Source organism: Neovison vison, chromosome 2, assembly GCF_020171115.1.
Source record: "Neovison vison isolate M4711 chromosome 2, ASM_NN_V1, whole genome shotgun sequence".
NCBI lineage: Eukaryota > Metazoa > Chordata > Mammalia > Carnivora > Mustelidae > Neogale > Neogale vison.
This window is the reverse complement of record NC_058092.1, coordinates 239,978,261-240,044,875: the sequence shown is the minus strand read 5'-3', so window position 1 is coordinate 240,044,875 and position 66,615 is coordinate 239,978,261. Positions and strand designations below refer to the sequence as shown.

Sequence of the window (66,615 nt, the reverse complement as noted above, 5' to 3'; positions counted from 1 at the left end):
CGCTCAGCTCTGCCCGGCAAGGGGATGGGTGTGTTACTCTGGTCCAGAAGAGGGGGTGGGGCTCTGAAAAGTGGGAACAACAGACTCTGTTGTGGGCTTTTTTAAATCTCATAAAAAAATATTAAATAAATCGGGGCGCCTGGATGGCTCAGTGGGTTAAGCCTCTGCCTTCGGCTCAGGTCATGATCCCAGGGTCCTGGGATGGAGCCCCGCATCGGGCTCTCTGCTCAGCGGGGAGCCTGCTTCCCCTCTCTCTGCTGCCTCTCTGCCTACTTGTGATCTCTGTCTGTCAAATAAATAAATAAACAATCTCTAAAAAAAAAATTAAATAAATAAAAATAAAAATAAAGCCTCATCCTTCCCTGGGTCCTGGCCCAGTTCAGGGTCTCTCTGAAGGCCGGTGGGCTTGGGGTCTTCCTAGGAGGAGGCCTAGCCCCTGGCCCAGGCCTCGGCAAGGATGCGCTGGGCCCTCTGGACAAAGGAAGTCAATTCTGGGTTCTCCGGGCCGTTAAGTGACTCTGCTGGCCCCAAAGCGATTTTCCGCAGCCAGGGAAGAGCAATTGTATTTTCCAGCTCATTAAGCCGCCGCACAAAGCGCAGCCGTCCCCAGGCCCGAGCCCAGGCGTCCAGTGGCCAGACCTGGATTCCACAGGTCCCTCCCTGCCTGGAGACGCTGCCGCCCATTGTCCCCGAAATGTACCGCCTGATTATTCAGGCGTGTTGGACTCTCATCCCGCATTGTGCGGCCACGCCTGGGAGACTGCGCCCAGACAAGCCCCCGACTCCCCGTGGTTACAGGCGCCCAGGGCAGACACATGGGTGCAGCCTTCCCAGGTCAAGGCGCTCCGAGTGCCTGCAAGCGCCGCCCCCCGACGGCCCCCGTGCTTGGGGGCAGGGCGGGGCACTCTCGGGATGGCTGGGGGCTCCTCGAAGGCCTCTGGGCAGGGGTGCACGTGGCCCTAGCCCAACCCTACCCTCTAACTTCCCCATGGTGGGGGCCGGCCGAAGAGAACCCCTCTGTCTCTCCCTCAGCTGGGGTCTGGGAGGTCACCTTCTTCACCAGGCTCCTGCGCAGCGACCACTGCGTGGCCGTCCCTTCAGCAGGGAGCTGACAGGGGGAGGGGGTGTGGGAGAGCAGGTGGCGGCCTGCGGTAGACCAGGCGGCTGCCCCGCACATCACCCCCTGCGCACAGGCGCCCCCACCCCTGTGGGTGAGCCGAGGTACAGACTCCCGGGCAGCACCAAGAAAGCAGGGAGGCTCTGAACCTGGCCCGTTTGCCTTCTGCTTCCCTCACTTTGTCCGGGAGTGAGGGCTATGGCTCAGGAGTCCTGGCCATGACCCCAAGCTCCAGACTGTCCCTTCCCCTGCAGCTCTGGAGTCCTCACAGTACGCTCGCAGACCACACAGCGGCTGGAGGAGGCCCACAGCGCCCCACAGCCCCACGACCCGCCCCCGCGCCCCACTTGCCCATCGCTCCCCACACTGCACCCACAAAGGCCTCCCGCCCTTTCCAGGCCACCCCCAACAGCCCCTTCTCAGCCAGAGGGTCCTGATACTCAGGTCTGGGCAGAGCACCTATTCCCACCAGTCGGCTGGAAAACCCCATGGTCCGTGGGGTCTGGGCAGGGGGACAGAGGTCCCTGCCTCAGTTGGGGGAGTAGTCCTGGGTGAGCACAGCTCCAGACCTGCCTGAGAAATCGAAAAGTACTCGAAAGGACCAACCGTTTCCAGACAACTTACCCACATTCCAGAGCAAAACTCAAGGGCATTTCCAGGAAATGACAGTGAAACTGTCCACTCACCAACAAGGTAAATTCATAAAGTGTAACATGTAATAAAATACTACTAAGAAGCAAAAAGCAGTAAAATATGGCCCTAATGAAAAGAAATATCAAAACTGACCAAAACCTGAAATGGATGAAGCACTTGGCGTAGCAGTGACTGTAGCTCTCACTGTTCGGAACAGTGGGTAGAGACGCGACACGTGTCAAAAGACCCAAGTAGAACGTCTTGAGATGAAAATTGCCACATGGGCTGAAACAAAACCAAAACAAGTAACAAAACACATCAATGGCAGAACAGACATCACAGAAGAAAAGGGTTAGTGAACTTGAAGACAGTACTAGGAAATAGCTCTCCCCCAAAAGGAAAAAGGTAAAAAAAAATTTTTTTAAGATTATATTTATTTATTTGACAGACAGAGATCACAAGTAGGCAGGGAGGCAGAGAGAGAGAGGAGGAAACGGGCTCCTTGCTCAGCAGGGGGCTCTATCCCGGGACCCTGGGATTATGACCTGAGCCCAAGGCAGAGGCTTAACCCACTGAGCCACCAAAATAGGTAACTTTTTAAAGAATGGAGCCATAGAACGACTTCAAGAGGCTCAAGATGTGTGTGATTGATACGTGCGGTGGACGTCAAGAAAAATCACTGAATAATGGCTGACAATTTTCCTAATTTTTCCTAAACTTGAAGATCCAGGAAGATCAACAAAAACCAAGCAGAAGAAACATCAATAGAATCCCCCCAAAGTCCATCATAACCATATTGCTCTAAACTAATGATAAAGATAAAATCTTAAAAGTAGGGGCACGTGGGTGGCTCAGTGGGTTAAGCCTCTGCCTTCAGCTCAGGTCATGATCCCAGGGTCCTGGGATCGAGCCCCGCATTGGGCTTTCTGCTCCTTGGGGAGCCTGCTTCTTCCTCTCTCTCTGCTGCCTCTCTGCCTGCGTGTGGTCTCTGTCTGTCAAATAAATAACTAAAATCTTTTTAAAAAAATCTTAAAAGTAGCCAGAGAGGGACACCTGGCTCCCACTCAGGTCATGATCCCAGGGTCCTGTGATCGAGCCCCACAACGGGCCCCCTGCTCAGCGGGAAGTCTGCTTCTCCTTCTCCCACTCCCCCTGCTTGTGTTCCCTGTCTCGCTGTGTATCTCTCTGTCAGATAGATTAAAAAAAGTAGCCAGAGAGAAAAGACACCTTATGCATGCAGAAGCAAAGATAGCAAACGTCCACGGCAGATTTGTCACTGGGGACAACTCAGACAGTAAGGAGGACAACATGTTCACAACACTTTGACCTGTCAAATCACAGTTCTGCTCCCAGGAAGATATCTTTCAAGACTGTAGGGGAAAGACACATGTTTTCAGACATACAGAACCTGGAAGAAGAGTTTATCTGCAGACCTACACTACAAGAAACATTAAGAAAGCCCTTACACAGGACAGTGGCGACAGACGGAGTAGAAATGAACCCAAACGGGTGAAGAGCGCCGGAAGTCGTACCGATGTGAAGGGACAGAAGAGAGAGTTTTCTTACTATTCAAATCTCTTCACAAGATAACTGACCCTTGAAACAGAAACAATGTCAGTGTCGTGTGGGGTCTACGAGACATGGAAGTAAGAGCTGAGACAGCAGGAGCCCAGGGCCTCGAAGGACAGATGAAGACACCAGACACTCCGGTCACGTTCCCACACCAGACACACAGGGACGATGCCGCCAGCAGTTACGTTGTCGTAAACTGAACACGCTACTGCCGCCCCGACAGCAGCCCCTAAAGTGACAATAAAAGAGTTACAGGAAGTATGCCGGAGTCATAAAGAGATTCAAGTGACCCGAGAGGAAGGAAAAGCGCGACAACAAGAAGTGGGGACGTGCAGGGTGATGGGGGGGCGGGGGCAGACTTCGCGGAGGCGCATCAGTGCGCGCAGGACTGTGACCGTCTCCGCTCCCCATAAAGAGGCAAAGACAACAGAACGTGCGGAAGGGCCAGACCTGGTGGCCGCAGCCTGCCCGAAGCAGCACTTATTTTATGTAGTTAGTTGTTTTTACAGATTTTTTTTACTTCTTTATTTCAGCAAGAGAACGAAAGACAGGAGGGAGGGGGAGCGGCAGGGGCAGACGCCCCGAGGCCAGGAGCCTGACCTGGACTCAATCCCAGCACTCTGGGATCATGGCTCGAGCAGAAGGCACGGGGTCAACCGTCTGAGCCACCCAGGTGCCCCCACAAGGCGTTTTTTAGGGACACCAGGTGGCTCAGTCTTTAAGCATCTGCCTTGGGCTCAGGTCATGATCCCCCATCAGGCTCCCTGCTCAGCGGGGAGCCTGCTTCTCCCTCTCCCAGTCCCCCTGCTTGTGTCCCCTCCCCGATGGGTCCCTCGCTGTCAAATAGATAAAATCTTTAAAACACACACACACACACACACACACAACACGTTTTAAAGACACAACTATATTCAAAGTAAAAGCATAGAAAAGATATCCTGTACTAACACTGGTGAGAAGAAAGCCTGAGGGTCTATACTACAATCTTAAACACTTACGCAACGAACAAGACAGCTTCAAAATATACTAAGTAAAAATGGTAGAACCAGGGACGCCTGGTGGCTCAGTCGGTTGAGCGTCTGCCTTCATCTCAGGTCATGATCCCAGGGGGCTGGGACGCAGCCCCATATTGGGGGTCCCTGCTCAGCAGGGAGCCTGCTTCTCCCTCTCTCTGCCTACGTCTCTACCTGCTTGTGCTCTCTCTCATTCTCTCTCTCTCTCAAATAAATAAATAAATAAATAAATAAATAAATATTTTTTTCAAGAAATGGTAGAACCGCAAAGAGAAATCAACCCCACAGTGACTGTTGCAGACTTCGGTTTGCTCTCAGTATCTGATTAAACAAGCAGGCAGAAGCCTGCACGGCTGTCGTCATACGGGCTGCATCCAAACAACCCAGCTGACGTTTTCTGGACTCCCTCCTCTGCCATAGACGAACCCACGGTCTTTTTGAGGCAACAGAACATTGGCCAGGATAGACCATATTTGGGGCCATAACACAAGTCTCTCAATGGAAAAGGACTCATGTCCAGTGCGTCCCTGACCTCACCAGAAGTGAACTGAAAGTCAATTTAGAAACATCCCTGGAAAATGCCCCAAGAGCTGAGGAGCTGAATGACACACTTGTAAGTGACCCTGGGCAAAGAAGAAAGAGAAAGCAAAGTTCGTGTTTCGAACTGAGTGAAAACATTCCAATTGTAGGGTGACTCCACAGCTGCACTCGGGAAAGTCTGTAGCACGGGATGTTCTATTAGACAGGAAGACAGGTTTGAAGATCAATGACTCAGTATCCCCCTTAAGAAACCCAAAAAGAGCAAACAGAACCCAAGCCCAGTAGAGGAAAGGAAACAATAAAGACTGGGGGGCCCCCGCAGAGCAGGAGCCTGGGAACCACGAAGCGGATGCATCTGACAGCCAGTGCCTTGAGGGCCGCAGGGCTGCTGAGCCCAGGCTGCCCACACACTCCTGCAGGGCTCAGGTCCCTGACATGCCACCGTCCTGCCCTGCCCAGCCTGGCTGAAGGCAGGAGCCCGAGGCCCTGGGTTTAACGACGGCTGCCTCTGGGGCCTTGGAGCTGAGCAGTGCCGAGCCTGGAGGGGCAGCCTGGCTCCCATTTCCAAAACCGTCCTGCACTCATCCTCCTCTGGCCTGTCCCCGCTCTCCACGGACTTCTGGGGCACCTGGGTGGCTCAGTCGGTTGAGCGTCTCCGCCTTTGGTCAGGTTGCGATCTCAGGCCCCGGGATGGGGTCCTGCATCTGCTTCTCCCCTTCGGCCTGCCGCTCCGTCATTTGCGCTCTCAGTATGCCCTGAGGCCCTACCTTTGTGCCCAGGCCCCGTGGGCGAAGAGGTCACATCTGTTCATCAGCCCAGCCAATGCCAGGGTGACGGGAGAGCCAGAGTAGAGACAGAGAGACAGATACAGAAAGACAGGGAGGCACAGAGAGGGAGACGTCAGAGAGAGAGAGAGAGAAGGTGCACAGAGGCAGCATCTGGGGCCTGGTGGAAGTGAGAAGAAGCCCCACTCCTGTCTGAGAAGCTCTCCTGGCCTGGAGGGAAGCCTCGTCTGTCCTCAGGAGCCCCCCACCCCAGCCCTGGCGTCCGGAGTCTCCGGCCAGCACAGTTAGGTCTCTGGGGGCTGACAGCAGGCAGACAGCCAGTCTTGGTGTGGACCGTTGCTGGAGCACGGGGTCCTCACAAAGGCACAGAGCCACCTGCCTTCTACCGCCTGGGTGTGGTCAGCTGGCACTCTGCACCCAGTTTCTCAGGGTAGAGACACCTGAGAACACGTCCCACCTCAGGGGCCGTGGAGATGGGCTGAACACCCGGAGCAAAGGAGCCTGGGAGGGAGGACCGGGCTCCGCGGGGGGGGGGGGGGGAGACGGGGCCAGAGAATGGGCCCCAGCATCTCTCTTGGTGGCCAGAGACTTTCTTCACACAAACACATGGGTTTCTAGCTCCAAAGCCACTACGTTGGCAGCAATGGGGTCCCTTCTCAGCCCTTCCCACTTGTTCCTCTGCCGCCAGGCCCTGGGGGTCTGAGGACACACTGCCCTGCTGGAAACCTGTTTGTGCTGAGTGCCAGGGCCCGGATCTTCACGTCCAGACCTGGAGGCTCTCCCCAGCCCCCACATCTTCCCTCTCTTCTCTGCCACTTTGCTGGAACCCATGCCAGGCAGGGGCCTGGTCAGCACTGGCCCAGCCTTGCCCTGCCAGGAGGGACAAACACCAGTTTGGACACCCCAGGGATGGAAAGATTTCCCAGAATGTTGGGACTGCATCTGGCCCTGAGACCCCCTCCCTCCCCCGGGCCCAGCCAAACTTCAGCACAGACTCCCACCTCACGCACCAGACGCCACCTTCGGAGGGAGCTGAGCAGACCTGGGGCAGCTAGTGTTACCCTCCTTCAAGTTCTTCTTCGGGCACCTGGGTGGCTCGGTTGGTTGGGCAACTGCCCTCGGCTCAGGTCACGGTCCCAGAGTCCCGGGATCGAGTCCCACATCAGGCTCCCTGCTCCGTGGGGAGTCTGCTTCTCCCTCTGACCTTCTCCCTCTCGTGCTCTCTCTCACTGTCTCTGTCTCAAATAAATAAATAAATAAAATCTTTTTTAAAAAAAATAAAATTCTTCTTCAAACACAATTGTGATTGTGGCTTGCTGAAGACAAGGTACCAGGAGAGAGTCCTTCAAAGAAAGGGCTTTCGTGACGCAATTTACTCCATTCAACTCAACCCCCTTACTACATCGGAACGGGGCAGCCCGTCTGGTTGGAGAGCAGCCCTCGCCGCAGACACCAGGCCTCGCTGCCCAGCGGGTCCCCAGGTCCCGTCAGCCGCACTTCTAAATTCGAATTAATGGAGAAAAAAGTTCTAATTGTATTTCTCTGGCTGAGCCAGAGAGTTAACTGTCCCCAAAACTGGATTTCAGGAAATCAACTTTGGTTTTTCAAAAATAAATACATATGATCCAGGTTGTTGCTCCCGTGTTCTGGGACAGTAATCAGACGGAAAGCCTCCCGCAAACCAATCTCGTGATTTGTTCTAAAACTTCAGGGAGAGACTGCAGAGGGAGGCCTACAGCACCCAGGAAGGTTTTTAAACCAAACATCGGTCCAGTTTTGGAAAGGTGCTGGGAAGAAGCGCAGGTCTCCGCGGGGATGGGTCGGGAGCCGGGGAGGTCCCTCTCCGGGGACCTTTCCTTGGTGCCAGGTCCCAGGCCCCGCGACCAGGGACGATAAGGGTGAACAAGTGCAGAACGGGAGGGGGGGGGGCGGGGGCTGCCTGTGTCTCAAGCCCGGCGCCGAGGCGGGTAAGGGGGTGCCCTCGTTACCCTCCCGGCGGCCGCAGGCCCCGCCCAAGGACCTTGGACGCGCCTGGCAGGCCGCTCCCAGGGCCGGACCCTGGGACACTCGGGCGGTGCGACGGGCGACCCCCGCCCGGGAGGGCGCCGCACAGGTGACTGAAAAACCATCCACGGCCAAGGCGACTTCAAGGGGACGGAAGCAGAGTCGCCAGTTCAGGCGGCGGATCCATCATATGCGGCCTCAGGGTTGAGAGTGAGCGCTGGGGCCAAAGTAGCAGGCGCCGAGGGCTCCGGGTCCGGGCTGGGGCGCAGGAGAAGAGCGGGCGAGCCACAGGGGGACGGCATGGCCTCCGATGGTGCAGCCCTCTCCGCGTCGCAGGATCCGCGCTGTCAAGGCCCGTGTTCCCCTCGATTGCGCCCGCCGTCGAGTCCTCCCTTTGGGGAACCTGGGGCCAGCTCTGCGTGCTCCCGGGGTGGAGGCGGGCCCGGCCGGCAGAGCTCCAGGAGAGGCCAGCGGGCGCTGGGAGAGGGACCTGGGCGCGCCAAGCCGGCGGGGACCTGGGGCTTAGGGTCCTAAGCGGCGGACCCGCCCCTCCCTGTCCATCCCGCCCCCCTCCCACCAGGTCAACGAAGCCAATGGACACCCAGGCTCACGCTGCCGCGGCCGCAGCGATTGGATGGCGGCGCATGAAAGGGGCACCGCCTCCGTATAGGGTCCCGAGCGCGCGGGCGCCGCCAGGCCCTCGGCAACCGTGCCGCGCGCGACCCTCTCGTGGTGTCTGCGGGGCCCGCCAGCCCTGCGCCCGCCGGCCTGCGCATGGCCCCGGCGTCGCTCGGCATGAACCCCGCTGGACTCCAGACGGGCGGCGGCGGGCGCGCGGGGCCCGGCCCGCTGCCCTTTAGCGTCGAGTCGCTGCTGGAGGCGGAGCGCGGGCTGGACTCGGAGCCCGCAGAGCCCCGGGAGGAGTGGCCACGGCGCACCGCGGAGCCCTGGGCCTGGTTCCCGACGGCTGCCCGCTCGTCCTCCCCACGTAAGTGCCCTGTCGCATGGTCCGGGCAGCGAGAGAAGCCCTTATCCGGCCCAGGCTCGGAGGACGAGCGCGGGAAGGGCGCTGTCGCTCTTAACTTCGCAAAGCAGCGGCTAAGGCGCCTGGCTGGGGGGCAAAGAAAGAAACGAGCCCACCCGAGGCCTCGCGCGCGCGCCAGCCCGCGGCGGCTCCTGCGGCCCACGCCAGCTCCGAGGCAGAGTCCGAAACCCGTGAGCCCGCGGCTTTGGGGCTCAGAGCTTCCCGGCCCAAGCATCCCCCGACCCCGTCCGTCCCCGCCATGCTTAACTTCTGCTTGGCCGAATCCCCCCCCCCCCTCCGAGAGCCGCTCGGTTCTTGCGGCCGCCTCCCGCCCAAGCTTCTCGCTTCTCCAAATGGGCAGAGTTAACCTCCTCCCCGGCCTGCGGGGCAGCCGACCTGAGGAGCAGAGCGCGAGCCCAGTGCCCACCGCCCCGGCCGCGCGCACACGGTCTCCCTGATGCCTTGTTCTCTGGCCCCAGGGGCTTCTGGAGTGTCGACTTCCCTCAGGGCCGACACTTGCATTGGTAACCAGCCTTTGCGGGGACTCGAAAGTGTCGGAAAGAGGCGCGCACTGCTGGCGTCTGAGCGCCCGCTTTGTGCTTTTCTCTCCTCGCAGGCGCCCCCAGCCCTCCACCCTGCACCCTCCGAAAACACAAGAGCAACCGCAAGCCGCGGACTCCCTTCACCGCCGCGCAGCTGCTGGCGCTGGAGCGCAAGTTCCGCCAGCAGCGGTACCTGTCCGTCGCGGAGCGCGCCGAGTTTTCCAGCAGCCTGAGCCTCTCGGAGACGCAGGTCAAGATCTGGTTTCAGAACCGCCGCGCCAAGGCCAAGAGGCTGCAGGACTCGGAGCTGGAGCAGCTCAAGCTGGCGGCTGAGCCGCTGCTGCCTGCATTCGCCCTGCCCTTCGCCCTGGGCGCGCCCCTGCCTGGCTCCCCAGCCGGGTCCCGGGGCGCAGCGGGCACCCTGCCTCGGGTGCCGGGACTCCTCGCCGCGCCCCTCGCTGCCTACCGCATGTATTACCTGTCCTAGGTCAAGCGGGGAGGGAGGGCGCGGGCAGGGAGCTGCTGGCTTCCACGGCGGGGCCTGCGAGGTGGGTCCCCCGCGCCAGGGGCGCCGGCCCCCGACGTGGTGTCCTCTCGCGGAACTGCGGCTCTGGGGAGGACCCCCGCACTTCTTGTTCTGTTTGGTTTTTCAGTTTTTATGTTTCTGCTATTGTTAATACATGTATGACTGCTGCCTCGAGCTTACTTGGGATATCTCATGGGTCTTTCAAACAATCACATTCCTACAAACTTCTCTGCAGGGAAGGAGGGGCAGCTTCATCTTTGGAAGGGGCCACCGCAGAGCTTCCCATTTTGGGCAAAGGAGCTAGTGAGGTGTTCTGAGGTTCACTCTGTGGCGTCTCCCGCACCCCTCCTACCTTAAGCAGGACACTCAGAACTGGCTCCATGATTTGGGGCTTCGGCAAGAAACTGAGGCCCGAACAAGGAGGTGACAATAGTTTGGTGCCAGGAGTGTTAAACGAACTTTCTAGTCACTTCCACTGACCAGCTGTGCTGCCATCCTGACCAAAGTTCACGCTGATTTTAGAAATTTTGCCCACAAATTACTGTTTTCCTGGAGAAGGCCCTGCAGCCTTCGGCGAAATGCTGTCTGTAGGCGTGTGTATGTGTGTGTGTGTGTGCGTGTGCGTGTGTGCGTGTGTGTTTGTGCGTGTTTGTGCGTGTGTGTGTGTGTGTGAATGTGTGTGGATGTGTGTGCGTGTGTGAATGCGTGCGGGTGAGCGCCTGTGGCAGGTGTAGCCCTGCGGGGGCAGCGCACTGGGCAGGGGGTGCGCAGGAATGGGGATGAAGCTGCCCCTTGCGCTGCTGCCCTGGTCGCAGGACCCGCAGCTCCGAGTTTTGGTCCTGTTGGTCCACCTGCCTGCCCAGCAGGGGCGGAGGGGGGTGATGGCCAGGGACCAGCGGCTCAGCCGCCACCGCTGCTTTACTAACCCAGGAATTGGGTTAAGGAAGCCGATGGTGTCCCTCTCAGCGTCCCCAACACTCAGCCTCGGCCCAGGGGGCTGCTGAAGGTGCACACAAAGACCCAGAGGGTCCGTTTTTCCTGCCCTTGCTGTGGCTTGGGGCTGCAGCAGCCCCTCTCTGGCCCCGCCCGCCCTGCACACTGCCCACCCAGACCACAGGGTGGGGGGATTCCAAGCCTTTCCCTCCAGACAGGACGCAGGATGGCTGCCCCAGACTGGTGCTGCCAGCCCCAGGAGAGGGAGGACCTGGTTTTACTGAGCAGAGGCTCCCAAAAGTCCTAATATTGCATGAACTTGCCTACTAGTAGCCATTATTCTCCCTATGTGTCAGGGAAATGAGAATTCATGATGGATTTTAAAGCCCAAGACACCTGCCTGGTCAAGGGCCCACTAGCCCGGCACCCTTGTTGCTTGTCAAGACCTAGTCTGTCTGCTGTTCTGGAGAGGGCTTCTGCCTTGGGCAGGGACTGTCCCTCCTCCTGAGACTTGCTGCCTGTTTGCCTTCTCTCTCAGAGGACTCAGGTTCCTACATGTCCTGGGCCAGATCCCCAAGCCGTGTGGACGTGCTGGTCTCTCTTCCAGCCAGTGCGTCTCTGATGGAAGTTCTCAGAGGCCCAGAGGGTGTCCCAAGCTTGCCAGAGCGAACATGGAAGGGTTGACCCATCAGGAACCTGCACGGAGGCCTGGGGCCTCTGCCACCCTCGTCTTGGGACAGACACCCTGATCTCCAAAGTCATGCCCCACCCCGGTCTGTGCCCTCTCGTGTGTTCCACGCCCAGCTACTGCTGGTGGACTCAGAGATACCAGCCCTGCCCTTGGGAGACCAACAGACGAGGGGGAGAGGAGCGCCGTTCAAGGCCAACCACGCCTCTTTGGGGGGGCCAAAATGGGTCGAGCTGTGCAACGGTGCGGACTGTGGGTGACTGCGGTAGGGGTGAACGTAGGCGCTGGGACTGTGGAGCGCCCAGACGTGAGCCAGCCTGGGCGTCCTATCACTCTCATTAAACGAGTGGTGTAATCATAGGCCTGGCTGGTCTGGGTGGCCCAAAGGCCACCAAGCCTTGGGACTTGGCCCCGAGGCTCCCAAGTCAGTGTCCTGCTGGTCCAGTGGCTGGGTTCGGGCCAGTCGGGCTCATTCACTCTGGTTCTCGGGCACTTCCCCGGCACAGGCAGCTCTTGGAGCCCCTGCCACAACGCTGCCCGCTCTGCGTTAAGGGTGCTGCTCTAGGCCCATCCCCGACGTGGACGCCCAGCCACAGGTCCCATGTCTGTGGGCCCGCAGAAGGAGGACAAGGACAATTCTGTTCCAGTATCTCTCTGGGAGGGACTCCCGCCGTCTGACCGTGGGTCCCAAAGATCACAAAGAAGCCGTTGCCTAGAGGGCAGAGGCTCCTCATGGGACTTCTGGGAATGGGACCCCAGGGTCCTTCTTAAGCTGGGCAGTGGGGTGGCGCCTACCGTTCCCACCAGGACATGTGACTTCACACGTGTGTTTGCACTGCAAGGCGTCACGTGGCCAGGGCACACTACTTTCCGTGGGGTGCGGTGATTGCTAAAGAACGCCACCATCTCTGCGTCCTGAGATGCAGGCACCTGCTCCGGGGGGCTCCGCCGCCGCTTCTTTGTGGCCCCAGGACCTGCCCAGGCCCCAGTGTCTGCGTGTTCCGGCGGCATCTTTGGGCAGACGGGCTGCACGTTTCTTCGCCTGACGGTAGGTGAAGCTGTCGCGTGGCCGCGAGAGCTGGTGCCGTCATTCTGACGTCTACGGAACTGGGGTCTCCCCCCTGAATGGACCGTTTCGCTGCTGCTGGTGCTCCGCACGGCCGTCTTCCGCCGACGAGGCCGTTAAGAACGAGCACCGTGCGGCGCTGGAGCGGACACAACTCGGGAAGCTCCGCTCGGCCGCAGAGGCGGCGCGGGTGGGGGGGAAGGAGCTCGGAGGGTGCGGGGCGAGCACCCGAGACCCACACCCAGCGGCGACGCTAGTCCTTTAAGCATCCGAGGGTGCTGCTTTTTTCCAGGTTGTACTTTGAAAATGTGTAGAACGCAGAATGACGTACTCACCCCTGCCCCCTCAGGCCCCTGTCTACCGCTTGGGACTGTGAGAGCGGCCCGGAGGCCCGGGGCCTGCGACCCTGCGGGAGGCGGGAGGCCACGGGCTGGAGACCTGCGTTCTTGCTCTGTTGCAACTTGGTGTCGGCGCTTCCATGAACGGAGCTGAAGTGCGCACAATGGGGCGCACCTGAGCTCTTTGCTGTCACTGGGCAGCCAGCGCCTCCGGCCTCGGTGTGCACGGAAGCTGCCGGAAGGGGCCTCTGGGTCTCATTCTTGTTTTTTAAAGATAACACTTTTAACACTTCACTGTGAGCATAATATGCATGTGGTGGTTTCTTGAAACACCTTTTCCAGGTGACTGCAGTTCGCTTCTGCAACTAATTAATACAAATTCTACCCTCAGTGAATGTTGTACTTTTATCAGATTCTTTTCCTGCATATATTGATTGAGATGATGTTTCCCCTCAGTCTGTTAATGTGGTAAAGATTCTCCAATGTTGACACTAGTGTGAATTCCTAGAATAAACCTGGGAGATTTGACACATTTAGGCAAAAAAAAAGATAACAAATGACGGACCGGGGCTATAGCTGTTCAAGCAGGTCCAGCAAAACGGCAGCAGCAGGAGGTTAGCGCCGCGCGGCCCCCGGGACACGGCAGACACGCCTGCCTCCCTGTGCACGGGTCCGCGTGCGCTTCTGGAGACGGAATCCTATCCTCTGACCGCACGCGTGTTTGCGTGTGTGTCTGGCTTTGTCCGCTCAGTGTCATGTTTTCGAGGCCCTTCTGTGTCAGAGCAGGTAATAGCTTCATTCCTTTTTACGGCCAAAGAACATTTCATCATTTGAATACACCACGTGTTTATCTATTCGTCAGCTGACGGATCTTTGGGTTGTTCCCACCTTTCGACTACTATGAGTAGCGTGTGGGGTTCTGTGCGGACACGGATTTTCATTTCTCAGGTGCATGCCCCTTTCTCTGGCATGTGCACGTCCAGCTCTCCCGGTACCATGTGTTGGGAAGATCATTCTGTCCCCACCAGTAGGCCACAGGTGTGTGTGTTTGTTTCCAGACTCTCAATTCTATCCCATTAATCCGTGTGTCTTTCTGCAGGTACCGCAGTGTCATGGTTACTGTTACTTTGTAGTAAGTTTTGAAACTGCAAAATTTTGTTATCTGTCAAGATTGTTTTGGCTGTTCTGGGTCCCTTGCAACTCCATAGGAATTTTAGAATTGAGCACATTAATTTCCACGAAGAAACCCACAGGGATTCTGATGGAGACCACTCTAACTCTGTAGATCGGGGAATATTGCCATTTTAACAACATCGAGTCTTCCAATCACAGGAATGAAATTTTCTCCAATTCTTTAGACCTTTCATTCTTTGAGCAACATTGTACAACCCTCAGAACGTGCATTTAATACTTGGGGGGAAATTTATTCCCAAGTATGTTATCTCTATTGATGCTATTGTAAATGAAATCATTTATTTCTACTTTTGGATTGTTCATTGCACGTGTGTAGAAATATAATCCATTTTGTATATTGATCCTTTACCCTGCAACCTTGTTGAGCTTGCTGCTTTTCATCATTTTTCAGTGGGTTCCTTAGGATCTTCTATATACAAGATCATGTCTTCTGAGAATAGAAATACTTTTACTTCTTCCTTTCAAATCTGGATGTGTCTTCTTTTTCTTGCCTCGCTGCCCTGGCTAGAACCTCAGCACAACATTGGACAGAAGTGTCCTTATCTTGCCCCTGAAAGCATCCAGGCTTTCACATTACATATGATGCGAGCTGTGGGCTTTCATAGATGTCCATTAACAGATCAAGGAAGTTCCCTTCCAAGCTTAGTTTTTTTAGTCTTTTTATCGTGAAAGGGTTTGGGTTCTTGTCAAATGATTTTTCTGTATGAGTGGAGATGACCCAGTGCTTTTCGTTTTTTCTTGTATTGATACTATGCTATGAGGTAGTACACCAGGCGATTTTCTGGTGTTAAAGCGACCTATCGTTCTTGGGTTAGATCCCACGTAGCTGTGCTGTGTGATTCTTTTTACATGTTGTTGATTTGGTCTGTTGATGTTTGCTGAGGATCTCTGCATCCGTATTCACAAGAGGTATTAGACTATGCTTTCCTTTTCTTGTGTGTCCTTGTCTGGTTCTGATGACAAAGCAGTACTAGACTCACAAAAGGGAGTTGGGAAGTGTTTCCTCCTATGCTCTGTTTTGGAAGACTTTTTTAAAAATTGCTATGAATTCTTTAGGTAACTGGTAGAACCAGAGAAACTGTCTGGTCCTGAGCTTCTCGGCTTTTCTTTACGGGCAGATTGTTGTTGTTTACTAATTTGGTGTTTTTACCGGTTACAGGGCTATTCAGACTGCCCATTACTCTTGAGTCGGTTTCAGCCCGTCTTTCTGGGAACCTGTTTCATCTGAGTTCTCTGACTCTGTTAGCATAAAACTACTCATAACATTCCTTCCTAGCTCTTCCTCTATCTATTAGGTATGTAATAACATCCCTATTTTCATTCTGATTACTGGATATAGAATTCTCTCGAAGCACTTGGAATATGTTCTCCTCCTATCGCCTGGCCTCCATTACTTCTGCTGGGAACTCCTCTTACGTTTACCGAGGTTCCCTTGTAAGTAATGAGTCATTTGGTCTTGTTGCTTTTTAATTTTTAAAGTGGGCTCCACACCCAGGATGGCACGCCGAGATCAGAAGTCAAACCTTAACGGACTGAGCCACCCAGGAGCTCTGATCTTGTTTTCAAGATTTTTCCTTGTCTTTGACTTTCAGCATTTTTATTATAATGTGCCCAGCCGGTCCCTATGTTTATCCTACTTGGAATTCACTGAGAGTCCTAGATGTTAGGTAACTTGTTTTTCTGAGTTTAGGAAGTCTTTAGCCATGACTTCTTCAGTTTTTGCTCCTTTCTCTCTCCCTCTAGTGTTCCCATCACTAGTGTGCTGGTGTTCTTAATGGTGCCGCAGTTTTCCCTGAGGCACCCTTCGTGTTTTTTCATTATTTTTCCTTTCTGTTCTTCATCATACACAATCGCAACTAAGCTATCTTCATGTTCATTTATTCTTTCTCCTGTTAGTTCAGCTCTACTGTGGAGCCCCTCCAGTGGGCTTTTAAAAAATTTCAGGTATCGTATTTTTCAACTCCAGAATTTTCCCTTAGTTCTTTTTAAAATAATTTCTATCTCATTGTTGATAAGACATTGTACTCATCCCTTCCTTAATCATTTTACCATAGTTTCCTTTAGTTCTGTGAAATGTTTATGATGGCTACTTTGAAGTCTTTTCTGATAAACCTGACACCCTGTCCTGCCCACAGTTTCTGTTCCTTGCTTTTCAGATACAAGGGTTGTACATTCCTTTCTTCGCATGCCTCGTATTTTTTTGTTGGAAATTGCACATTATAGGTAATATATCACAAGAACTCTGGGTACCAGTCCCCCTTCTCTGGGGACTATAATTATTTACTTGCTTATCTGTTTAGTATGTGGCTGGATTATTTGAGTGAAGACTATTCCTTTCCACCTCCACACCCTTAACATGCTGAGCCTCTGATGTGTCCATAGGACTGTGCAGCTTTGGGTAACCCTCAGACCCCTAGGAGAATAGTGCTTTCCTGGGACTCACCTCCTCTTTCCCTGACCCCTGCTTGCCAGCTGATTGCTCTACTGTTGTCAACAATGCCCTGAGCACAAATTCCTCTACAGACTAAGCCAATCAAATTCTGGCCTCCTGGGTTTCAGAGGTCAGTGTTTCGTATTTATTGACCCCAGGAGGTTCCTCCCAGTTTCCTTATTTCTGGGTTCTCTCCTGTGAACTGGCCTCTGCTCCTACCAGTCTTCACCACTATTTCACTGCTTTGGGAATGTCCTGGGGCTTGACATTTTTTGTTTTTAAAGAATCACTCTGAGGGGCACCTGGGTGGCACAGTCAGCTAAGCATCTGACTCTTGATTTCGGCTCGGGTCGTGATCTCAGGGTCATAGGACTGAGCCCCATGTTGGGTTCTGCACTCAACACGGAATCTATTTAAGACTCTCTCTTCCCCCGCTTCTGCCCCTCCCTCCCAAAAATAAATAAATCTTAAAAAAAAAAAAAAAACGCTATGAGCTCAAAGGCTTAAATATATTTGATCTGTTTCATTCAGCTGCAATTGTGATTCTCACAAATGAGCAAGTCGCTGTGTCTCTGGACAGGGGACCCTAGTTGAGCTGGCTCCTGAGTCTGACCTTAGCATCCTTTAATAACTTCCTTGACTCCTAAAAATGAATCCAGTCTTTTCAGGAATAACACTGATTTAACAATATACCCATATTGGAACATGTTAAGTATATGTAATGAGCATATAGCAATGCTTCGAATTCAAATTTAGGACTACAAGGCATCTATTAAGTTCGTTGATCTTAAATCTGTAACTTCATTTTACGATGCCAAAAAAACTTAGTTCTCGATGCTATTTGGGACACTTGAGCTGGTTTTAGTCTTTAGTCATTAAAAATTTTACTGAATAAAATGCCTTTTAAGGGTGCCTGAGTGGCTCAGTGGGTTAAAGCCTCTGCCTTCGGCTCAAGTCATGGTCTCAGGGTCCTGGGATCAAGCCCCACATCAGGCCCCCTGGTCAGCGGGGAGTCTGCTTCTCCCTCTCCCTCTCCCTGCTTGTATTCCCTCTCTTGCTGTGTCTCTGTCAAATAATTAAAATCTTTTTAAAAAAAAAAATAAGAAAGAAAGAAAATGTGATGGACAAAAAGCTATGAAAATACAAGGAATTAGAAAAACAAAAAAGAACTAACAAAATTGAAGATGATAATTGTTGAAAATAAAACCTGAAAGAGTTTAACAGCAAATCTGATGTAACTGATAAGAAAAATTGTGAACTGGAAAGTAGGTCTGAAGAAATCGTCCAGAACGAAGCAAAGACCACACGGGAATGGACAATACGGAAGGGCTGGTGACTGCGGGCGAGGTCTGACACACGCGTGGCTGGAGCTGGAGAAGGAGAAGGAACAGAGAATGTGGGAGAGGCAGCCTGTGGGGCAACAGGACCCCAGGCTCGCACAACGGAGGGAAGAGCCAGCAGCACACGGATGCAGTCCCTTCACCGTCTAGGGAGCCACGGAACAGCAATGACAGAGACCAGACTGAGCCCCTCTGAGGAACGGAGACAAAACTGGCTGCGGAACCCTCGGCAGCAGCGATGAGACCAATGCGACCCACACCCCACTTGCTTGGGGCAAAACCTGCCAACCGAGTGCTGTATTCCTGACCAAACCATCCTCCGAGAACAAGAACAGAACTTTCCCCAGCAAAGAGAATTGAGAACTTATGACTGTGACCTTCACTAAAGGAAATTCTAAAGAGATTCATTAGGCAAAGGACAACCAAACGGGTCTGAGGCAAGAGGAAACACCCAGCAGAAGCAGGTGCAAACGACGGGGACACGGCAGGACACTCCTGTGGGGACACAGAGAGGACCTGGACGCCAGTGCGCACCTCTCATCACGGACGCCACACCAGCCGGCGGAGGGAAACTCCACACTCCTGGTACTGTTTGGGGGAAAGGAAACAACACCGATGAACCTTAGATCCCAAGTACTCACATATTAAAATTTCTGAGATAAAACGAGTGCCTAACCTCCCAAATGTCAGAACGAGAATAGAAACCTACTCCATCCAAAATAAGGCACAAAAAGAGAAGAAAGAAAAGGTGAGCCAAGGGGCACTGAGCTGACTCATGAGGTTCTTAGTATGATTTCAAGGAACTCGGCAAAGGCTGAGGACATGGTGCCCCAGGACAGGAGCAAGGCCCAGTGCTCTGCTCTGCTCCCGGCGGGCCTGAGCACCGCACACACGGATTAGGGACAAACGGGGTCACCGCGCACACATGAATTAGGGACAAACGGGGTCACCCCAATGGGCTCCAGTCTCCCAAATAATGAAGTGTTGACTGTTTCCTGTATACTAAGCACAATAATCCCGTTTCCCACCAAAAATAGACAAATGCAGGCTCAGCATCTCCAAATACTTGCTGACAGCCTGTCCTGGCGTCTGGCTGCCACGCACCCTGCAAACAAGCTCGTCATCAACGGTCCGATCGAGTTTTCCCTTGACGCTGGACCTGGAAACCACACCCAGGTTTGGCAGCAGAAACGCTCCACACTGAAGGCTGACATCCCCCATCTCTCAGAAAAGCCAGGACAGACTGAAGGCGCAGCTTCCTGGGCGGGACGGAAGCGAGCACCGGAACCCAGGACGGTCCCAAAGACACAAGAGCCTCACAGGGGCCGACGCCGTGGCCGACGACCTTCACCAGAACGAGCCGCGGTGGAAAGGCCAGAGACGACCAGGCCGTGCATGCGGCCGTGCAGGAGCCGGGGAAGGAAAGGTCTCGGAGGGGAGGTGGATGGAGACAGAATGGGAGTTTTGTGTGTTTGCGTTTTTCTCCATGTTGTGCTTTTCAAGAGCCAAAGAAGGGACTCTGGGGCAGCCCTGCCACATCGCCCCTAGCCACGGCTGGACACCGCCTCCCCCCAACCCACGAAGTGCACACTAGGTCTCTTGCTGATGTTCCAGGACCTGTGCTTTAGGTTTCAGACTTTTCCCATAAGTTACAGCTTTTACTGCGTGAAACATCCGGTGTGACACGCCAGCCCTGACAGTCCCTTTGCCGCAGACTCCGGAGAGCGACGGGTGTGGCTCAGCAGGAGCTGGGGCGGCAGCCTCCAGGCCAGGAGAGCCACAGATGGCCACCCGCTGCCCCTGGCCGAGCCCATGCGACACGGAGGAGCCCCACCCTCCTGCTGCTGCCTGACCTGGAGCCAGCCAGCCGCCAGCCCAGACGTGCCCCAGGTGCACGCACGATGGGGACGGGGCCCCGCTCGGCCAGGCCCAGAGAGCCCCGGCGGACGCCGCTGCTTCTGTTTGGGTGCCTCCAGCGCCACTTTCCCGATGGCGACCTCAGCTCATCTGTGGGAGCGTGCAACAACTCTGCCCCGTTGCTGCCGGGCGCGACTAGCCAGGCACTGGAGCTCCGGCCAAAGCCCCCTCCCTCCTCTGCACCATCACAGTCTTTCCTTGGAGAAACCACCCCGGCCGCACTGCCCTCTGCGGCACCACGCGCCCCTGCTGCGGCACATGAGCCGTCTCTGGTTCTCACCAGACCCATCAGGTCCGATCACGGATGTGGTGGATGGGTGACCCAGGAGCCTCTCGCCAAGCCACGACCATCAGCAACTCAGTGCCACGTGCTGCCCTCACCCCCGGGGGTCTGCCACTTCGTAAATCTTCCTGAGATGGAGCACGGAGAACAGATCGCCTGGGGCAGCTGCTGCTCTCTCCTGTCCCCAGCCCAACAATGCACAGGTGATGACCAGAGACTGCCAGAGGCAAGGGTTTACGAGTTTACAAAGCACAGCGTCCCAGCCCTGCAGAGGGAAGCAGGATGGTGGCCCCCATTTCATTCCCCAGACCACGTGCTGGGCCACTTCTGGAAACGGTGGGCCTGCCTCTGCTTCTGCGGTCACACGCTGGTCCATCAAGGGACTGGCATCAAGGGTGGCAAAGGCCCAAGTCCTAGTGTGGCCGCAGCAGAAGGCGAGAGAAGCCGCACCACGGACACCGCATCCTGCCAAAGGCAACTGTCCCCTGGGGTCTGCTGGGAGGCCTGTGGCTCCCTGTCCATATTTTCACTGGTGTTCCTTTCTTTTCTTGGTGCTTTTAAATCCTCGTGACGCACCTTGACCGAAACAGATGGTAGAAGGTATTCTGAAAAGGAAAAGAAGTCTTTGTACTAAACATCACAGTTTTTGCCAACAAAACACCCCACTCGTAGAAGCAGCATCGTGAGGACAAGCTCTTCCTGTTCTGGGGGCTCCCCTCTTTCCCTTGTGGGACACTCAGCACGTGGGCTCTCCTTGCCCTGGATGCCCTGTACCCTGGCCTGGGGCAGCTCCTTCCTGTGGCTGGCCAGCTGCCATGAACCTGCTTCCTGAGGGACACCCTCCCAGCCAGCAGGATGCCTGCCTGGGACACCTGGCCAAGAGGGCCCCTGCTGCCAAGTTTTCAGGCCCAGGCTTTTCGCGACCCACCATCTGGAAGAAATCCTGACCGCCAGGGGCCTCCAGGACCCACCTGCAGGCCCAAGTCGGGGTGGCTGCGGGAGGGCGGCAGAGGGACACGAGCCCATCTTCCTGCCCGTTTGTGTTTGCTGGCTCTTTCCTTCTAGCATTTTCCCCAAAATGAGACTTGGAATCGAGTTTAAGCCCATAAGAGCATAATTACTCTGAGAAAGACAGACGTGTAGATCGTAACTTAAGCAACTACGCTGGTGTTCGTTCCGTCCCAGGGCAGGCCACCATACGAAGCGGAGGCGGCACCCTGCCTTCCTGACCTGACCTGACCCAGAGCAAGCACGAGAAGCGAGAAGCGGGGACGTTCAAGGAAGCACATCGCCAGGCCCGCAGCTGCAGCGCCGGCCCAGCGTCCGCTCCCCAGTGCGAACCCTGCCCAGGCCCAGCACCACCGTCATAAAACACAGGCGCGGAGCTTGCTGCGGAGAGACGCCAGGCGCTGACCTGTGGCTGGACGCCCGCCGCTGGCCCACAGGTTCCGGGCAGGGGGCTGCGCGATCGGAGCAGACTTCCATGGCGTCCCCTCCGGACTGCTCCTCGGCCTCCCCCGGAGCTTCCGCGGAGTCCTGCACGGCGGCCCCAGGCGTGGCTGGGCTGTGGAGACAGCGACGTGAGGGGCGGCCCCTGTCGCCTCGTCTTCCCTCACGGGCCCCTCGCCACCAAAGTGCTCCTTTTCCCGCAGACACAGTTTCCAGCTAGTGGGGCGGCGCGACTCCACCGCGGAGACCGGCGAGGACGGCGACACCAGCCGCCAGCGGGCACGCGACGGCTCCACGTCCACGAGCTCAGGCGGCTGCACTTACTCTCCCGACAGGAGCCCCGGGCCCCACGGTGCCTGCGCTCCAGGGACGGTCGTCTCACGCCCTCGCGGGAGGAAGCCACTGACCTCCACTCCGGGGCTCGGAGCGCTCCTCCCGGACCCTCCTCCCGGACCCTACCCGACACAGCGCTGCGGGGCCCTCCGGACGCGATCCCTCCCAAAGGGGAGCAAGCGCACCTCCGAGGCTCCTCCGTGGCGCCCCGCCCTCCCGCAAGGCCCTAACTTTAAGGAGCCAAGTCCTGCCGAGAGACACTGGTCGGAGAAGACCTCAAGCTGCCCCGTCCGGGCGGCTGGGGAAAGAGGCAGCGGAGCAACGCGGACCGCATCCCCGCGAGCGCCGGCGCGAGGCCCAGAGAGCTCCGCGGTCAAGTCACCGCCAGACCAAGAAAGTCAGGGTGGGCGTGCGGGGCCTCGCGGCCTGGGACGCGCTCCCGGGGGCCGGGGCTGCTGCCGGGAGGGGGGTACGGCCGGAGCGGGAGACCCCAGTCCCGCCCAGCAGGCAGCAAACCCTTCCCGCGCGCGGAAGCCCTCCAGACCCCCAGGGCAGGGCAGCGCGCCCGCGCCCGCGCCGTCTCCACGCCAACTCCCGGCCCGCCGCGCCCGCCTCGCGCACCCTCCGCTCCGCTTCGGCTTGTCGAACCGGAAGTCCGCCGGGTACAGGTGCCGCCGCACCAGGTGCTCCTTCCGGTCCCCGCCGCTCCGGAACCTCTCCGCGCAGCCCTCCACCAGGCACTGGTACTGAAACACAGGCGCCGTCACCCCCGCCCGGCCCCTCGCCGTCCCCACGGTAGCCCTCGCCTCGCCCCTGACCCTCGCCGTCCCCACGGTGGCCCTCGCCTCGCCCCTGACCCCCGGGCACTGGGACCGAGGCAGACGGCCCGGCGGCAGCCCCCGCCCCCCCCCCGCCCCAGCTGCCGGCACTCGGGCCAGCGGACGCGGACGCGGCACCCACCATGTCCTGCCGTTCCGACAGGATCTGGAACAGCGAGTCGTGCCACTCCAGAATGTGGACGTCCAGCAGGTGGACGGACGGGAAGGCCCGTCCGCAGAAGGAGCAGACGTTTCTGTGCAGGGTGTGGTAGTGGTGCTCGTAGTTCTCCAGCGAGTCGAACACCTGGCAGCACCCCGCCGCCTGGCAGGTGAACTCGGGCACCCTGGCGAAGGAAGCCCCCGCTGGACGGCCGCTCTGCTCCTGGCTCAGGGCCTCCGGCTGCCGGGCCACACCCGCCCTCCACGGAGCCTGACAAAGCTTTGAGGGTTCTTCCCCGATCCCAAACCCTAGCATTCGCAGACCAGCTGTGAGGCTGCCAGGCCCGACCACAGGGCAGAGGGCGGGGTACCAGGGCACCCGGGAAGGGCGGGCGGGGCCTGGGGCGGGGGGCGGTACTGGGCCCAGGGCCGCTCACCTGGGCCTCTCGGGCGACTCTGTCACCTGCGTGAGCACGTCCTGGAGGTAGAGGTGTCGCTGCACATCCCCGTCCTGCTGGACACACGTGTGGTGGCCGGGGCCGGGCGCGGCTGCACGGGCCCCCCTATCGGTCCCGCCTCGCAGGCCCACCTCTCCAGCTCCTCCCCGACCGTAGGCCCCGCCCCCGCCCGTTGGTCACGCCCCTCCAGCTCCTCCCCGACCGTAGGCTCCGCCCCCGCCCGTTGGTCCCGCCCCTCCAGCTCCGTCCCGACCTAGGCTCCGCCCCCGCTCGTTGGTCCCGCCCCTCCAGCTCCGTCCCGACTGCAGGCCCCGCCCCTCCCGCAGGCCCCGCCCCTCCCGCAGGCCCCGTCCCCGCCGACAACTGCCTTCTCTCCCCTTCGCTCACATACCTCGAAGAACTCGTGGTCCCGCGGGAAGCGCACCCGCCGCGCCGCGAAGTGGAAGGGCGGGGCCCCGGCCGCGGGGTCCCGCTCCACAGGCAGCGGCTTAGCCGCCCCGGGTGCCCCCAGCAGACGGGAGCGCAGCGCGGGCGGCAGCTGCATCGTTCTGCGCGCCGGCGGCCGCGCAGCCTGTCGGCCACCGTCCGCGAGCCGGGCGGGGCGGGGCCGGAAGTGACGTGAGGCCATTTCCGCTGCCGCCGCGGGCTGCGGGGCTTCGACGGGCTGGGTCGGGACGCGCGGTACCCGCGGTGAGTCCGGCCGGGGGTGGCGGCGCCTGAGCCTGGGGGGCGGCGGGGCGGGCTCGGCCCTCGTTCCGTGCGCGCCCGCCCGGCATGCGCAGCGGCTCGCCCCTGGACCGCGCGCTGTCAGACCCGCACGCCCGCGCGCTGGCGCCGCCCTGGCCGCCGCGCCGTCCGGCCGACCGGAGCGTCCGCGCGCGGGACCTCGGGCTTCCCTTCCCGGCCCCGCACCCGCGGACCGCCGCCCGGGGACGCCCGCACTGTCCCTCCCAGCCTCCCTGCGCGCAGCGCGTCCACCTCCCGCGGGCCAGGTTGGGGCGGCCCCTAGGTCGTTCCGCTCCCGAGCCGCGCACCGGACCCGAGCCCGCGCGGTCGTGGCGGCCCGCGCTCCCTTGTGGCGCTTCTTGTTGGAAGAAGGCCGCTCCGCTCCCTCGGCCCGGTGGCCCTCGCTTGGCCGGCCGGGCCCGGTCTGTCCGCCTGCCTTTCTGGCGTCCTGCGTCCCGCCCGCGCCCGAGACGTGCGGGGCTGTGCGCCGTGCGCGGTGTCCCCGGGGGGACGTAGAGGCGGGCGCGGCCCCCTGGAGCCTCTGCCTGGCTGGGGAGACGCCCGTCCGGCTGTGAGACGTTCCCCACTAGAGTGGTGGGGGGCTCGGGGGCGCCGGGTGCTGGGGGCCCTGGGCGGCGGGCGGGCGGCTCCGAGGCCGACCCCACTGCCCACCCAGATGGTCCCGCGTGGAGAGGGGCGCACACGTGCTGGCGGTGGGCCGGGAGACGGGTTCTGCGTCTTCAGCCCGTGAGCACATAGGTCTGAAGTGTAATTCGGAGGGTGCAGTGACCTCGCTTCGTTCTGGACGGAAAGGCTTGTGCCTGTGCGCCCCGTCGGCCCCTTCGCGGCCGGGAAGAGCTCTGGACGGACCGTTGCTCATCTCAGGAAAAGGCATTGAACGTCTTGACTTTTTCTCACAAATGGTACAACGCTTTCCAGGCCCTTTTGTGCAGTTGGCTTTGAGCCCTCAGCAAAGACCCGCTGCCACTTCTCTCTGCCTCACTCACTCCCGGGAGGCAGGCCCCCAGGCCGCCGGCCCCTCCTGCACCCGGCTGCTGGCTCATAGTGGGGAGGGCGTTCCACCCCTCCCCCACGCCTGTTTGGCGGCCAGCAGAGGAGTTCGGGAGCGTCAGAAAGACGGAGTGGGCCGTGGTGACCAGATGCTCCTGAGCTGTTCTCAGTGGGCGCCGTTGACGTTTGCGGTGGGATGCTTCTCTTGATGGTGCGGTTCTCTGGCCTCCTGCCCACTAAATACCCAGAGCACCCTTCTGGTCACTGTGATAACCAGAAGTGTCCCTTACGCACTTCCCGCCGTCCTCCTGGGAGGTCCTGGACGCAGTCGGAAGCCACAGTTGGTGCCAGAGCCGTCCACATCCCCACGGAGACCTGGCTTCCTTACGATCTTTGTGACGAGGGCATATCTGTGCTTGTATTTTTACCACAAAAACAAGGTTTCCTGCAGATCGTTCCTTCGGGTGGTCATTCTTCTGAAGGGCTCTCTCCCCCTGCTTGTACCTGCCGGACAGGTGTTTCTTTTTGGTGGGAAGCTCGGTGTGCTTGCCATCTGGCGTGATGAGGGGTCTTCAGGCCAGCCAGTGCGGGACAACCCCCGTTGCTGAGCGCCCCTTGTAGCGGTTGGATGGAACCCGATGCCCTTAGATTCGGAGAGGCCTCGGGGAAGTTGCGTGTCCTCTTTGCTGTCTTGCTTGTACGTTGCACTGCCTCGTTGGAGGTCCTCTGTGATTGCTAAGGTACCTGGTGGTTCGGGATGCTGTCAGTTCCCAAACTCGGATCCAGGGTTCCTTTTGTAAAACCAGCCATTCTCCAGGAACGACATTTCCAGGTGGTCAGCCCTTCATAATAAAAGCATGTTTGTTCTTGCTTCTCCAGTGACGACGCCACTGGAACTTACTGGGTGTGGGCTCTTTGGTGCTTTATAAGGGTGATTGTGTTGAAGCCCAGGGCACACAGCAGCTCTCTGGGTAGGAGTAATAGTCACCCCTTGTCAGAAGCCCAGAGAGGCCAAGTTCTTTGCCTGCGGCCCCATAGCTCAGAGCTGGCCAAAGCAGGGTTCAGACTGGCTGGGATTCCACAACCCGTGCCCTGGTGTGCCTCATGTTGGTGGCTGTGGTTACCATGACCGGAGTCGTAAGTGTGCGTGTTCGTGCCTAACTCTTCTGCTCTTATGTTTAGAGACAGCCTGGCTCTGGCCAGTGCTCAGTGTCTGTGCCACCAGACTAGAGCTTCACACTCTCGGTGTGGAGCTGCAAATCAGTGCCCACTAGTTAGTTCGCACACGTGGCGTGTGTGCCCAGTCGCCTCTGCTAGATGCTCAGTGTTGAACTGGGGCCTCCTCGTCCTCACCAGACTTGTTAGCACAGTTTTGTTTTTATAAACAGCTTTCCTCTCACTTTTAGGAGAACCTGTTGTGATGTTTCAGAGCCAGAACTATGAGTGAATTTCGGATTCACCACGACGTCAATGAGCTGCTCAGCTTGCTGCGTGTCCATGGAGGGGACGGGGCTGAGGTCTATATCGACCTGCTACAGAAGAACAGGACACCCTACGTCACAACCACTGTGTCTGCACACAGTGCCAAGGTGGGTTCCGTCCCTGGTGCTGCGCTGGGCACCGGGCAAGCTGGGCCCCGTCCTGGTGGAACTTGTGCGCAGAGTTCCCAAGTTCCCTGACGGAGCAGCCATGGCACCCCCAGAGTCGACGGCCGACCGCACTCGTGGAAGGCTTTTCTCGGACCTCGTCCTCTGCTCAGCTCAGTGCTTCGAGGATTCCTCGTACAAGCTCTTGTCCCCTACTCTGTTGTACAGATGAGTAAACGGGGGCTCGGGGAGAGTGCTGGGACGTCAGCCTGACCTCAGAACCCAGGTTCTGGGACCCATGAGGAAGGAGGCTCAGAAGGAGCTTCGGAAAGGTGGCGCCTGGCGGCTCAGTTTGTGGAGCAGCTGGATCTCGGGGTCACGAGTCCCACAGTGGGTGTAGAAATTACTTTAAAAAATTAAAAACTTGAAAAGAAGAAGAAGCTCTCAACTGTATTGAAATCCCTTTAAAGCAGATTTTTCTATCTTTATTCAAATAATGTATAATTGAGAATTACGGATTTTCAGTAAAGAGAATTTTTAAATTTATTTTTAGAAACACTCTATGAAGCTTCAGTTATTTAAATAGGCTAATAATGGCACCAGGATCATTAGGAAAATTTACTGAGCAGGCAGTGTTGGGAACACAGAAGTGAATGTAATTTATTACAAAGGGAACGCCATAAATCAGTGAGCAAACATAACCCAGAGCCCGTGCCTAATTCCAGAGGGAAGAGCACTGAACGTATGAAGCATAAAATGGTAAAAAAAAAAATCCAAGTGGCTGTTTCCTGATCTCAGGCTGAGGAAGCAGGAGGGGAGCTGCAGAGGACTGTAGGGCTAACAGCACCTGTTGGGTTTAAGTCTTATTTCAGAGGAATGGGATCATTTAGCCTACCTAGTTGCACTGTTTCAGTTTTTGTATTTAATTTTCTGGAAGTTTTTTTTTTTAAAGATTTTATGTATTTATTTGACAGGCAGGCAGAGAGAGGGGGGAAGCAGGCTCCCCGCTGAGCAGAGAGCCCGATGTGGGGCTCAATCCCAGAACCCTGAGATCATGACCTGAGCCGAAGGCAGAGGCTTAACCCACTGAACCCACAGGCGCCCCAAGGGAAGATTTTTAAAAGTTGTTTGCTATTGTCACTGAATCTCTCGTGTTTATGCTTTTGAGGTTAAAATAGCAGAATTTTCTCGTACTCCAGAAGATTTTCTAAAAAAGTATGATGAATTGAAATCTAAAAACACGAGGAACCTCGACCCACTGGTGTACCTGTTGTCAAAACTCACGGAAGACAGAGAGGTAACGGCTGTGTGGGCTCGCGTGGGGGGTGTCGGGCAAGGCGACTGGTCCGGGTTTCTGACGCAGCTCGTCTGGTGGGGTTGCTCCGATGGACACTCACGAGATTTGCTCCGTCGACACAACACCTCGGACCGCACATTTCTGCCCTCATGTAGCTTCTTTCCCTGCCTTGTGCCCTTCGACGTGACGTAGGAACGTGTCTGTGGCGCTTCAGAAGGGACAGTGACTCACGCTGGCAATAAACTTGAGGAGTAGTACAGCCGTTACCTCCCAGCATGGGGGCCTTTATTTTTCATCCGATGTGTTTTCGTGTGTCGTGCGTCGGGCGTGTGCTGCTTGACGCTAAGAAAAGCCCTTAGTGTCGAGGCCGGCGGAGCCACTGCACCCCCAAGCGTCCAGGCAGGGGATCGGCCCTCTCCCTCTGCAGGCCCTAGGGCCTGTTCAGGGGTGCAGGGTGTGGCTAGGCCCATTTGACAGTCCGCGCTGGGGATGGACAAAGGGACGCGGTCTCGCCGCGGCCTGGGAGACTGGCAGAGTGTAGTGAAAGGACCATGCCCTTGGGAGTGGAGTTTGGGAACTGGCTGTCGAGCGGCCTTGGGTTCTCCTCTCCTGCGTCGGAGCTGTGGCACCCCGCAGCAGCAGATGCTGAGAGACGGGACTGCAGCTCCGGGGCTCCCGGGGGTCCTGCCGTCCCTCCACGGGGAGTCGGGAAGGAAGGGAGCCAGGGTGGCCCGTGCGATGCGCCGTCTTGTGTGTTTCCAGACGCTGCAGTATCTACAGCAGAACGCGAGGGAGCGCGCGGAGCTCGTTGCCAGTGCTGCAGGCGGCGCCGCCAGCTTGAGCGCCCCGGCCGCGGCCTGCAGGCTCTCCGCGCAGGAGCTGGAGGAGCTGAGGAAGCAGCTTGGCACTGTGGCCGCGGGCTCCACACCGCAGCAGGTACGGAGCGCCCGCCGCCCTTGTGGGGGACAGTCCTGAACCACAGGACTAGACGACAGTGCAGGAAGGTTCTGACCCACCAGGCTGTTGGGCTTGCCTGCTGGGGACCCTCGGGCGGCTCTCAGCCTCCGTTCATTGTGATTCTTCCTTTCCTTCAATTCGTTTTTGACAGTTTGTTTTTCTAAGATTGTACTTTATAGGTCATTTTCTTTACGCCATTTTCTGTCTCTCGTACTTAAAAGCTGCCTCCTCCTGCTCTCGATTTCATGTCCTGCCCCAGCGCCTTGCTGTACGACCATGAGGGTCTGAGCAGGGGCTCCGCTTGTCCAGTTCAGTGGCTCTGACAGGCACGACGGCCTTGCTGGTTGGGAGTGTCTTACGTCAGCACCCCAGGTGTCCTCACTCTGCTGCCCTGTATGACAGATGAGCAAGTAGTTTGCACCCACCCTCTCTCTGGCCACCCTGGACCTGGAACTCCTGAAATCTGGGTCCCTAGAACTGCCCTGGTCAGCCTCCGGTGGCCCGTCCCACAGGAGGACCACTGCTCTGGGCATGTGCTGCAGGTGCTGGCCTCTCCCCCTGGCCCTGAGGTGGGGGCCCCCTTCTCCAGTTGGCTGTACCTGGGGCCTTGTCTCCACCTATCAGGTCATGTCTAGACTTTGTGTCACCAGGAAAAAGCCACTGAATCTATGTGTAGGTGTGCCCAGGAAGGGTGCTCCTGGTGTCCCTGGGGATCTTGCAGACTGAGAGCCTGAGGAGGGGTGGGGTCCCTGTCTTACAGCCCGCGCTTTGCACTGTGATGGGCTGGAGGTACTCGTTTCTGCACGTCTGTGCTGAGGATTGACTTCTCCCACGCCCGAGATGTCTGTTTTAAGGGTTGGTACTGAAAGCGTGTCTCTTTTTCTTTTTGGAAATATCCTCACCAGTCTCTGGAACTTACAAGAAAGCTGCTTCGAGATAAGCAGAACAAAAAAAATTCGGGCCAGCGCCTCCCGGTCTTTCCGCCATGGGTATACGAGAGACCCACGCTGGTTGGGGATTTCCTGACTGGCTCAGGCGTAAGCACAGACGCGGCTGTGCCTATAGGTATGTGATGCGCGTTTCCAATACCCGGGCGCCCTTGAGCAGCGTGGCACGCCGTCCTTCCCGAGTTCTCGTCCTTGGTAGCGCCAGGCTCTTAGGTCCTCGCTGCCTCGGCGTGTCCCTTTCTCTCCTGCTCCCCCCGCCCTACCTGCCAAGTGCCTCCTTGGGGCTTGCTCTCAGGTCTTCCTCGCTAATTTCCCTTTGCGGGGTGACCTCGTTGGTTTATTGCCTCCGTGGTACTCCCAGATCTCTACCCTCAGGACGTCTCCCTGAACTTTGGTCTCCCACAGGCATCTGTCTGTCGTGTGTGCCTGCAGTGGGGCTCACGACCTTCCCGCTAATGTCTCCACTTTCACGTGGTGACTGGTGTCACAGTTCCCCAGGGCCCAGAGCTGGGGGCGGCACCTGTGTTTGCTTCCCCCCTGCACCGACCTGGTCCCAGTCCCCCACCTCCCTCTGCCGCTCTTGCCCAGACACGGTCCTTCTGCTCTCACTGGCTTGGGGCTCAGCACCTCTCCAGAGCTCCCTGTGGTAAAGGAAGGTCTGGATCTGCCCTGCCTAGTGCGGGGCCGTCTGCTGGATGTAGCTCCTGCGGGACGCGGTGCAGCCGGTGTGGCTGAGCAGTGGGTGTCTGGCTCCCTCTCACGTGGCCCAGGTAGCCGGCGGCGTGGGGCCTCGCAGAGCTCGCGGCTTCGAGCCTCCGGCCTGTGTCCCGCAGGACCTGTCTTGTGACTCCCCTAGCGCTGGCGGACGGGCCTCCCGGCCACGCCTCGCCGTGCAGTGTCCCTCACCCTGGCTCGCTCCCCCCGCGCCCCTTCGGAGCTCAGCCTCCAGGCCGGCTGTGCCGCCCGTACCTGTTCCTTTCCTCGGCCTGTGACCTGCTCCTTTTTCACGTGCGGGCGGGGTGCTGGAGGGGCATGGTGGCGTCTGCCTCCAAGGCCAGGCGCCCTACCCCAAGGCCAGCTGACCTGGTGCTGTACCCCTCACCCCCCACTGAGAGCACCCACTGGGGCTCTAACTGCGGCGATGCTCCGATTTCAAGCCAGCGGGGGCGATTCCTAGACGGCGCCCCGCGCTTGAGGGACAGGAAGCTGTACCTCACCGCTTCATTCGGAGCCGTGGCGAGCTTGTCCCGACAGCCGCCAGCGTCGGGAAGAGGAAACAGGGCTTGGAGTTCACGCGACCCGTGCCACGCACGGACAGGTGGCTGCTGGGCTCAGAGCCTGTGTCCTGCCGTCAGCAGGCTGGGGTGAGGGTGTGTGACGCCAGCGGAGCTTTTGTGAACTGACGGGGGTGGGGGGGCAGTGCCGTCCAGAGCCACCAGGCCTGGGTTCTGGGATGCCGTGGGGCTGACTGGGCCAGCCGCGCAAGGCTGGGCTGCAAGGCAAGGGCGCAGAGACACCCTTCTGTCACTGCCTCCTCTGGCTCCCCACGCGTGGCGGTCTGTCCCAGCAGGTGCTCTGGAGGACGGCGAGTGTTGTCCTGGGGCTGTGAACCGAGAGGGGCAGGGAGCTGCTGGGGCCAGGAGGCCTTTGGCCGGCGGCCTTGGCTGATGGCCTAGGACCGTCCTCAGTTAGGTGGTGGTAAGGAAGCCGCCTCGTACAGCGCACGTGTGCTGGAAATTGTCACTGCTTGAAAGTCTTTGAAGACAGTCTTACCCCGTGGCAACCCAGACCTGTTAAGTTGTAACAGGTGTTGTAAGAACAGCTTACGTCAGAAATGCTTCTTAAATCCTTAACTTTATTCTCTTAAATGTCGAGCTTTTACTTGTGTCCGGAGGGTTTTATCTGCCTGGTGCAGTGTGCCTGGTGGCACATTGCCCAGCCCCCCCCCCCCCCCCCCCCCGTCCTGGGCTCCTGGTGCTTTCCGAATCCCGGCCTTTGTGCCTCCCTGGGATGAGTCAGATCCCAGTGAACAGCCGGATTCTCGTGGCCATGAATGTTTGAGGGAATCACAGGGAAACCAGCAGAAGGTACCGGAGTAGGTGAGGTCAGGAGAAAGGCCAGTGGGAGTGAGGGGCCCTGGAAGTGAGGCCGTGGCCCAGCTGGTGTTTGCGGCCCGCAGGCACGCTGCCCCTGGCCTCGCAGGAGTCGGCCGTGGTGGAGGACCTGCTGTATGTGCTGGTGGGTGTGGACGGCAGGTACATCACTGCCCAGCCCCTCACCGGGAGGCAGAGCCGCACCTTCCTCGTGGACCCCAACCTCGACTTGTCCATCAGGGAGCTGGTGAACAGGGTCCTCCCGGTGGCTGCCAGTTACTCCACAGTGACCAGGTAGGCGCCCGGCGGGCCCAGAGGCTGGACGCAGGCCTTCCCGAGCGCCCTTCCCCTGTGGCGCACACTTTGTGTTCGTGAGGGTCACTGGGATCCTCTTCTAGAAAGCGTCCTCGTCTTGTGACTGGAACCTGGGACGGTTCCGAAGGGCCTGGGGACGAGTGCGGGGGTCTCTACGCGCTTGAGAGCGGAGGGGGCTCAGAACACCTGACCTAATCGGAAAACTAGCCTCCCCTGCTCATGGGTCCCGGGTGCTCTTTCCTCCTAGGTTCATTGAAGAAAAGTCTTCCTTCGAGTATGGGCAGGTGAACCACGCCTTGGCGGCCGCCATGAGAACCCTAGTAAAGGAGTACCTGATCCTGGTCACGCAGCTGGAGCAGCTGCAGAGGCAGGGCCTCCTGTCCCTCCAGAAGCTCTGGTTCTACATCCAGCCAGCCATGCGCACCGTCGACATCCTGGCCTCCCTGGGTACGCGCCTGCCCCCATCTCGCCGCACCGGACAGTCCCTGGGAGGGACTTGGGGCAGCGGGCGGGCAGCGGGCACGGGCGGGCACATTCCGTGGTGGAGCGGGTCGTGGCGTGTGAAGGTGAAACCCCCAGCCCAGGCTCGAGGCATCCCTTTTTTCACCAAGGACACCAGGGTGTGAGGCCAAAGCCTGTATTGCTTCCTGTTTTAGTTTGTGGCAGGAAAACTCTGGAAGCACTTCCTGATAAATGCTCATTAGTGATTTCGAGCTTACGGTTTGAGTGTCTCCCACAGAAGGATCATCTGTCCCTAGAAGGAGGTCCTGGTCTGGTCTGTTGTCACCTAGCTGGGGCAGCCGTGGGCAGCCCTTCTCCGCTGACTGCTGCCTCCCTCCCTGGCAGCCACCTCGGTGGATAAAGGCGAGTGTGTCGGGGGGTCCACCCTGAGCCTTCTCCACGACCGGAGCTTCAACTACACGGGCGACAGCCAGGCACAGGAGCTGTGCCTGTACCTCACCAAGGCTGCCAGTGTGCCGTACTTTGAGATTCTGGAAAAGTGGATCTATAGAGGGATAATCGATGACCCGTACAGGTAGGGCTCGTGGAGCCTGAAGGAGTCGGGTACAGCGGCCACGTGCAGCCCAGAGAGCCTTCAGCACGCCGAGGGGCGCTCCTGGCCTCCTGCCGTGGGCTTCTGTCCCTGGGCTCCTTCCCAGCCTGGGGGCTTCAGTACATTCACGGAGCCAGGCGGCTCGTGGACAACTCGGTCGCGCTGAGTACTGCTCAAGTACTTTCAGAGTCAGGGCTAGAAGTAGTGGTTTTCTGCTGCTGGTTCCAGTAACCATCTGAGGGGAGGGCCTGACAGGGAACGTGTTTTGTTATGTTTTTTTCCTAAGATTTTATTTATTTGTCGGGGGGGGGGGGAGAGCGAGCACAGGCAGACAGAGTGGCAGCAGAGGCAGAGGGAGAAGCAGGCTCCCACCGAGCAAGGAGCCCGATGTGGGACTCGATCCCAGGACGCTGGGATCATGACCTGAGCCGAAGGCAGCTGCTTAACCAACCGAGCCACCCAGGTGTCCCAGGGAACGTGTTTAAAACCGTGCCGTGCTCAGTAAAGTCTGAAACAGGCATGAAGGGGTCGCACCCCTGCTGTCGCGACCGGCTCGCCTGGTTTCGCACGGGAGGGAAGTGCGGCGTTTCCTGACGGCGGGAACCACAGAGAGGTCAGCCTGCAGCCCTGGGGTCCTGAATTCCTCAGAGCCTCGGAGCCGGCACGCGGCTGGGCACCGGCGGGTGACCCCGCTCGGGGGCGTGGGACCTCCCGAGCCTGCGGGGCTGTCGCGCTCGGCTTGCCCCCTGAGAGCGTCCTGTGCTCGGCAGCGAGTTCATGGTGGAGGAGCACGAGCTGCGGAAGGAGAAGATCCAGGAGGACTACAACGACAAGTACTGGGACCAGAGGTACACCGTGGTGCAGCGGCAGATCCCCTCCTTCCTGCAGAAGATGGCCGGCAAGGTGCTCAGCACAGGTGGGTCCCGTGCCCCAGCCCGGTGCACCCTGGCCTTCTGTCCTGTGGCTCTGTCATCGTGCCTCCGGCTGCAGGACGGGTGCCCCGCTGTGCTCAGGGCTGGAACAGCCTCCGCAGGGCCTTCCTGCACCTCGCCGTTGTCCTGTCCAACCCCTGTGGCTCTGGGCGCCGTTGTTTCGTTCTCTGGCCCTGGGAGGTTGTCTCACAGATGACTTTTCTCCACTACCTTGTTTCTAGAACTCTGTTACCATTGACAGGAAAACGTCTTTCCTGTTCCCAGCCGGCCCCAGCCACGCGGCTTTTCCACACCGACGTCCAGCTCTCCTGCTGCCTGTGGACACCCGCTGGGTGTCCCGTGAATTCACCCGGTCCCGGCACGGACCACCCAGGGTTGGTGGGTGTGGGCTCCTCGGCCTCGGAGCTCAGGCTCTCAAGGCGGCCCCCGCGTCGACGGTGCCGGGGCCCTAGGCCACGTGCACGGCCACCCGAGGTGGCTGCGCTGGAGGGTCCCGTGACGCCCCTGTGCAGGCTGACGATTTGCTAGGGCGGCTCACGGAACTCAGCGAAACACCGTGTTTTCTGGATCCCCGCGTTGTTAGCAAGGACGCGAGTGAGCAGCCGGGTGAAGAGGTCCGCGGGTCGGGGTCTGGTGCCGAGCGCGGGCGCTCCTGCACGCCTGGCTCCGGGGGCACCGCCGCGTGTGGATGTGTCACCCCCCGGACGCGCCTCGCCGCTCCGTGTGGGCTTTAGGGAGGTCCCGCGACGCAGGCGTGAGTGAGGGAATCTTTGGCCCCTCCCTGTCCCCGGCACCAGGGGGCGGGACCAGACCTCCAGCCTCTGGTCACAGGGTTGGGTCCCCGGCACGCGGTCCCCCTCCCCAGCTGTCCGGGGGCCGCCCGGAGTCACCTCGCGGGGGCAAACTCAGCTGCTCGGAAGGGCCTCCTGGGTCTCGAGGTCGCAAGGGTTGTTGGAGCTCAGGGCCAGCAGCGGGTCCGTGTCCTTGTGGGTCACTCTCACACACCACCACAGGAAAAGCGGTCAAGGACATGGGCCTCAGTGGCCCAGCGGTGTTCCAGTCACCATCACATGGGCTGGGAACCGGAGTTAGAAGCACAGAAGGGCTGAGGTACTAGACAGGCTTAAGCCAGGGACTTGGCGGTCAAGGAAGCTGTTGGAAGGCGACCGAGAATCTCACTCTCCGAAAGCTTCTTGGAATTATTTCTGTGCTCTTTGTCAGAAAACTCTGGCTGAGAGAGAGCCCGGCCCGTTACGGCACTTAGCGCTTCTGTCCTTCATGGACATCAGTTGTGTTTCCCTGCGTTCTGTAAAGGGCTCTAGAACCATTTTTCCAGGCCCCAGCTAGTATTGGGGTCACAGTATCCGAGGTTCAGGCCTGTGGTTTAGTGTCTGTATGTAGTGAAATGTTTTATCTGTTTTCTCCTTGTCTTTTCAGGAAAATACCTGAACGTAGTCAGAGAGTGTGGCCATGATGTCACCTGCCCAGTGGCCAAGGAGATCATCTACACTTTGAAGGAGCGAGCGTATGTTGAGCAAATCGAGAAGGCTTTTAACTACGCCAGCAAGGTCCTGCTGGCCTTCCTGATGGAGGAGAAGGAGCTCGTGGCGCACCTGAGGTCAGCTTCTCGCTCAGCTCATGGAGCCCTCCCGGTGTCTGACTGAGGCCAGACACTCTTAGCGTCCCCGTTTCTCACTAGAAACACGAACATGCTGCCAGGTTGTCTCCAGCCTAAGAACCTTGCACATTTGTGACCCTGCCGCCTTGTTCCTGCTTCCCAAGAGGCTCAGGGGGGCCGTGTCTGCCAGTGTTACCTTGTCAGAGGTGGTCCAGCTTGCCAGCCTTGCCCCCATGCAGGGCCACCAGCCCCTCCTGGGCAGTGTTTCTTGCTGTCATTGGACACAGAGGTCCTTCACCCTTGCCTAAGTGCTGTTCATTTCTGCTCTTCAGAAGCGGACCACTGGTCTCCCCTTTCTGATGTACTTCTCTGGTCTGTGGCCTTAGCCCCCTGAACGCACCTGATCTTGTCTGATCCAAGAAGCTGAGCAGGGTTGGGCCAGTTAGTACGGTCTGTGTGCTTCTCCGTGGGGAGTGCTGCGGGGCTCGGCTCACCCTCCCTGGGCTGTGCGGCCCAAGCCCCCCCGTGCCCACCACATCGTCCAAACCGCGGGTGGCGGTGGGAGCCGTGTGTCCACATGCAGCTCTTCCTTGTCAGCCGCCTGTCGGTTTTCCCGAGTCTGGGCCGCTCCGCATGACCTCCGGGCCCCACCTGCTCTTCAGGTCCATCAAGCGCTACTTCCTGATGGACCAGGGGGACTTCTTTGTGCACTTCATGGACCTCACGGAGGACGAGCTCAAGAAGCCGGTGGACGACATCACGCCCACCCGTCTGGAGGCGCTCCTGGAGCTGGCCCTACGCATGAGCACGGCCAACACGGACCCCTTCAAGGATGACCTCAAGGTGGGCCGGGGCCGCGGCCGCACCCTCAGACCCGCGTTCCTGTGTCCAGAGAGGTGGAGCAGCCGCCTGGGCAGGACCGCCGACGTCAAACCCTGGGGGGACCCGACTCCTGCCGGGGCTACCGCAGCTCCCCCTTAGGCAGCACGGGGTGAACCGAGCAGACGTCTCTGTCGGTGCGGTGCAGGGACGTGAACACGTTTCCTTTTCACTAACGTTTCCTCCTTTCTGTAGCTTGCGTTATCGCGAGGCACACCCCGTGCGACCGCGCGTGACACACGTGCTCGTCACCCGCGTCGCCGAGCCCTCCAGGCAGCCGTGGCTGTTTGCCGTTGGGGTTGGGGAGGTCAAAACCCCGCGGGTTTTCAGCTGAACCAGCACGTTCAGTCAGCCACGACGTGCTGCGTAGTTCCTCGTTTACAGCAGTGGGCGGCTGACAAATTCCTCTGCACTTCTCCTATTTGGCTTTGGTGGAAGCAGCTGAGGCCTTCCTGGCAGACACTTGTTTCGTAAGCCGGCCTTCCAGATGCGGGGTCTGCGCCAGAGGAAGCTGCGCCAGTCCTGGACTTGCTTCTCCAGCTCACGCGGCAGCCGGGCTGGGGCACAGACAGGACGCGGCGCATTTTTTTTTTTTTTTAAGATTTTATTTTTTTATCTGACAGAGATCACAAGTGGGTAGAGGCAGGCAGAGAGGGGGAAGCAGGCTCCCCTCTGAGCAGAGAGCCTGAAGTGAGGCTCGATCCCAGGACCCTGAGATCATGACCTGAGCCCAAGGCAGAGGCTTAACCCAGGTGGGTGGCGACGCTTTATTCTTTCTTTCTTAAGATCGATCTGATGCCTCATGACCTCATCACTCAGCTGCTGCGGGTTCTGGCCATCGAGACCAAGCAGGAGAAGGCGATGGTCCATGCTGACCCCACCGAGCTCACGCTGAGCGGCCTAGAGGCCTTCTCCTTCGACTACGTCGTCAAGTGGCCCCTGTCGCTGATTATCAATAGGTGAGCATGAGTCCTTCGGGTGCTTCCAGGCTTGCAGGGACGGCAGGGCTGTGTCCGCTCAGCAGACCGCTGGGAGCGGCTGTGCAGGGTGGGCTGCCCGGCTCCTGGGGTACAGGACGGCATCCGTGGTGTCGGAGCCTCGGCCACCGTGTGCGTGAGCATCAGGATGTCGAAGGCCAGCGGCGACCGCCAGGTGTCGCGTAGCATCCTGTGCCCCTTGTCTTGCAGGAAAGCGCTGACGCGCTACCAGATGCTCTTCCGGCACATGTTCTACTGCAAGCACGTGGAGCGGCAGCTCTGCAACGTCTGGATCAGCAACAAGGCCGCCAAGCAGTACTCGCCGCACTCCGCAAAGTGGTGCGTCCCTCGGCTCGCCGGACGCCCTGCCCATAGCTTTCGAATGGCGGCTTGTCAGCACATGGTAGCTTTTTGACCCGGGATAGGTTTCACACTGCAGCGCGGGGCCGTGGCCCCCACAGTGGACGCCGGCTCGGTCCCTCTGCTGTCGGTCACCGGCTGGTGACAGCAGGTGCCATGCGTGCCTGTGTGTGGGCGCTCGGAGGAGGGGCCCCAGCCACGGAGCAGGGGGCATGCGGCGGCTGCAGCAGGAACCACCCTTGTGCCCACGCAGGTTTGCGGGCGCCTTCACCTTGCGGCAGCGGATGCTCAACTTCGTCCAGAACATTCAGTACTACATGATGTTTGAGGTGATGGAGCCCACCTGGCACATCCTGGAGAAAAACCTGAAATCGGTGAGTCGGCGCTTAACACGTCCCCAACACTGTACAGGCCCTGCACCGACCAGGTCGCGCCAAGTAGGTTCTTGGAGGGACGGAGGGCCAGATGTTGGGGGGTGAGCGCTGTGCCTGCCCCAGGCTGATGACGGCAAGAGAGCAGAACCCTCGCACACAGGCGTTTCCTTAGGGACACGGCCTGCGCGCGTATGAGCCCGGCCACGAGTGTTGGGGGGCGGGGAGCGTGGGGGCTGGGGTGGCTCTGTGCCCCACCCACACCCTTGCACACTCCGGGCCTGTCGGCACGTCCCAGAAGCGTGAAGGGACAGCAGCAGCGTTTCCTTCTTTCTGTGCTTAAGAACCCAAACCCTGGACTTCCGGCAGCACGTTGAGCACCCAAATTCATTGGGTCACGTAAGGAAAGGAAACGACACAGAAGCGTGCAGAGCCTCAGCCTGGCCCGGGGAGGGCTGGTCTCCTCGCAAAGTCGTGCTGCGAGCAAAGGCGGGTGCCCTCTCTCCGCACAGGCGTCCAACATCGACGACGTCCTGGGCCACCACACGAGCTTCCTGGACAGCTGTCTGAAGGACTGCATGCTGACCAACCCCGAGCTGCTCCGCGTCTTCTCCAGACTCATGTCCGTCTGCGTCATGTTCACCAGCTGCATGCAGGTGCGCCGCCCGCCGCGCGCAGGCCTGGGTCCCCGAGCGCGCCTCCCCCGCCGGGGGCCGGGGCCAGCAGCTGCCGCCGCGGCTCCGTCCTCAGCCCTGTGCGGGGCACCTGGCGTCCTCTCGTGCGGTTGCAGTTACTTGATTCAGTTACGAGTAGCTGCCTCGGAAAGTAGGTGTTGGGAGGCGGAGGGGTGACGCGAGGCTCACCAGGGCTCTGGAGCCCGGGGTTCGGGCGAGAGCATGCGACATGGTAGCCAACCTCTGGGGCCAGGAGCCTGGGAACCAGATCTGTGTGGGGCTCGCAGCCCTCAGAAGCATGTTGCCAGCTCCCGGACGGGCTCCCTCGGAAGCCGTGTGGGCACACCGCGGCTCCCTGAGTTGGCGTCTGCTGCCCCAGGTCTGCGGATGGTGCCTCGGCTGTGCGGCGGCAGATACTTGACTCGGGCCGGGTTCCTTGAAACTAACTGCCGCGTTTCTTCTGACCCCAAGAGATTCACGCAGAGCATGAAGTTGGACGGCGAGCTGGGCCGGCTCATGCTGGAGCACGGCACGATGCTGGGGCCGCCCACGGAGGCCGAGCGGGCGGAGGAGCGTGCCCGGAAGGAGCTCGCTAGGAAGGTGCGCAGTGTCCGGAGCGCTGGCCCGCGCTCTGGGTTCCTTTTGGTTAAAGTAGGCTCATCCCAATCAGGTCCCGATCTCCAGACTTGTCCAAACGTCCGCTCGGCTGTGCGTGAGGGTGTGGCCACAGTTCCCCAGAGCAGGGCTTGGGGTGTCCGCGGACGGCCTGCTCCGCGGGGCCCTGCTGGCGGCACAGTTGGAGCCCAGCCTTCACTAGAAGGGCCTGGTGTGTCCGCCGCCCCCGAGGGGATGCTGGGGATGCGGCCCGCAGGGCCAGGCGCAGCTCCAGAGGGGTCCAGCCACGTGCTCCCGGCCTACGCCCTTGTGCCGAGAGGGAGCCAGGAGACGATGCTGCGGCCGCTGGAAAATCGGAGCCGCGCAACGAACCCACGAGGGGCGCGGACTCGCTGTTTTCCATGTGGTGGGAGCAGGGCAGGGCGCCCGCTGCCCGAAGGAGTGAGTCTCTGTGTCCCACGGCCTCAGGAAGTTTTATGTCGCCGTTAACTTTTATCACCTGAAAACTTGCCCGAATCCCTCCTATTTTCTTTTTTATTTTTAAGAAGGAGGGGGAGGAAAACCAAGCTGGTGGAGATAGCGCCAGGGTGGGGCTGGGGCTCATGGTGTCGGACTGCGCCTTCCAGTACGTGGCTGAGCACGTGGACGCCCCCCAGCTGACCTCCAGCTTCGAGGCCACCATCAACAAGTTCGACAAGAACTTCTCAGCGCACCTGCTTGACCTTCTGGCCCGCCTGAGCCTCTACAGCACCAGCGACTGTGAGCACAGCATGGCCAGTGTCCTCTCCAGGTGGGTGCGGGCGGCCTCCGCGCATCGCCGCGGACCGTCCTGTGCGCATCGGGCCAGGGGTCCCAGCCTCCGCCCACGCTACCTGTGCTCCCCCACCGTTGCCTCAGGCCCCCTCGGGAAGGAACGACTGAGGCGGGGTCTGCTTGGGCGCAGCTTCGCCCCTCGCCTCCGTGCCGCTGCGGGTCGCCTGCGGTCACAGAGGCCTGTGCGGCTGCCGGTGGCCTGCAGCGAGAGGGCCGTGCGCGGCGGTTTGTGTTCAGGCGTGAGTGTGCACCAGCATGCGCTGGGCCGCCCCGTCAGTGCCCCGGCACCAGCCCCGTCTGTGCTGGACTGGGTCAGCCTCCCCCAACACTTGGCTCCCTGAGCCAGGACCCAGGGTGCTGGCCGGGCTCCCCCCAGCTCCCAGCCCTGGGCCGTGCACGGCAGCGGCATCACCCCGTTTTCAGAAGAGCTGCCCGGAGGTGGGCGAGGACGGGGCCAGCGGTGCCGCTCAGGCCAGGAGGTCACTGGGGGCAGACAGTGGGGGTCATGGCCGTGCTTGTTACAGCAGGTTTGGGCTCTTGGGACTGGGTGGGTCTTGTCGCCACTCTGAGGAGCTGTAACGGAGCGTTCCTGTTGACCCTGGGAGGGGCCCATCGGGGAGGACAGTGCAGGAACGGTGGGGACAGGTGCCGGGGGCCAGTCTGTGGTTCTGGGGCCAGCAGGCTCCCATGGCCTGTGGAGCCTGGCGGTGTCCTGGATGCCTCGCTCTGCAGATGCCCCGCTCTGATTCCCAGGGGCCGGGGCGGGTTGTCTGCCTGGGAAGTTGCCAGGCGTCTGATGTCCTAAGTACACGGCCTGCGAGGTGCCCACAGCCTGAGGCCCCCTCGGGCCCCTGTGCCAGGCAACGCCAGCCCCAACATCCAGGGCCGGGCGTGGGTAGGACGGGTACTCTGCTGGAAGTGCTTCTGCCTGAACCTCTAACGGGGGGTTTCTGTTGTGCGGTTCTCGTGTTGGGTGTGTGTGTACGTTCTGATGTCAGTACTGCTTGAACCGGGAAGGCTGTGTGGGTGGGTGTCCCTCGCACCTGGTGCAGAGCCGACCCTCGGGGGGGTGGGTGGCCTGGCACAGCTCTGCAGGGCACCCAGCCGGCGTGGCAGCCCAGCCCTCTCCTCCCGCAGACTGGACTTCAATGGCTTCTACACGGAGCGCCTCGAGCGTCTGTCTGCAGAGAGAAGCCAGAAGGCAGCCCCCCAGGTGCCCGTCCCACGGGGCCCCCCGGCATCAGCGCCCAGGGTCGCTGTCCCCGCACAGTGAGGCCTCCGGTGCTCTGAAGAAATGAGTTTGGAAGCTTTTACTTGAATATCGCCAAATCACCTGTTTCTGTTTAAACATAAAGTTTGAATGTTGTCCCTGCTGTGCTGGCCTCGGGTCCCAGGGTCCTGGGTTCTGCTGGCAGCAGCTGCCCAGACCTGGGTGGGGGTGGGGGTCTCCACAACTGTGCCCCTCTGTGAGCTGTCTTCAGTTGAGCGGGGCCACTTTTTAAAATGTTTTTCTTCTCAAATAAAGACAAAGTGAAAACATACGGTGTTTGAGCAACATGAAGATAATTAACCCAGGTGCCATGCAGGGGACAGGGTCCCGGTGCCCACACAAGGTCTGGTACACTGGCCCGGACCCCCAGAAGTCCACCATCGTGCTAGGATGGGCTCCTGGCACTAGGGGGCAGCATGGTCCTCTGGCTGTCTGGGTGAGTCCTGAGGACACCTGCGGCGGGGATGGGGAACCTGACCCCGGCCTGCCCCACGGCTGGGGCCCCCACCACAGTGCTCTGCAGTACTCCTGCCTTGCCCACCGCCAGAGGTCACGTGTCACTGTCCCAGTTCAGCTCCGAGCACCTGCTTCCGGAGAGGGGTGTCCTGGTGGGCAAGGAGGAATGAGAGCCAGAAGCAGGCTCCTGGAGGCAGCCTGGGTGCCCCCCTTGCAGCCGGGGTGTGGGCAGCCTCAGCCTGTCCACTGCCTTGCACAGGAGGTCCCGTGGAGCCGGGGGCTCCCGTTCAAGCCACAGGCTGTTTCCTCTTCCAGTCTAAAGCCTGTCGGGGGTGGCCTGTGAGCCTTCATAGCCAGAGCCCCAGCATTGTGCAGACCTTGCACTGCGAGCAGAGTAGCCCGCTGGCCCCTGCGTCCTGCCCTGCCCTGAGGCCCAGAAACTGCGTGTCCCCATCCTGGGCTCTGGGCAGGAGGCTTGCCAATGCACCTCAGGGCTGCAGGGGGCGAGGGGATCCTGGTCCTGGCTGCTGACAGCAGCTGCATATGGCTGGTCCTAGCTGCCCACGGAGTGGAGAGTGGGCACCCACAGCAGCTTTGGTTTTTGCCTTTTAGTTTTTGTTCTCAAAAAATTGCCACATGCGAGGAAGAAAGAGATCACGATCGCCGGGGCGTGGGGGCTCCTGTACCTCGTTTCGTCACAGGAAGTGGTGTGAGAGCAGGGGACAGAGCCCGTGTATTCGGACCATTTCCACGGCCTGTCGCCTTTGCCTGAGGTGCCTCCACATCCACATCCACACCCACGAGCTGCCGCCTTTCGCTCTGGAGGAAGTAATGGTCGGACTCTGCCCTCTGGCCCGGGACTGCGGTGGGAGCAGAGGCTGCCATCCCAGGGAGCTTGTCCAGAAAGCAGCTCCAGAGCCACATGGTTCAGCGGCAGGCGGTCTGGGTCGGCAGGTGACAGGGACCCACCCGAGGAGCCCGGGTGCCAGGCCAGAGGGGGGGCGGCCCCACCTCCCCACCCTGCCCAGATCAGGAAGAGGCACCCGGGCGCTGCGTGGGTAGCTCTCTGTTGCGCAGGAAGTCTGCGCCCCCAGCCCCCTGCCACGCCCCCGACAGAGCATGTCCTAGCCACTGCCCGGCCAGCAGGCCCCTGGGCCAGGCCCCCTTGGGCTTCCTCACCTGCGCAGAGCAGAGGGCGACCTTCCAGGGAGGGGCTCAGATAGTCTGTCCGCCGCCCCCTCCCTTAATTCGATCCGCATTTGGGAAGCTTGTTCCTCGTGCCGGACACCAGGCGCTGCTCAGGAGCCCGCAGGAGCCCAGGGGTAGACGCGGGAAATCCGGGGGCGAGGCGCCCCTCCCCGGCGGGTGTCCAAGCACCGCCCCTCCCGGCGTCGGAGGGGCCGATAGGCTGCGGGCCGGGGGCTGGTCTCCGGGGCGGGGCGGCGGGGCCAGACCTCTACCCGCGAGCGGAGCCGCCTCTGCCAGCGCGGCGTCGGTAGACCCTGGACCCCGGACCCCAGACCTCGGGCCCCGTGCGCGCCCCCTGTTCTTGGCCCCGACCCCAGTGTACGCCCCCCGAGCGCGCCCCGGCCATGCGCGGCCTGGGGCTCCCGCTGCTCGCCCTGTGTCTGCTAGGTGAGTGCTGCGGGGAGGGGCCGCCCTCCGGGGCGCCAGCGGGTCCCCTGGCCTTCCACACCCTGCCGAGCTCCGGGTCAGTCTCCGGGTCGGTCGCGCCGAGGGGAGCCCTCACCGGGAAGGCCCAGGGTGGCAGACGGAAACTTCAAAAGGGAACTGGGGGAGAAGCCGCCTGGGGTGCTTCCCCAGCGCTGGTCCCTCTGGGGACTCACAGGGCACTGGGGAGAACCGCGCCTCTCCCCATCCACCTGGAGCCTTGGGATGACTGCCCACGCCTACCCAGGTCCCCCGGCCTGGCAAGGAAGGGAGGACCAAGGAGCAGTGTGACCTGGAGCGGAGAGTGGGCACTGGGGGAGGAGAGTGGGAGGAGGTCGTCCAGCCACTTGGGACACACACACACACACACACACACACACACACACACACACCCCGCTGCGCTCTGGGGAGCTTTCTGGGCTGAATTCCGTGGTGGCCCAGACCCCAGCCTGGGGGGCCTCTGCCCGGAGCCTCTCTGCGGGTGCTCTGCCAGATGAGGGTCTCATCCATTGACGCTCTAGGACTGAAGAACCTTGCCGGGCGGCCGCTCTCTGGGCCTCACCCCACTCCCGGTGCTGTTTGTCATTGGGTCCCTGGCAGCTGCTGGATCTGGGCTGGGACAGGCAGACCTATCCCCCACCCAGGCCGGTGCGCCCAGAGACCCGAGGGAGGGGAGGGGAGGGGACGGGAGGTCAGGTCAGGTCTAGGTCAGCCCGATGGGTTCCACCCAGGGCTCCGAATCCCTGGTGCTCACACTCTCTGGTGACCCCCCAGGGGAGGTGGTGCAGGCCCACCACCGGCCGGCTGACCCCCTTCTCCCCCACAGTGGCAGCCCCCAGCACCCCACTGCCTCACGTGGAGCAGTACGAGGTGGTGTGGCCCCGACGCCTGCCAGCACCCCGTGCCCGTCGAGCTCTGCCCTCCCACCTGGTAAGTCTGGGCGGGGAAGCCAGCCTGGGGGGCCCCCACGGGCTCCCCGGAGCCTGTCCTGTCTGTAGCTCCCAGCGTGCCCACCACTGCCGGCAGGGCTGTCTCTGCCCGCACTTCCTCCACACCCAACCTCCACTCCCTGCATCCTGCCTCAGCCTGCCCCCAACGGGTGGGGCGGGCGAGCTGAGTGGCTTCTGCTGCGTGGGGGCCCCTGGGGCTGCTCGGGCTGCCTTTCAGCAGCCCTGATGGCTCAGGGCACGTCACAGTTTCACTCACTGGCAAGATAAGTCTGATCCCTTTCAGGCCGGAGGGGATGGCTCATCTGGGGCGTGTGGCCAGCCAGGTTTGTGGTGACTGTGATGACGCACCTTCGAGGGGCATTTGGAGCTGGGCTGGGATTCCCCGAGGAAGGCTGCCTGGAGGCATTCCTGAAATCCCTGTAGGACCGCCTGTCCTGACCTTGGTATCTGGAGAAAGCCTTCTAGAGGTCGGCAGGCTGGAGACCCTCTCCTGGGGTGCTGGGTCATGTGCCCCCATCTCCTCTGCTACCTTGGATCTAAGGGCTGCCGGTCAGGGCCCTGTCTCCCCAACCCCCTGCTTTCTGGGAAAGGGGATCCTAGTCATTACGTGTGTGGACAGATGGGGAAATTGAGGTCTAGAGCTCCAACCTGCCCAGCCCCAGCTTCCTAATACTAGCCTGACACTGAATGACCCCTAAGGTCCTCTGAGGGGGCTTTCAGATTTCAGGGTGCCCTGGCCTTGACTGCACCCCAGCCCAGCCCCAGCACACCAAGGTTGGAGGCGTGTGTGCCCTGGGTTAGGGCCCCTCACCCTGGACCCCTCCCTGTCCCCCGGTTCAGGACCTGTACCCGGAGAGCGTGAGCTACGTCCTTGGGACCCAGGGGCACAACTTCACCCTGCACTTGAGGAAGAACAGGTAAGTACATGCCCGGCCACTCTGCCAGGCCAGAGGCGGCTTTAGTGGGGGGCAGGCGGGCCCTGGGAACCACAGTGGCTCTTTTCCAGGGACCTGGTGGGCTCGGGTTACACGGAGACGTACAGGGCTGCCAATGGCTCCCAGGTGGTGGAGCAGCGACAGAGGCAGGTAGGGCCCAGGACAGCCCTGGAGAGGCCAGCGGCCAGCGGAACCCGTGGCGGGGGGGGGGGGGAGCTGCAGGCCCCTCACGCCTCCCCCCTCCTGCAGGGTCACTGCTTCTACCAAGGCCACGTTCAAGGACATCAGCACTCCGCTGCCAGCCTCAGCACCTGTTTGGGCCTCAGGTGCGGGCCGCAGACCTGGGGGGGTGGGGTGTCAGCTGTCCCGCACTTGCTCCAGAGAAGTCGTCGGAGGCCGAGAAGAGAGGGGCTTGGGGTGGTGATCTTCCCACACACGGACTGTGGCCTGTTAGAAGTCACAGATTCCCCGGGCTCTGGGGCTCCCCTCGGGCCCTGCAGCCTGTTCGTACACCCCTCCCCGGCCTGCCGCTGTCTGTCCCAGTGCAGATGGGGCTGGGTCCGCAGCAGCAGCCCTGCCCCCGCCCCTGCCGTCCTCCCTGCCGTGGTGGGGGGTGCACTCATTCAGAACCGCCTGGCTTCTCTCTGCCCTCAGGGGCTTTTTCCGGGCTGGCTCAGACGTCCACGTGATCGAGCCCCTGGACAGGGCTGGCGAAGAGGGGCGGCACGCGCTATACCGGGCGGAGCATCTGCAACAGAAGCTTGGGACCTGTGGGGTCAGCGACACCAGCTTGGAGCAGGCCCTGGGGCCTCGGACCTCGGCAGCCTTCAGGCCCCGGGTGAGCGGGGGAGCCCAGCATCACCCCCGTCCCCTGGGACTGCATCCCCCAGACTCCCCTGTGCTTGGCTGGGGGTCCCCATGGCCAGTGGGCCTGGCTCTGCCAGTCGCTACTGAGACCGTCCTTGTCCTGAGCTGGAGCCTCCTGGATGGCACCTTCAGTCTGAGCAGGGGCCCGGGTACCCGCTCCAAGACCTCGGGAGAGGGTCAGGGTGTGAAAACTGGGCCCGGGCCAGGACTGTGGCCGGGGCGGCTGACCAGCGCCTTGTGCCCCCAGAACGGGCTGCTGCCCCGAGACACCCGCTATGTGGAGCTGTATGTGGTCACGGACAGCGCAGAGGTAGTGAGGCGGAGCGCGGGGGCAGGGCTGGGGCTGGCTGGTGGGCCGCGTGCCTCTGAGGGCCTGCCGTCCTCCAGTTCCAACGGCTAGGGAGCAGAGCAGCGGTGCGCAGCCGGGTGATGGAGGTGGTGAACCACGTGGACAAGGTGGGTAGAAATCTCCGTGGTCGAGGGGACAGGGCCAGCAGGAGCGGGGCTGCGTCTGCCGCCCTCGCTGTCCCCGAGCCTGACCTGGGGCCCCCCCGCGTTCCCAGCTTTATCAGGAGCTCAATTTCCGTGTGGTCCTGGTGGGCCTGGAGATGTGGAGCCGAGGGGACGAGATTCAGGTGAGCTCGAACCCCGACACCACGCTGGACAACTTCCTGCGGTGGCGGACGCAGAGGCTGGTGGGAAGGCACCAGCACGACAATGCGCAGCTCATCACGTACGTGGGCGCCGGGCCCGGGGCCCTGCGGCGGGGGGGCACGTGGGAGGGAGGCAGTTTCCAGGCGTCCACCTTCGCCCACTGCTCTTGTTTCCAGCGGGGTTGAGTTCACCGGGACCACCGTGGGACTGGCCAAGGTGTCGGCCATGTGCTCCCAGGACTCGGGGGCTGTGAACCAGGTTTGCCGGCCTCTGGACGGGGAGCCCTGAGGACTAGGTCCACATGCTTGTCCCCACGCTGTCCCCGTGGGTTGGAACGCCTGGGGGCCGCCACCCCTGGAGGGTGCAGGGATGCTTTGAGAAGTGTTACTGGCAGGAGGGGGTGTGGCTTTAGCTGGCAGGGCCTCTCCCGGTAGGACCACAACCTAGAGAACCCTGTCGGTGTCGCATCCACCATGGCCCACGAGATGGGCCACAACCTGGGCATGGACCATGACGAGAACGTCCAGGGCTGCTACTGCCCCGTGCCACGGGAGGGCGGCGGCTGCATCATGGCGGCCAGCATCGGGTGAGGCCAGGGGCTGCCCGGGGAGCGGGGTGTCCTAGGAGCCCCCGCACCCTGACCGAGGCTCCGTCCTGCGCCCCCAGCTCCAAGTTCCCCAGGATGTTCAGCCAGTGCAGCCGCGCCGACCTGGAGATGTTCGTGGAGGAGCCCCGCACAGCCTGCCTGGCCAACGCCCCGGACCCCAGCCGGATGGTGGGCGACCCTGTGTGCGGGAACCAGTTTGTGGAGCGCGGGGAGCAGTGTGACTGTGGCCCGCCCCAGGTACAGGCCAAACGCCCGCCGCCCTCTGCCCTCTTGGACGCCCATTCATGACCCACCAGCCACCCCGTGTGCCGTGGCCACAGAGCAGAATGCTTCTGCTCTCTGAGCCCCGAGGGGCCTCTGGGGAGGGGGCCCAGGGTCTGTGCTGGAGCCCACTCCTACCTCTGCCCTTCAGGCCTGTCAGAACCCCTGCTGCAACGCCACCACCTGCCAGCTGGCCGCGGGGGCCCATTGTGCCCAAGGGGCCTGCTGCCAAGACTGCAAGGTGAGTCCTGGGCCCCCAGGCCAGTCGGTGGGAAGGGGTCCCAAGGAGATGGCTGACTGCGCACGTAAGCTCTGCTCTGCTGGGCAGGTGACGCCTGCCGGTGAGCTGTGCCGTCCCCCAAAGGATGCGTGTGACCTTGAGGAGTACTGTGATGGTCAGCGGCCATTGTGCCCGGAGGACGCCTTCCAGGAGAACGGCACACCCTGCCCAGGGGGCTACTGCTACAATGGGGTCTGTCCTGCGCTGGCCCAGAGGTGCCAGGACCTGTGGGGGCCAGGTGAGGCATGTGCCCACAGGCTTGCGGGGCGTTGCGGGGCCCAAGCCAGAGGACTGACCCCTTCCTGGCCCCCCGCAGGCTCGCGTGTTGCTGAGGAAACATGCTATACCTATAGCATCTCCCCAGGCTGCCAGGGCAGGCCCGCGCAGGGTTCCAGCAAGTGAGTGGTCATCTGTGGCCTGATTTCCCCGGGTCGTGAGCCACAGGATGTCCCTGGAAGTGGGGCCGCCCAAGAGGGTCTTCTGCACAAAGGAGTCTGGGGTCTGAGTCAGAGGGTTCTCCAGGGGGTCCACCCTGCCCTCCGGCACCCCCAGGCCTGAGCATCTGTCTGCCCTCATGGGAGGGAGGGTGTGTCACTGTCACTGGGGGTAGGGTAGGTGCCCACCAGAGGGCCCTACGGCCCATCCGAGGGCTCGGGGCGTCGTTTTCTGCAGCTCCCCAGGTCCTCCTGAGGGAGGGCCCGCGGGCGTCAGGCAGGAGACCCAGCAGAGCTGGTTGCTTCTCTGTGCACAGGGTCGACACGTGTGGCACCCTCTACTGTGAGGGCGGACGGAAGCCGCCGGAGCGGAGTTCCTGTACCCTCACCTTGCGCACGGGCACTTGCCAGGCTCTCGCCCTGGAGGGAGGTGCTGCGTATGAGCCAGTGCCGGAAGGCACCAAGTGCGGCGAGGAGAGGGTGAGCGCCCCGGGCCTGTCTGCTGCAGGGTCGACCACTGCCGGCAGCTGGTAGGGGCTTCCGAGGGCTGTGACCCAGACGTGAGCCTGGACGCGCCCCATGTGGCGTTCCTAGACACATGTCCCACGGAGGTGAGCCCACACGGTCCGAGGGCCGTGCACACCGGCTCCCGTGTGGGCTCAGTCGAGGCGCTGCCGGTGGACGGGAGGTGCTCAAGCAGCCGGTCCTCCGCTCACGGGGTGTGAAGACCATTCTGTTCTGCAAGCCCACACCTCCCTGGGCGTGGGGGACGCCGGCCCTCTGGCCCCGGTGGCCGCTGTGGCCCTGCCGGCCTGGGTGTGACGGCCCCGGCCTGCCTCCCCCAGTGCTCCCGATCAGGCCGAGGGTCCGCGTCGGCTGGTGGTATTCGTGAGGACACGGGGGCTCCAGGCGGAGGTCTAGAACGTCTGCCTGAGGAGATCCCCTCGGCCCTCCAGGTTTGCTGGAAAGGAGTCTGCCGGCACCTGCACGTTTACAGATCCATAAACTGCTCTGCCCAGTGCAACAACCACGGGGTACGTGAGCCCATGGGGCGTCCCGCCATGCGCCCTCTGGGGCTGAAGGAGACCCGTGGGCCGTGCTCGAGATGAGCTCAGGCCCAGCAGGGGACGCTACCGGAGGCTGGTTGGATCTGGGTGTCCCTTGTGAACACCAAGGCCCGGGGCCGCGGTGCCGTGGACGCATGGGCTGGGGCTAGGCAGACCCGAAAGCTCTCCGCTGTCAGTAACGTGTGTCACGATGTGGGACAGCCAGCCACTGAGAGCTGGAAATACCAGGGCTGGGGTGCTCCCTTCTGACCCCAGTCCCAGGGAGGTTTGGGGGCGTGCCCCAAGGACAGCCCACAGGAAGCCGCCAGACAGCTCACCTTGCCGGCCACACGTCTGATGGGCAGACAGGTATATGGCGGCCTGGTCCTCACCCCCGGTCACCCCCAGGTGTGCAACCACAAGGGACAGTGCCACTGCCACCCGGGCTGGGCCCCGCCCCACTGCACAGAGCTGCTGCCCCGCGTGCACACAGGTAGGCCCGGCGACCCCGGGGCTTTCGTGCCTGCACGGCCTGATAGGGTCCTGTGCAGGTCCCGTCCTTCCTCAGACCACCTGGGCTGGGCCGGAGGGCCACCACGTGCCCTCAGGTCCTTCAGGCCTTGTCAACGATGCAGGTACGCGGCCTCGGCTCTCTGACCCCGCGGCTGCCACCTGGGCTCCCCGTGAGACAGGCAAGAGGCCTGTCCTAGAGGGCACAGTCGTGGGGACAGGACCCAGCCAGTTTGCTGGGTCCTCGGCCGCCTTCTGAGCGCGGGAGTCTGAGGGCCCCCCACGCCCGCAAGCGTCTTCTCCAGTAGCCCCTGTGCCCACAGCTGCCCACAGCAGCATGGCCCCTGAGCCTGGCCAGACCCTGCTCACGTCACTGTGGCCAGGGGCCAGTCCCCACCAGGCCCCCCAGCCCCGGCTCTGAGAGCCCACAGGGCGGTGTAACAGACTCGCTCTCAGTGCTGAGGCTCCTCACGTGGGCCCTGGGCTCCTGGGTCTCCGCCTGAGAAAACGGTCCCCTCCTTGGCCCTGGGGCCCTCACTGCCCTATTGACACCTGGTCTCCTGCACCCCCACAGGGTCCAGGAGCCTCCTGGTGGGCCTGCTGGCCTCTGTGGTGCTGCTGGTGGCTCTCCTGGCAGGTGTGGTCTTCTACCGAAAGGCCTGGAACCGAGGCTCTTGGAGGTGAGCATGCTCTGGGGTTGCAAGAAGCACTTCCCGTGCATACACGATTGGGAAACGTCCTGCTGCTGCTTGAGGAAGAGGAACAGCCCTCCGCACAGAGAGCTTGGGGCCTCTGCCTCTTGAAGACAGGGCAGGTGACAGGCAAGGCCAACAGGTGGGGGGGGACGGTAAGCCCAGACAGAGCCCCTCCATCCCCACCCTGATCAGTGCCAGAGCACTTGGGAGAATATGGGCTTTGCCCGTCGTGGGCAGCTGCCCATGGAGTTGCCATGGGACCTCACCCCATCTTGCTGTCTGCAGGACACACCCAGGAGCCCGATTCCCTGGGCCAGACCCCAAGGCCAGGACACACTGACCAGTCTTGCTTTCTCCCCAGGAGCTCAGTGCCCAAGACTGCCAAGGGGCTCTCCAACCCCCTGTTCCATGAGGGGCCCAGTGTGCCAGCCAAGGGTGGGGCTCCAGCCGCCACCACCCACCCCAGCCAGCCCACCAGGCCCATGGCCTCCAGGATGACCCCTAAGCAGCTGCCCCGTGCTGTAAGCAGTGCATCCCACCACCCCTGGGCCATCCCCAATCCCTTCCAGCAGGGCTTGGAGCTGCCCCGCAGAGGCAGAAGCAGGCTTCAGGGTGGACAGTCTGAGAACCCGCATGAGCCAGTGACAGACCAGACCTGGGACTTGGACGTGAGGCTCTCTGCCTCTGCAGGGTGGACAGAGAGGTGTTAAGGCCCAGATGCCCTCTGTTCCTGCCCAGCATCTCTGGGCCCCTCCACAAGACTGGCAAAGGGGAGGGTGGGAGTTGCACCTGGGCTCAGCCTTGGGCACCCGTGGGGCAGGGCAGAGCCCTCCATGTGCACTTCACTCTCCCTCCTCTGGGAGGGGTGGGAACCTCGGGTTCTGGGCTGGGACCTCCAGAGCCTGGCTCCCTGGACCTAGCCTCCCTGTGAGCCCCAGGCTCCCCACCCTGTTCCCTGCAGCCTCCAGTCACCATGTCCAACCCACCCTTCACCATTCCTGTGTACACCCGGCCGCCCCCAGACCAGGTGAGCGGCCAGGGCATCTGGGAGCACCAAGTGGGTCCTAGGCGAGGAGTGCAGGGGCTGGGGGCTGGGTTTGGTGAGCTGGGGACCCCAGGGCAGCAGCCCCTACACTCCGGAGGCTGATGGCCCGGCCCTGAGAGGATGTTTACTAAACCCGGGGGGCTGAGGGGCCCTGACTGCCACTCCTCCCTCCCACCAGCTCAGACCTCCTCCTCCTGCCAAGCGCCTCCCTGAGCTGAAGCCCAAGCAGGTGAGAAGCCTCCGCCCTTCCGGAGACCTCCAGCTGCACGCGTGCCCTTCCCTGGCTGCCGGGCGCCTCCCAGCCAGACCCTGTGGTGTCCTTGGCTGCCTTGTGGAGCTCAAGTCTAGAGATGCTCGGAGATGCGTGGCGGACGGCTCCTTCCGCGGTGGTCCCACACGGTCTGCAGCGTCCATCCAGAGACCCTGCCAGGAGCCACCGTTACTGTGGTGTTTGCTTCATGGAAATTCTCTTGTTTAACTTTTTGAACTAATTTTAGATTTACAGCAAAGCTGCAAAAATAGCCTTGGGGGGGGGTTTGAAAGGAAAAATGAATAAAGGGTCAGAAATGGGTCGAGCCAGGAGCGGCTGCAGGGGAGCTGTGCACACCAAGGGTCTTCCCTTGGAGGGGCGTGGCCAGTGCCCACGCTGGGCCTTCCCTTCCTCCACCCAGATCCTGGGGGCACCTGCCCTGCCTACCCAGAGGAAGCTGAAGTGTAAACAGATGCCAACTTTAGTGGTGAATTCTCAGCATTTGAACTTCCAAAGACCCACATTCTAGCCATTTAAGAGCCTTTTTTGGGAAATGCTGGGGTAGGGTGGGGACGTTGAGGGAGAAGGCCAGAGTGCAGCTGATGGGCCCAGGAGGGGGTTCTGCCCCAGCTGGGGGCACTTCTTTGTGAAGAAGCCTGCAGGGGAGTCGGGAGCAGAGCCAATGCTGGGGAAGATGGGGCCTTGGATGGTGTCCAGAGTCCGCTGTCTGTCCCCCAGGGTGTGAAGCCGACCTTCCCACCTCCGATGCCTCCAGTCAAGCCTGGGGCGGGAAGAGCCACCCCTGGACCCGTGCAGGTGAGCCTGTCTCCCCCCGGATGCTGGGCAGCAGGGCCGGCGGACTCCCTGGCTGGGGCAGTGTCCCGGGGTCACTGTCCACCGGGTTTGTCTCACACCCACTTGCCCCTCTTGCCGCCCCTGCTGCCCGTGCGTCTGTTCCTCCTGTCAGTCAGGGGGCCAGGCTGGGGTCGCGGGGGTTAGGCCTGTGGCGGTCGCCGCCCGGTGTGGGCCGCGGTGACCTCCGCACGAGGAAGCGTGACTCATCGGGGCCCTCGGACCGCGGTTCAGCTCCGGTTCTCCTTCCTCCTCCCAGGGCGCCGCGGGTGCGAAGGCGGCTCCGAGGCCCCCGGTGCAGCGGAGGTGACGCGGGGCTGCGGACATCGGCCCGGGGGGGACCGCGCTGCCCTCCCCGCGGGGTTCGGGTCGGCCCGGCCCCTGCCCCCCGCCCCCGGGGACCCGTCCGGCCCGAGGAGCGCGCGCAGAGGAGCCACGGCCCGCCGCCCCCCTCCTGGGACCTCCCCGCGCCCCCTTCCCGGAACACCCCCCCCCCGGCGTCCCGCACCCCGAGGGGCCCCCGCGCCCGCAGCGGGGCCGGAGCTGCCGCGAAGTGTTTCCGGACCAGGTCACCGACCGGTCTGCACGGTCGGGACCGTCATTAAACCGACGCAGCCCCGTGTGCGCGACCGTGTGCGGCGCGAGTCTCGACCCGCGAGCGGCCGGTTAACGCGGGGCGGCACCGCCCTCGGCCCGCCCCCTCCCCGGCCCGCCCCCTCCCCGGCCTCGCGGCCCCTCCCCCGCCGGAAGTCCCCGCCCCTTCCGGTCTGGCGCGCCGCCCCGCCCCATCCGGCTGCCGCGGCCCTGCGCTGCCCCTCGGCGCCCTCCGCGGCCTCCGCGGCCTCCGCGCGTGGCCGGACGGGCCCCGCTCAGCCGCCCCAAGCGCCGCCCGGCCCGGGGACCGGCGGGCCGCGGAGGTGCAGGCGCCCTTGGGGGCACCGGGCCGGGGCGGGGGCCGCGGGGCCGCCCGTCAGCCGTCGGCGAAGCGCTCCCTGCACGTGCGGGAGACCCGGGGCGGGGCGGGAGGCTCCTCGTGCGGCCCCGCCGACCCCAGCCGCGCCGCCGGGGGGCTGCAGCCTGACCACTGGGGCCGCTCGCCCAGGACTGGCCGGTCCCCGCCTGGGCGCCGCCTCCTCGGGGGTCCTGGGACGCTGACGCGTCGGAGGCCGTCAGGCGGGGCCGACCTTGCGCCCCGGCCCGCGGCCGTGCGGGCGGAGACCGGGCACCAGCCCACCGCGGCTGCTGGGCGCGCACGCCCGCGCCGCGGACCCGGAGCTGGGCCGGCGCGTTCTCGGCAGCCTGGCCTCCCCCTTCCCGCCCCTTGTTCTCCGCGGGCGACCCTCCTCTCCCCTCCCCTCCCCTCCCCTCCCGGCCTCTGGACCACGGTTCTCAGGCCGCTTCCCTGACGGTCTCTTCGGCGTTTGTGTCCCTGTCCACTGGACTCCCCTCATTCCGCCGAGAGGACAGCGCGGTCCGCTTAAGACCAGCCCCACCAGGGCATCAGTCCTGCCCTCGGACCGCACCTCCTGCTCGCTGACTCCCCAGCAATTCCGGGCGGCGGGCTCGGCTCCAGGCCCTCGCGTTCATGGGGCTGACCGGCTGTCTAGTGGGAAGCGTCCGTCGTGAGGGGCGATAGAAGCACCTAGGACCCTAAGGGGCAGCAGAACGAGGACTGGGTGACCCAGGGGTGCTGCAGTGGGGAGCAGGGTCCCTGCGCCACTGAAGCTGGGCAGGGGGGGAGCTCAAGCTGTTCAGGGCCTGGGAGGCCCTGGTCAGGACCTCTCTGAGCCTGAGGGGTTACAGGAGGGACTGTGGGGTTGACACCTGGGCAACTTCCGGTAGGACAGAGAACCAAGAGGGAGAAGGGGACTTGGGGGGAGGTGGAGGCAGGAGGGCTGCTGCTCAGCCCAGGGGTGGGAGGGGTCCCCATTGCCAGGCGGGGAGCCTGTGGGACTTTCTAGCCAAAAGGTGAGCTCTCCCTCGGAGGTCCAGGTTAGGACAGGCCTGGCCTGAAGGCACAGGGCACTGAGCACTCTGGCCCCGGATGGCACTGCCGGGAACGGGACGGTTGCGGGGTTTCTGTGGGTGCAGGGTGAGACGGCCCACGAGCCCCAGCCTGTCCTCCAAGGAAAGCCGGACCCACTTCCTGGCCCCACAAAGCTGCTGCGCTGAGGACCACCCCCACGTCCTTTGCAGGAAAGTCTTTCACAAGGTGCATTTGTGGGTCTCAGAGATGGAAATCCAAAGGGTGGTGGCCAGCACGCCCGGGGCCATCGAGCCCATCTCGTGTGCCCCGAAGGGAAGGGTGAGGGACGGCACTGCACGGCCAGCCCTGCTCACAGCAGCCGTTATTTGTTGGGGTCCTTGTGTGGCCTTTGCCCTGCTGTGTTGGTGGTCCTGGGATGTGGCCCGCTTATCGGCCAGTGATCATAGCACAGGTGATGAGGGCCCTGCCCACCCACGACCCGGGTGCAGACTGTGAAACTCCAGTCCTGGCCCTTTCCCGGACTGACCCACCAGCCCCGGGGCAGTGAACACTCCTGTGCCCAGGCCAGCCCGGGGCCATGCTCTCTCCTCTCCGGCCCCCTCCCACCTGCCTCCGTGCCTAGAAACCGGGAGGTATGTCGGCAACAGGCCAATGAGCAGCACCTCCTGGGCTGGCCCTCGCTGTTCAGCCTTTCAAGCCTTGGCAGGACCCAGGCAGAGCTCGCTAGCCTGGCACACACGGTCATGCCCAGTCCCTGGGTTGGGGAACTGAGCCCCATCGCAGCCCCCTCGGGCCTCCCACAGAGGGCGGTGTCCGACGAGGCCTGTGGCGCTCTTGACTTCACACCTCCAGAAAGACAGGTCCTTGCTCTGAGGGGACGGCCAGGGGTGTCCCGTCCAAAGCCACCCAGGCTGCCGCTTCCCGAGTGGGAGCCCACGGCCCTGTACACGGTCCACACGGGCCTTTCAGAGGCATCCAGGGCTGTGCTGTGGGTGGATGTCAGGGCGGTGCCTGCGTGGTGCCCCCTCCACCCGCACCCCGTGCTGCCGAGGGGGCCCAGCCTCTCCTGTGCGCTGCTGCGTCTGCTCACCTCGGACGGGCTGAGCTTCACAGGCCCTCCGGCGCGAAGACCCTTCCGAGTCAGAAGACTGCAGAGGGGGGCGCCTGGGGGGCTCAGTGGGTTAAGCCGCTGCTTTCGGCTCAGGTCATGATCTCAGGGTCCTGGGATCGAGTCCCGCATCGGGCTCTCTGCTCAGCGGGGAGCCTGCTTCCCTCTCTCTCTCTCTGCCTGCCTCTCCATCTACTTGTGATTTCTCTCTGTCAAGTAAATAAATAAAATCTTAAAATTAAAAAAAAAAAATGAGAGAAGACGGGCCACTGTGTGTGCACAGGGAGGGCCCCTGACTGCTGACCTCCGCTCTTCTCCCCACACACCCCCGCGTTAAAGGCCAGGTGTTTGCCTTTCAGTCAGGACGCGGCCACGGGAGCACCTCGAGTCGGCTGCCAGAGCTGCTGGAGGAGGAGCAGGCCCTGGCCTTGCTGCTGCAGAAGACAGTCAAGGTGCAGCGACCTGGGGGCCCCTCGATGCCCAGACGCCCCCCAGGAAGCAGATGGGTTGCATTCCTTTCTAGGAAGCTGGGCCTGGTGTGGCCGGGGCAGGCAAGGTCCCTGACCAGGGAGCACCATATTTAGTTTGGTGACTTAGCAGACCCCTAAACTGTGGAACGTTCCAAGCAAGCCCGGAAACAGCAGAGTATGATGGGCTTCTGTCCCCCGTGACTCACTGCCACGCAGCCTCGACCATTCCCAAACCTCAGGCCCATGGGGACTATGGACAGTCACAGGTGCCACCACCCAGAGGCCCACAGGCAGGGGCTCAGCAAAAAACCACTCCCCCCCCAAGGCACACACCTGGTTCCACAGGGGCACAGCTGTTCCTCTGGTCTTTCACTAAGGGTCTCCCGTGCTCCTGGGCTCAGGAAGAGCTCAAGTCCCTTAGTGCCCTCCCCCATGCCCACCCGCACCCCCACCCCCAGGGGAGCGCAGGCCACAGGTTTGGACCTGAGACAGTGCAGGGAGCCGCGAAGAATTGTGAAAACAGCCTGGTTCCCTAGCGGATACCCAAATCTTGATGAGCTGTTTTCCTGAGGAAGCAGGAAAGTGAGATCATCGTGTGGTTGGGATTTGCTGAGGGCAGCAGAGAGGAAGTGATAAGCAGCCTCGGGGCTGAGGTTGCCGTCAGGCCCTCGCCAGTGGCGCTGGTCCCCGGGCCAGCAAAGCGCTTCATGACCGTTTGACTTCTCCAAACCGGGGGCGGGGGGGGGGGAGCCCCGCTGCGCCTGCTATTTGAGTGCCACGGCCGTGATGGTCACCAGTGGGAGATCCTCCCCGGGAGAAGAGAGACTTGCAGGGGAACATGGGGGAATTCCTTGGTTCTGCCTGTTGGTGGAGCAGCCGCCTCGGGTCTGGGAGGGAGGCTGTGGGTCAGCGGGATCGGGCGGTAGGAAAGTAGCCCCGCGGCGGATGGTGCTATCTCTGCGTGTGGCCCCGGGTCCTCAGCTTGTGCCTGGGGACCGAGCATGGGGCCGGTGGCAGGAGGTAGGCGCATGCCAGGTCCCGCTGGCCCGTGCTGCCCGGGGCTCACGGAGGGGATGTGTCTGCTGCGTCGCGGGCTCGATGCCTCGACCAGCGGGAGCTGTCTGTCCACGGCGAGGGCGAGGGCTGTTGCACCACCGCGTCCCCACAGCACCGCGTGCTTGGGGGCAGACACGCCTTTGCTCGCTGCTGGGGTGAGCCTGGGTCTATGCTTCCAGGAAGGGGAGGTTTGTGATGTGCCCAGGAGCGCCCACAGCCCGACGGCCTGGGAGGTGGGGCCTGGCCGTTCCTCCCGCGCAGACATCAGCACGGGGACGTTTTCTTGGCGGCTAGCTTTTAGAAGAAAACTGCGCATGGTGCCCAAATGCCGTGCGTGCATCCAGTCACCCGGCGTGTCCACAGGCAGGCCCCCAAATCTGCCAGGGGCTGCGTGAAGTCCCGGCCACAGAGGCAGCCAGCATCTCCCGAAACCTCCCTCCCCGACTCCCTTCCTGCTGCCAGGACCCCCAGCTGCCCCCCGGGGCGGTGTGGAGCTCAATTCTGACAGAGCCTTTCCCTGGGGCCCCACTTGAGGGCTTTTGACCGAAACACCAGCCACGTGGCCCTCGCAGGGGTCTAGCTGGACACGCAGCCAGGGGTTGACCCTGCCCGGCCCCCCGCAGGTGGACAGGGCGCTGCCTCTCAGACGCGTGTCGTCGTGCAGATTTCACAGATGAAGGTGGTCTGGCCGGAGCTCCTGGTGAGGCTGAAGGACCAGCAGATCAGAGAGCTGACGAGACCCAGTGACCGAGAGTGGCCGCGGAGAAACGATCCAACGAGAGGCCCGGGACACACCCCTCCCAAGGCCCCTAGACCTAGAACTTGAGGCTGCACGGAGCGCCCCCAGACCAGGTGTTCTGCACGTGGCCGTGCAGTGTCCAGCCGCGCAGAGCGGACACTGGTGTCCCAGTGCTCGGGGCCTCGGCGCGTGGGTGTTCAGGAGGCCAGGGCCGCTCGCCCACCACAGAGACCCGTCTGCGTGCGAAGACTCTGGTCCTGCTCCCTTGAGTCCCTGTGCTGCGTTGTGGTCATTGCGTCCGTGAACACAGAAAGTTCCTGTCTATGTAGACTGTTGTGTTGGGGCAGTGGTGGTTGGGGCCAGCCACGTCTTTCATCAGCCACACAGGTCCTGTGCAGGATTCTGTGGAAACAGCGCCCTGGGAGGTGTGTCCCTGGGGTCACTCCACTGTGTGTGAAGGGAGCACGTGAGGAAGGGGAAGGGCCATCGGGGCAAGCGTGTGGGGGCTGGCCGCCGGCCCTGCGTGGTCCTGGGTGCTCGCAGTGATCCCACAGGATGGCTTGGGCCCTCCTCTTGGCTCTGGAGACGTTGGACCTGGCGTTGCCATGGCCTCCTCTCTGCTGGCTAGGCCCCTCAGTCCACGGGGAGTCCCCCGTCCCTGGGTTGGGGACTTCAGGCCAGTACGCTGGTGTGGCAGGATGGCCTGAGACAGTGTGGCTGGCCTGCAGCGTCCAGACACACCCCGGAGTTTTGGTTCTGCTCTTGCTGGGCCTGGGAGGGGCGGTCTGGGAGGTGGTCTACACCTCTCTCTCCCTAGAGAACGAGGAGCCACGGGGTCTGTGTCTGTGGAAATCAGGACGACAAAGGGCACGTGCTTGTTCCTGGTGTCGGGAGCTCGCCCAGCCCCGGGCCAGGCCTGAGCAGACACCCGTGCTCTCCTGAGGCTGCTTGGCCTTGCAGAAACAGGAGGCTGCCGCGTGTGTGTGTGTGTGTGTGTGTGTGTCCGCGCCAACCTGAGTGCAGGGTCATGCCACCAGCCCCCCGGTGGAGGTGACCCTGAGGGCTGGGTTTTGGGGTACAGACAGAGGATGGAGCTTGGGAATCGTGGCCCCGGGGAGTGATGGTGCCTGGAGACAGGGGCCACTTCCAAACGCAGGCCCGGCTTGCTGACCAGCAGGCCCATGGCAACCTCTTTGGGGAGGGAGGACGGGGAGGGCTGGGGGGACAGGCAGGGAGAGGGGTGTGAGCCCCACCCTGCGTGAAGGAACAGCTTGGTTTTGTGCCCCCAGCACAGGCTGGAATGAGCAGCAGCCCTTGGTGGGTGTCTGGGATTCGGGAGGAGACGGGGCCCATCAGACCCCATCTCTGGAGGGCCTGATTCAAGGGCCTGAAGACCCCTCCGACCAGCCCAGCTCCTGGAGGGACACTCCCCTCACCCCTGCCCTGGACAGCAGACCCGGTGGTTAGGTTAATGGGCAGTGGGTTCTGAGTTCTTGGCAGTGGGCAGAGCGATCCCAGCTGTCCCCACCCCAGGGGGCAGTGATGGGGAAGCCACCATAGGGGGCAGGACCGTGGACTGGCGCTCGCCCCTCCAGGCTCTGTAAAGGAAGCCCCACCCCAGCAGAGACCCCAAAACTGAAATCCCAATGATGGTTCCTTGGGGGGCTCCCTCTGGCCCAGCAGCACCCATGACCTTGGGTGGCCGACCTTGGGTGGCTGAAGTGTCACAGGACTTAGCCTCTGTGGGGCTGGGGACTGAGAGCCAAGCCTGGGTGCTGGCCAGGGTACTTCACATGGGACCCCCAGGTCAGGAGGTGGGGTAGGGTTGGAGCCCCCTGCAGAGATCAGGCTACGAGGGCCCCCTCAGGCCCTCCCCAGGGTGTTTGCATCTTGGGGTGCCACTCGGAAAAGGCTGGGGGTGCAGGTCCTGGAGGGCATGGTGTGTGCAGAGTTGGGGTGCCCTTGGGGCCAGGACGAAGTTGACAAGTGAACCATGGGGGTGTTGCTGTGGGCCCCACCCCCACCCCATTCTGTTTCCCTGGGCCCCTAGGGTAGCCTCATGGCCAGGCTGGCACAATCTCAGGCCCAAGTGGCTTCTGGATCCTTCTCCAGGAAGACGGGGCACCAGCACAGTGCCACAAACTCGGAGGGTTTTCATCCTGAAAACCACCTCAGGCCACGGGGGCTCCCCAGGGGACCACCGACCCCTGGGCTCTCAGGACCCGGGTTCTCCTAGAACCTGGGGTGCAGCTGAGGGTGTGACGCCTCTCAGGCCCTCCTCAGGGGCGCCCGCCAGTGGTCAGCAGGCTGGAAGGGGAGGTGCTCTGCATGCTCTGCACGGAGTGTGGGCTCGGGCCTGGGTCTCCAGTGCCCCCCCCCCCGGACCCCCGCCCCAGGAGGCAGATGTGGAAGAGTTGCCTCAGTGCCAGGTACTCGTGGGGGCTCACGGCGGCTCACGGTGGTGGCGAGCTGGCTGCTGGCCAGGCCTCCTCGGGGAGGAAGCGTGAGGGACCCCAGCCAGTAACCCTACAAGGGACTGAGCCTGGGGTAAATTTAGGACAAAATCAAGCCCGGCCAGCCCCGCCCTGCCGCGGCTCTTCCTCCAGTTCACGTCTAACTTTCTGCGGAAGCAGGTAGAGGCCGGCAGACCTCAGTTCCTGCCCATGACGTCTGTGCGCGGAAAGTGCTAGAAGCAAGTGAGTGCCTGCGGGAGGGCTTCCGTGCGACTGTGCCCCGAGATGGAGGCGGAGCGCCGAGGGCCGAAGGCGGGTCTGAGCGCAGAAGCGCCGGCGGCTTCCCCGCCAGGGCCGAGGCCTTCCCCGCACAGCCTCGAGGCTCTGGGAGGCCCCGAGCGGCCCCGCGGACACGCTCCCGGCCGTGCGGGCGCCCGTGTTCCCACACACGCAGCCCCCTGCGCTCCGAGCCGGGTTTCTGGCCGCTCAAACCCGTTGCGCGCGCCGCGTCAGCGACCTCCGGCGCCCCCCGAGCCGCGCGCAGGGGGCAGCGTCCTCCCGCCCCCGGTGCCCCGGCCCGACCGCAGGCGGTGGACGCGGGGAGCGCGCCGCCCGTCCGGTGGGCAGGCCTTGCGCGCGTGTTGGTTCATCTCCTCGACGTAGTCAGGGAAACCCGGGGAGGCACCGAGGTGGCGACGAGGACGTGGACTGGAACCCGCTGCCCAGGAACGCTGCGCGCCTGCGGCCTCACCGCGTCTGCCGCCCCGCCCGCCCCCGCCCAGGGTCAGCCAAGATCGGGGCGCCTCGGGCCTCGAAAACCCACTTCCTCGTTTGTGAAATGGGGAAGCGAAGGTGGCAGGGGGCGGGGCGGGCGGGGCCTCACTCCCACTGCCCCCACCCCACCCCTGGGGGCCTGTGCGGGGGAGGGGGGTGACCCCATGTGGCCTGTGCAGGAATCACGCTTTCTTGACTCAAAAATGGGCAACGCACCGCTGGGGCTTGTAAACACTGCTGCTTTGGACCTGAATGATCAGCAGGCCGGCTTCCCCGTTCCCTTCCCGCCCCAAAGGCCTGGGGATTCCCACTTCAGCCGGAAACCTGCGCGGGATGGAGGGCTGGGGGAGGGGGCGGTGGGCCGAGACCCGCTCCGCGGGGAGCCCCTGCCCGCCCAGTGCCCCTCCCTGCCTCAGGAGTCTATGCTTTCATGAATTTTGAAACAACGGATCCAACTTTGTAGTTCTTTTGCACCCACTTTTCCATTCCCAGTTGTGTTTTCCGGGGAGGGCCAGAGTCTGAGCTGGACACACGGGGGGGTGGGTGGGGCAGGAATCTCACCGGCCCCAAGCTCCTGATGGCTTCCGTTCAGGCAAAAAAGTCATTTCACGCGGCGTGTGGTGCCAGGGGCAGTGGTTGGAAGCGAGGGAGGAAGACCCTCTCTCTGCCGGTTTCAGCCCCCAAGCACTCCTAGGAGCAGAGAGACGGCATCCCCACCCTCCTGGCAGGGCAGAGGGAGGGAACCACAGGCAGGGTAGGGTGTGGGGGTACCAACCAGAAATGGGGCAGGGAATGGAGAAATAAGAACAGGGGCCTTGTAGGGGGGTGTGGTCAAGGAAGAAGAAATGACTTGAAAATGAGGTTGATGGTTCAGGAACTGCAGCAGGTACAAAGGCCCTGGGGCAAAGAGCCAGGGGTCAGAGGGCTCTTGTCCTATGGCCTGCGGGCTAGTGGGTTGCAACCTGGGGAGATTTGCCCTGAGAAAGGTGGGAGCCATTGGCAGGTGCTGGACAAGCGAGGGACTCAGCATTCTGTCAGGGCCTTGTGAGCCCAGTGGGTTGGGGCCTGTGGACTGGGAGGCCCCCCCCCAGACAAGCCCGGTGGGTGAAACCCTGGAGACAGCCCCAGAGGTCTGAGAAGTCCTGCTCTTTGGAGGTGGAGCCAGCAGGACTGGCTGTGAAGGAAACCTTGTAACAAACGTCTTCAGGGTCCCTGATGAAACGCGTCCTGAATTCCAGAAAACAGGGAAAGGGAGGCTTTTGCTAAAAGTGCCGTCCATAAAGCTGTTGCCAGGCAGAATGAAAACCCCAAGGTCCAGGGCTCGCCTGGGCTCAGACACCGTGTGAGCTGCTTCGGTTGCCCTCCTGGACTGGGTACGGGTGGTATCAGCTTCGGGTTTGTGTGAAGGGTTCCTTCACAGCTTAGGACTTTGCATATCTTTTTGCAGGGTTAAATATTTTGTAACTTTATTATTTTTTTTTAAGAGAGAGGGAGGGCACAGAAGCAGGGGGAGGGGCAGAGGGAGAAGCAGGCTCCCTGCTAAGCAGGGACCCCTGACGTGAGGCTCGATCTGGAGACCCTGAGAGCATGACCTGAGCCGAAGGACTGAGCCACCCAGGTGCCCCTATTTTGTAGCTCAACATTTTTTAAGGGAAAAAACACTCAAGGATGCACAGAAGGTGTGAAAACGTGAACTGATGATTAGAAATGCTCTGTTGGACATTCTGCTTTTGTAAAACTTTAGAAATCTACTTAAAATACAAAATTTAGGGGCGCCTGGGGGGCTCAGTGGGTTAAAGCCTCTGTCTTCGGCTCAGGTCATGATCTCAGGGTCCTGGGATCAAGCCCCGCATCGGGCTCTCTGCTTGGAGGGGAGCCTGCTTCCTCCTCTCTCTGCCTGCCTCTCTGCCTACTTGTGATGTCTGTCAAATAAATAAATACAATCTTTTAAAAAATAAATAAAACAACAAGGTTTAGATCAAAGTTTGAATGACTGCAAGTGCCGAGTGCGCGGACCGGGAGTGGGGCCTCCGGGAAGACTCCGAGAACTCCCTGCAGGGGTGCCTGCAGACCGCCCCAGGCCTGGGAATCGCCCCATGGCAGGGCCCCCACGGAGGTGAAGGGGTGCCTGGGAGCGAGGCTGGTCGGAAACCAGTGCAGGGACCAGTGATGGCTTCAGGGCCATGCACGGTCATCTCTTCTCCATTTCGCTCTCCATTTCCACAGCAACAGGGTCTGTCCCTGGGAAGACATGGAAAGTGCTGGTTCTTCCCAGCTTGCGGGGCAGATGCGGAGATCTGATCCCCTGCCTCCGGGCCCCACCTGACCAGGAAACACAGAACCTGGTGGCGGGGGTGGGTGGGGGGTGTGATGGGGCCTCCGGCAGGGTGGCCCTGCCCCAGGGGAAGGGTGTGGACCCTCCAGGCCCTTCTGACTACTCCCGCCCCCCGGTGGCAAGGGAGGGAAGGGCAGGTCCGAGTAGGGGAGCTGCGGCTGCGGGGGGGGGGGGGGGGGGGGGGGGGGGCAGGGCGGAGGTTGTGGCCATCGCCTGGCTGTGTCAGACCCACCCCTCGACTCCTGACCCTGCTGGGCGCGGTGCCAGCTTGCCTACCCTGCCCCCTGTGTGCGGCCCATGCTGGGCAGATGGTTGGTGGGTGTTGAGCCCTTGGGGCCCCCAGAGGAAAGCCCACCCTTCCAGGCTTGGCCCCAGGAGTGACAAAGCAGGGCTGAGGGCTGGGATTCAGTGGGTCTCTCCTCAAAGACCACGATCACGCCTGCCTCCCACTCCTGGGGCCTGGGGGGCCAGCATCTCAGGAAGGGCCCACCCTCCCCGCACATCGCCCCGAACTTTCCGATTCTCCCAGACCCCTTCTGCCCAGTGTCCTGGTTGGCCCCAGCCCGTCACTCTGTCTTCACTGTGTCCTCACTCCCCCGTGGGGAAGAAAGCAGGGGCTCTGCTCACATGCATTTCCAGGCCCGGAGGCCTCTGACCCCGTCCTCGCTTCCCCAACACGCCCTTCACCAGCCTTCCCCACTCAGGGGCCCGGCCCCGGCGCTGCTCACGTTTACTCGCAGACACACTCCAGGTGCACACGTGTGTGCAAGCCCACGCTCGGTCCCCCGGGCACCCTCCTTGGCTTCCCCTGCCCGTGGTCCCCCGCCCTGACCGCTGGGACTGGTCCTCTTCTCCGGGAGCCAGAATGGCACAGAGCCACAGGTCAAGGAGCTCCTTGCCCCGTGGCCTTCAGCCCTGCAGCCAGGACAGGCTGGCCCCAGCCCAGCCCCTTCTCCAGATCCAGGGTCTACTCAGCCTTCCCAGCTCCCACCCAGGGCAGGGGGCACCCTCCAGCTCCCACCGACCCAGCCAGGCAGTTTCTCTGTTTACAAGGAGAGTGGGAAGGGGACCTCCCGAGGAGTGCCTGGAGCAGGGAGACTTGTTTCCGACCCCGCCTGGCCCATGTCCCTGGACGCTAGGCTCACCTTGCCAACCCGGGCCTCGGTTTCCCCCTCAACAAGGTGAGGCCAAGGCCCAGGGCCCCACACGCCCAGCTAGAGCTGACGGATGCAGGGACTGGCCCACAGCATTCCCAATTCCTAACTCGCCCCCAGACTCCTGCCGAGGGGCCTGTACTACCCTCGGGCATCCGGAACCAGAGCCTGAGGAAGGGGGTCTCTCTGTGGGGCAGCTGGCCGGGGACCCGGAAGGCCCTGAGGGAATGGCAGTGGCCATTATATGGGGCGCTGGAAGGTGACAGGCCCCTCCCTACACCTGGGGGGCAGAGCCCTCTCCTCCGTGAGAACGAGACCCCAGGCTGCCAGGTCATGTTTGGTGGTGACTGAGCCGGGGTTAGGGTGAGGAGCCGGGGACAGGGGCTGAGCTGGGTGTCTAGACCCCAGGCGACTGGGTGGGAGAGACGTGGGCCAAGTGTGTGCGGGCGAGACGGGAGCGTGAGTGTGGAGTGAGTGTGCACACGCACGTGCTTGTGTGAATGTGTGTGCATGTCTGTGGGACAAGCCCAAAGACCCAGGCTCCGGGCTAGGAGCTCGGAGGTGCTCCCAAGGGCTGGAGGTCGGGCGGCCGGGTCAGCAGTCCTAACAAAGGGCCACAGTTCCTCTGGGGATGGGGGTTGGGGGTGGTCCTGGAAAGGCCAAGGGTGCCCTGGGAGGGGTTTGTGCACAGTGGCCTTGGAGGGCAGAGGAAAGTTCCCGTGGCCGGGCCAGTGTTCTGATACGGTATGGGAGGGGAGAAAGAAAATATCAAGAAGCCACGATTATCTCCCGCGGAGAGGGAGTCACAGGACACAGCCTTGAAACCCTGACGCAGAGAGAGGCAGGGGCCTCCCAAGCCAGGCTTAACCCTTTGCTTCCCCCTCCCATCCCTTCCCAGAGGCCCATCTGTCCTCCTGCACAGCCTTTGGGCACAGCCCCTCCTGGCCTGACCTGGAGCACATGTTCCGGGGACCTGGCACCCACACATGGCATCCCATGGGTGCCCAGGGCCACAGGACCTTCCGACTGAGGTTCCCCGGGGAAGCCCCAGGAGCGCAGGGATCTCTGCCTCTCCCAGCCCAGTGCAGAGGATGGAGGCCCAGACTGACTCCTGTTAGTCCACTGCCTCAGCCCTGGTCCAGGCCATAGACGAGGATGTCCGGACCCCAGATTTAGCAAATCGAAATTCAGGACACCCAGCTCAATTCCAAGCCAGATCAATGAGCAGTTTCTGTTGTGACTCTGACCTCTGCTCCCCACGCCTCTGTGAAAGGGTGTTCTCACTCTAGCCTGTTAGGGACCAAGGCTCTCAGTCCTCTGGGTAGGCACCGGGGGGGTGGGCACATAACCTTTAACCTCATGTCTCCA

At 61.6% G+C, this 66,615-nt stretch overlaps 4 protein-coding genes across 7 annotated transcripts; 3 read left to right on the top strand and 1 right to left on the bottom strand.

The window, feature by feature from the left end:
• Nucleotides 1-8,298: 8,298 nt before the first annotated feature.
• Nucleotides 8,299-9,717, top strand: LOC122901237 (homeobox protein MSX-3-like). The gene is given in 3 exon segments (XM_044240774.1): nt 8,299-8,401; nt 8,404-8,652; nt 9,305-9,717. Coding segments are annotated over 3 exon segments (765 nt in total).
• A 10,447-nt stretch (nt 9,718-20,164) lies between these two features.
• On the bottom strand, nt 20,165-23,722 carry ZNF511 (zinc finger protein 511). The gene is made up of 6 exons (XM_044240782.1): nt 23,555-23,722; nt 23,143-23,216; nt 22,689-22,890; nt 22,350-22,474; nt 21,361-21,510; nt 20,165-20,551 (listed from the first exon to the last, which is right to left on the bottom strand). The coding sequence occupies exons 1-6, from the start codon at nt 23,705-23,707 to the stop codon at nt 20,473-20,475; spliced, it is 783 nt and encodes a 260-aa protein (XP_044096717.1). The 5' UTR covers nt 23,708-23,722; the 3' UTR covers nt 20,165-20,472.
• Nucleotides 23,723-23,765: 43 nt separating this feature from the next.
• TUBGCP2 (tubulin gamma complex associated protein 2) lies at nt 23,766-41,929 on the top strand. Of its 2 annotated transcripts, none has more exons than XM_044240773.1 (18): nt 23,766-23,853; nt 26,307-26,489; nt 27,655-27,783; nt 28,546-28,719; nt 29,646-29,805; nt 31,867-32,074; nt 32,343-32,542; nt 32,942-33,131; nt 33,920-34,065; nt 35,519-35,699; nt 36,362-36,542; nt 37,398-37,537; nt 37,766-37,894; nt 38,169-38,289; nt 38,799-38,942; nt 39,432-39,560; nt 40,202-40,365; nt 41,526-41,929. In XM_044240773.1, exons 2-18 carry the CDS (start codon nt 26,340-26,342, stop codon nt 41,659-41,661), a joined length of 2,682 nt encoding a protein of 893 aa, XP_044096708.1. In that variant the 5' UTR covers nt 23,766-23,853; nt 26,307-26,339; the 3' UTR covers nt 41,662-41,929. The 2 variants fall into 2 exon arrangements, with proteins under 2 accessions (XP_044096708.1, XP_044096707.1); XM_044240772.1 differs by having other exon boundaries at nt 37,365-37,537.
• A 1,735-nt stretch (nt 41,930-43,664) lies between these two features.
• On the top strand, nt 43,665-53,513 carry ADAM8 (ADAM metallopeptidase domain 8). Of its 3 annotated transcripts, none has more exons than XM_044236727.1 (24): nt 43,665-43,749; nt 44,612-44,715; nt 45,576-45,652; nt 45,742-45,820; nt 45,920-45,996; nt 46,325-46,508; nt 46,785-46,847; nt 46,925-46,993; nt 47,101-47,270; nt 47,368-47,449; nt 47,626-47,777; nt 47,858-48,035; nt 48,211-48,300; nt 48,424-48,577; nt 48,656-48,737; nt 49,091-49,253; nt 49,730-49,807; nt 50,228-50,312; nt 50,904-51,009; nt 51,386-51,545; nt 51,986-52,051; nt 52,248-52,298; nt 53,058-53,135; nt 53,431-53,513. In XM_044236727.1, exons 1-24 carry the CDS (start codon nt 43,707-43,709, stop codon nt 53,479-53,481), a joined length of 2,442 nt encoding a protein of 813 aa, XP_044092662.1. In that variant the 5' UTR covers nt 43,665-43,706; the 3' UTR covers nt 53,482-53,513. The 3 variants fall into 3 exon arrangements, with proteins under 3 accessions (XP_044092662.1, XP_044092661.1, XP_044092663.1); XM_044236726.1 differs by having other exon boundaries at nt 48,388-48,577; XM_044236728.1 differs by lacking the exon at nt 47,368-47,449 and having other exon boundaries at nt 47,101-47,172; nt 48,388-48,577.
• Nucleotides 53,514-66,615: the final 13,102 nt, after the last annotated feature.

Excerpts from the sequence above, each read along its gene's own strand:
- ADAM8 (XM_044236726.1), top strand. The coding sequence starts at position 43,707 with ATGCGCGGCCTGGGGCTCCCGCTGCTCGCCCTGTGTCTGCTAG. Across the intron at positions 45,821-45,919 it reads TGGAGCAGCGACAGAGGCAG|GGTCACTGCTTCTACCAAGG; the intron begins GTAGGGCCCAGG and ends CCCCTCCTGCAG. Across the intron at positions 46,848-46,924 it reads TGGTCACGGACAGCGCAGAG|TTCCAACGGCTAGGGAGCAG; the intron begins GTAGTGAGGCGG and ends GCCGTCCTCCAG.
- TUBGCP2 (XM_044240772.1), top strand. The coding sequence starts at position 26,340 with ATGAGTGAATTTCGGATTCACCACGACGTCAATGAGCTGCTCAGCTTG. Across the intron at positions 28,720-29,645 it reads CGGGCTCCACACCGCAGCAG|TCTCTGGAACTTACAAGAAA; the intron begins GTACGGAGCGCC and ends TATCCTCACCAG. Across the intron at positions 32,543-32,941 it reads CGACATCCTGGCCTCCCTGG|CCACCTCGGTGGATAAAGGC; the intron begins GTACGCGCCTGC and ends CCTCCCTGGCAG.
- ZNF511 (XM_044240782.1), bottom strand. The coding sequence starts at position 23,707 with ATGCAGCTGCCGCCCGCGCTGCGCTCCCGTCTGCTGGGGGCACCCGGG. Across the intron at positions 23,217-23,554 it reads GGGACCACGAGTTCTTCGAG|GACGGGGATGTGCAGCGACA; the intron begins GTATGTGAGCGA and ends TGTGTCCAGCAG. Across the intron at positions 22,891-23,142 it reads GAGTCGCCCGAGAGGCCCAG|GGTGCCCGAGTTCACCTGCC; the intron begins GTGAGCGGCCCT and ends TTCCTTCGCCAG.